This window comes from Podarcis erhardii (assembly GCF_964252035.2).
Source record: "Podarcis erhardii genome assembly, chromosome: 8".
NCBI classification, from domain to species: domain Eukaryota; kingdom Metazoa; phylum Chordata; class Lepidosauria; order Squamata; family Lacertidae; genus Podarcis; species Podarcis erhardii.
This window is the reverse complement of record NC_138499.1, coordinates 91,485,929-91,558,017: the sequence shown is the minus strand read 5'-3', so window position 1 is coordinate 91,558,017 and position 72,089 is coordinate 91,485,929. Positions and strand designations below refer to the sequence as shown.

The 72,089-nt window shown below is 44.0% G+C and overlaps 1 long non-coding RNA gene across 1 annotated transcript; it reads left to right on the top strand.

Moving 5' to 3' along the window:
• The first annotated feature begins 19,821 nt into the window (after positions 1–19,821).
• Positions 19,822–58,817, top strand: LOC309347978. Its single transcript, XR_014159101.1, has 3 exons — positions 19,822–19,925; positions 53,875–54,095; positions 57,078–58,817. It is a non-coding gene; the product is annotated as an uncharacterized lncRNA (long non-coding RNA).
• The last annotated feature ends 13,272 nt before the right edge of the window (positions 58,818–72,089 follow it).

The following is a 72,089-nucleotide window of genomic DNA, read 5'->3' as shown; positions in this document are numbered from 1 at the left end:
AAATTCTTACTTTTTATCTGTAGCCAAGTTTTATTATGTGTAGCTATTATTGCTTGCATTTATTATAATAATTATTATTCATTAAATTTGTATGCCACCCTTTATCTGAAAATCACAGGGTGGTTCACAACATAAAAATGCAAAATGAGAACAAAATACAGTGGTGCCTCGGGTTACATATGCTTCAGGTTACAGACACTTCAGGTTACAGACTCCACTAACCCAGAAATAGTACCTCGGGTTAAGAACTTTGCTTCAGGATGAGAACAGAAATCGTGCTTCAGCAGCACGGCGGCAGTGGGACGCCCCATTAGCTAAAGTGGTGCTTCAGGTTAAGAACAGTTTCAGGTTAAGAATGGACCTCCAGAACGAATTAAGTACATAACCAGAGGTACCACTGTACCTAACAAAAACAAACAAAAACAAGCCAATAACCCCCAAACCACAAACACCTTTCAAAGGCCATAGATTAATCAGCCCAAGGTATGGTTTTAGAAAATTGTTTTCAACATATGTAATGAAGACACCAGGAGAGGCTCCCTGGGGAGAGCATTCCACAAATGGGGAGCCACCACCGAAAAGGCCTCTTCAGCTGGTGCCCTTGTCTCTCATGCCACAACCACCTGTCTTCCTCCTCCTCCTCTTGCCATCCCCACTGCAACTATGAAGGGTCCATTTGCTGTCTAGAGCCAGCTCTATACAGCCGCTGCCTCCCTCAATGAATCCTGGGAACTGGAGTTTGTCATGGGTGTTTGGAGTTATTAGGAGACCTTCATTCACCGAGCCACAATTCTCGGAGTGGGCTAAGAGTCAAATCCCTCTTCCCAGGAACTCTGGGAATCGCAGCTGGCAGCAGAACAGGACAGTCTGTCACATCCTCATCAAGAGTTTGGCAAGTCCTCTCACGGCAGATCAGAGAGATCAGCTATTTCAGATAGGGATGCTACAGATTGAAGTTTGAAAATAACCCAAGTTCAGAATACAAATTTCCCCTGCTCATAATTGTTGGCTTTATTACAGAGAAAGTACTTTTATCTTGAAATTCTTTCTCTGCTTATAATTTCAATGAATATTATTTTGTACCTGCACAGCCTGCATTCATCACTCTGGGCACTGTTGCATTGTTGGTGCCCGCTCAGAAGCGGATTACTTTAAGCTCTCAGTTTCAATAAAAATGTGCTTGATTGGGTAGAATAATTTTTATAAATGAGAATGTAACTTTCCTTGACTGCTAATTGTCGTATTTGAAAAAGTTGAACATGGCCAGGATCATGTGCGGCGTGATCCTGAGCATGTAGGATGGCCAATCAAATCTTGCATTACCTAAGCAAGAACAGCCAACCAGGGATTCAGCTACACAGCTGCGAATAAAACATTTTAAATGTGTTGTGAAGTGCAATATACAAACGTGACACTAGAATTCAACATATTTTTCAAAACATTTTAAAGCAAAGCATTTTCACAGCGTTTTTTAATATGTGTGTAGATTCCACCCAGGATTGGCACAAAGGCCCCAATTTGGAGCAGTGGTAGTTCTAGAGAAGTTCAAAATCTCTCTTGCTCAACGAATGGAATGATCCTGAGTTTTTCACAGTTACATCCCATTCTACTAAAGCTGGGACACAGTGTAAGTGAAAGCAAGTCAGGTCAGGTCAAAACAAAGCACATCCAGGCCAGGCCCCTAGACAGCTCCCAGGGAGCCCAGCTGGCTGACCTATGGAAAATGCCATCTCAGCTTAAGACAACTGGCAGGGTCTTTCCCTAAAGTGATTCTTCAGTTGCAGGCTTCTGCATGGAGATGGAACAAGAGAAGCTACTGAAAAGTCATCCCCGGAGTCAGAAGATGATGTGCAAATGACATATTCAGGCAGGGAGGGAATGCCAAGTGATTTGCCCAAATCTGAGCTCTCCTTAGGGTGGCATTGGGGCCTGGATGCTGGTGATGTGACAGATTGCTGGACTGCATCCTTTGTTTTTCTGTGAGTGTCTTGGGTGAGCCTGGCCAACTGGGTTTCTTTGTGATAAATGGATTATCCTTATTCACGTTCTGCCAACCCCCATATTATATAGCTTACAGTGAAATGTGAGGGCAGACATATATTCTGGAGCAGGAACACACAGAGAAGAATTCTGAGGCAACGAAGAATTATCCAGATATGCCTGTAATTGCTGATTTGATTCTGAATCAAGTCAAAAGAGTTCTCCAATTATTAATCTCAGGGGACTGGATTATGGCCTTTAGACATTAAGGTTGGTAAAGCTTAAGTATTGATTCAAAATTCCAGCTTTAAATTTGGGCAAATAGCTCCATGCTAGTATTCCTCTGAGGCCAGATTCATGCATTTTCACAGCACCATGAGAGCTGCTTCAGCGTGGCCTGGAAGAGGTTAGCAACAGTGCTAATCAGAAACAGGGAGCACATTTCATATACATTTTATATCAAATCCAAACTTGAAGCTACTGCTCTAGTCACCCATGCAGCAGGAACTGCTCTGAAGCCTCCTGTGATAGCAAGTTACTCAAGCAGCATCTTCAGACCTTCCAAATGTCCCTGTTTTCCAGGGACAGTCCCGGATTTACAGAAACCATTCAAGTTTCTGATTTGATCCTGGAATGTCCCGCTTTTCCTTAAGACATCCCTATTTTCATCAGAGCAATGTTGGAGGGTATGGAGTTATCTGGCCCCCGAGCCATCTGAAGGAAGCTCTGTGTAGGGAAGTTTTTTAATGTTTAATTTTTTTATGGTTTTCTATATGTTGGAAGCCGCTCAGAGTGGCTGGGGAAACCCAGTCAGATGGGTAGAGTACAAATAGTAAAAATACTATGATGGAATAGGATGTCCCTATTTTCATTATAGAAATGTTGGAGGTATGCATCTTCCCAATTCCAGGATTGGGGCAGTGTAGGTCATCTCTTATCATCATTCTGTACCTTACCTCCAAAATAAGCTGACTGAGTCCCTAAAGGGATGGCTAGATACCTCTGAAATAGGACTGAATCTATATTTCTAGCACATCTTTGATCTGGTCTGTTGACACAATTTGAGATTTTAAAAAAACCAGATCTCCCAAAACTGTCTCTGTTACAAGCCCACAGAATTCCCATTTGCAAAGTTATCATGTTGTTGGTGACCTTTTTGTAAGTAGACTGTGCCTAGAAAAGGGGGGGGGGGAAATGTTATCTTCTCAGCTTAAGGAGCTCTTGCTTCGAAAGGCCATTAATGCTCCTATAGCATTTAGATGATCCAACAGCAGGTCAGCGGAAAGGTTTCTATTCAACTTCATAGGTGAGGCAGTTTCACCTACATGGTTCCCCCCCTTTTACCCAAAGAAATAATAACCACACCTGGATGGGTCAGGAATGTGTGATCCATCAATCCTTGCAAGAACAAGATCCTTGCTTCTATGGAGGTGGCATCATTATATTGTATCCCACCAACTCAATAGAACTGCAAACAGCATCTCTGCTGAAGATGGATTTGAGATACCTTAATGATGATGAAATACATTTAAGAGATTTCAGAATTTGTTAATTTTGACCACAATTTCATTGACAAACCCTCTGTCTGAATTCTGTGGGCAGCTATTTGCATTCCAGCAGACAACAGGCCGATCTGTCATTGGTCAATTTGAGCAGTACTGATTAGCAGTACTGATTCCTAGGACTTTGTGTCATCATGCTGTACACAATGTGTGCATTTTTATTATGGCTTCTGCTGCCCCTTTCCCTGCCAACAGACTCATCAGGCAGAGGTGAGACTTGAACCAGGAACATTGTTTTAATCACTCCAGTCTCTCAACCACTCTGCTCCCACTCTGCTCTCTCTTTTTGATGACACACATTAATGTTCCAAGTCCTCATCTTCCTGTGCTTTGGCCTGGTTCATATCATTGCACTCAGAAAGGAAGAGCTGTCTGTATATGTGTGTGGAAAGGATGTAGCACCAAAATCCAAAGAAAAGAAAAGGAAAAGAAATCCTTATCAAAGAATCATAGTCCTTGTAAAAGAATAAAATAAGCAAATGTATTGTGGCTAATAACAGTCTTCTTCAGGGGCACACTAAAGGAATGAGCCTCTAACTGAATAAGTCTACCATAATACAGATGACTATAAACATAAGTATTAATTATAATAGAAGTACCTGTGGGTTGTTTTTATTTAAAAAACAACAACATTATGCATGGAACAAGCCCTAAAATTTCATCTAATAATGCAAAATGACATCAGTCACACCAAACATACTTTCTGTATACTGCTAAATAAATAGATAATAAACCATAAATCTTTTCTAATTTTTCATGGGAAAGCATTATTATAATGTAAATCCATTCATATATATAGATCCTTAAAAAGATCCTTGATGATAAAGATAATCCAAACAACAAAGAGTCTTATGGCACATTAAAGATTAACAAATCTATTGTTATTGCGTAAGCTTTTGTGGACTATATATAAGAAAACAATGAAAAAAGGTAGCAGATTTGAAGACAGGAGAGAATTAGGTAGAAGGGAACTAAAGATAATATTCTTACACACACATACACACCAAAGTCCACTATATATGAAACAGTAGCTCAACTTTTTATGTGAATATGAAATACTAAAATCTTTCTGCCTTACCTAGAGTAAGGTTGCTCTGTCAAGGCAACATCTGTCCTGTAAAAAGGAACCAACCACTTCAATGTCACCCCGAAGACTGAATGTTAAAGAAAGCAGAGCAAGTCTTCGGGGGGGGGATGGGGGCTGAGACATATACTCTGGAGATGCCAAACCCAAATATTTCCACTCCTAAGCAAATCCCACAAATTATGGGGCTCAGTGATGAGCAAAGGCAAGCCTACAGTGGGTTCCCCCCTTGTTAGACAGCTTGCTAGGCAACAGACCAAGTAAGCCAACTGACTACAGAGCAGGAGCCTGAGGCCTAATGTGGGGAAGAATGATCAAACCCTGTTTCAAATTTTGTCTGCCTTTTTATTTTATTATGAAAGGTCCACAAAGCTCAATCTAGCGAGACACTGCTATGCTCCTTGAGTTATTTTGCATGCGTCTCTTCCCTGTCTCCAATGTTCTGCAGTTGAACATTCATTTCAGCCAAGAAACCATGGCACAGCTCATTTGAGCATGACTCAGAGCGTCTGTCACATTCTGCTTATTTAAAGGTTCTCTAATCACAGTCATACGAAAAATGGGTGCTGTCCTTTTAAAAGAAAACTGCACTTCATAACAGCAGCAGCAGCAGCACTAACCGCAGCCTCCTAACCAGTTCCTGATGCTGTGCTCAGAGGGCAGGGAAAGAGCTGCCGTGTCTCCTATCTGACAGCAGGGGTCAGCAGTTAGCAAAAGCTTCATAAGGATCTGACCTATACCTTCAGCTCTGGAAACACCAAATTTAATTTAATTTCAATTTCATAGAGTTACAAAACAAGTACAAAAAAGAGGCTTGGCACTGATGTTAAGGATTAGCCACAGCAACATTTTTATGTACGTTATTGGCCTTCAACGGATGGGTTGGCATGTGCACTAACGGGTCATACCTGGGACCAATTCTCCGCCAACCCTTCCTTTTTAGATTTATTTTAAGAAAACACACAAAGACGAATATAGAGGGATGATGGAGGAAGACAATGTATATGACAGAAATAAAAGAGGCCCTGTGTTGGACACTGGGGGTTATAGTGATGACCCATAGTGTATATCATCAAACCCCAATGTTTTCACTTGAAATGGTTTTATTAATAGCTTTAAATCATTTCACATCTACTTGTGTTGTTTTAATGTAGCCATTACCAATTGTTTATTTCCTGTTTTGTTTACTGCCTTCGAGGTCCAAAATGCAGGATAAAAACTTTAAAAAGAAATAAATGCAAACACATACATAAGTCCTTGTCCCTAAATGTGAAAAGTAATGTTGATTGTTCACAAAGGAATACTACCTGGGACCTAAACTGGATGTAAATCTTATTTTGCATTGTCTGAGCAACGGAATGGGAATCAGAGTGAGAGTAAACAGACACACGTACAGCCAGGCTGTACTCTCTCTTCTTTGCCAATTTTAAATGGACTCCTTGTAAATAACATTTAGGCACTTGGATTTTAGAACTGGCTGATTCTTTAAGGTTCTAGGGAAGTTATGGAAAAAACCAATGAGATGAATGCAGAGAAAAATATTTTGGTTGTGTGTGAATGAGCACTTGACTGCTAGTTCTACGTCTGGATGGACTCCCTCTTATGTACGGCTTGCCTTTGACCAAAGGTAGTGCCTTATTAAATTTCATCTGGAAGATCCAGTGCAGTTTTGTGCTGCTCCTTCTGGGCAGAGTAAAAGATTTCTGGGGATACAGCGGGGCTAAATGTTTAGAGGGCAAAGAAGAGATGCCAGGACTTAGGCTTGTCTGGAAACACCACACATGGAGATAACCTGGGTCGTGGTGCAAATGAAGCCTTGGGTGCCAGTCCTTGGCAGGGCCCTGGGTTGCCCTCTTGGCAACAGCCCTGCTGATCCACCGCAGCTCTCGGCCACAAAGAATGACAGGGCAGGCACAACTTTGGTGGGCAAGCTCAGGTGTATCGCAGCTTGCTGGGGTGCTTGGGACGTGTAGTTTTCCATGCCTCCTGGAGGATGAGGAATAGAATCAGAGTCTGCTGAGTGCCTCCTTCCTTGTCAGGGAGAAGGCTAAGATAAATCCCTTCTGCTTTCAACATTCTGATTTCAACATGGAGGGACTTGTTTCATATGAAAGAGCATTCGGTCATGTGAGCACTGCCCCCCTCCAGCAGGCTAAACTGGTCCATCCCAGGCACAGATTTATCACCTCAGTGAGAAGTAGGCCAAGAAGATGTAAATCCTCAGGCTGTCAGGTCTCTTTATTGCCAAATATTGACATTCCCACAGCGTTTTCCGACTTTTCATGAAGTATTAATTGAGATGGTCAGGACATTTATGCTAGTACAAACCTTCATCCACAGAGACTCTGGCTGCATTAGTCAGGAAAACTGAAACAAGGGGATACTGGCCTGAATATTCTCACATAGAAACTGAGCACTTTGGATAACATTTTAATGTTTCTTCATATATCAATGAAAGGTCAGCATGTAAGACAAATCTTGCTAGTGCGTTTAGTCTGACATAGTTACAATGCCTGCTTTTTTCTCTATCCAGAGGGACATCACTCACTCCTTGATACTGGGTACTCAGCAGGATCCGCCCCTGAAAATGGTTAGGGGTTATCACTAATGGGAATGCCACTGCAACGCATATAATTTTCAGAATCTGAATAATTCCTTTGAAAAGACTGCTGAATAATTTAAAATAAATAAATCTGCTATTGTTTTGTTATTTAAAGCTGCACTTATTGGTTGATTTTCTTTTTTAATATAATTTTTATTTATTTATTTTTTAACACAATATTTCAGCATATCAATAACAAAACAAATAAATTCTTTGCTCTGCTGAGCTTGTGACTTCCCTCCATCCCTTCAACTGGTTTTTAATTTTCAAATCTTTGTGTCGCACTTTATATCCTCTACTTCAGACCTTCGGTTCCGGATCCTTCCTGTCAGCTTGGCCAGTTCCACATAGTCCATCATCTTCGTCTGTCACTCCTCAATCATTGTTAGTTCCTGCAGTTTCCATCTTTAGGCTAATAAAGTTCTTGCCACTGTTCTGGCATACATAAATAGTCTTTGGTCAATCTTTGCAATTTCTTCTCCCATCAAGCCCAGCCAAAAAGCCTCAGGTTTTTTTGGGAAGGTATATCTAAACATCTTTTTTAGCTCATTGTAGACCAGTTCCCAAAATACTTTTACTTTATCACATTCCCACCATGTGATAAAAATCTCCATCTTTCTCTCCACACTTCCAGCATAGTTTGGTCCTCATCCTATACATTTTGGCCAATTTCACTGGTGTTAACTACCATCTATACATCATTTTCATTACATTCCCTTTTAAAGCCATACAAGTGGTACATTTTGAAGTTTGGTTCCACAATTTTGACCAAGATTCGTATTCAATATTATGCCCAAAGACAATAGCCTTATTGGTTGATTTTCAGTGTCTGTTCTACTGCTAAGGTAAACTTCCATAAGCAGTTTCCATTAAAAAGTAAATAAAGTAAAAACCAAGAATAAAAATGCAATTGGTAATTATAACAAAAGAAGCGGGACCCCCGCTCGTCCCCCCCCACCAGATAAAACCATCAATTAAAACATACTAACAAACCTAAATGAATGAAAAGGCCTTCACTTCAGGGATGACCCACCCAGGAGGCAAAGTGAGGTGATTGCCTCAGGCGGCAGGATCCCCAAGGGCAGCCGGCCTGGCCTCCAAGGAGGGACACCAACGGCTCCTGGGCAGTCCCTCCCACTCGTGCTGCCTCTGCAGGAGCTCCCCAATGCCTAGGAGGCCCTGCTGCTCTGCTCTCGCCCCACGGGAGAACATGGCAGGGCTGCCAGGCATGATTCAGAGCAGCCCCTTCACAGAGTACTCTGCAAAGAACCCGCAGTTGTGCAGAGCATCGAAGGCATGAAAGAAGTAGAAGCAATTCACAGGGACCTTTGAACTACAAATGTTATGTACTGCAGTTCTCACCCTGGGCCAGAAGGGGGGGTACTGCAAATAAGGGATCGAAAGTGACGTTCAGTGATTGGATAGTTACAGAAAATGGTTACAGTTGCCTTCTAGTGGAGCTCTGTATAAGCAGGCTGGCTGAACCCTTCAGTTCAGTTCTGTTCTGGCCTGTGAATAAACAAGAGCTGTTTGAAGAATCGCTGTGTCATCTGATATGTTCACCCACAACTTAACAACAAACTTGCAAGCAATGTCAGGTACTATTACACCGGCAGGGGGACTTTCAAGGCTGGCCTGCTCTCAGGCATGTTTCCTCAAGCCCCCACCCTCTGTGGGGAGAAACACCCTGGCATTTTCTTTATAAGGAAAAACTCCAGAGTTGCATGGAAACAGTTCCAGTTAAGTATAGGCAAGGCAAAGATGTAAACAATCTTTTGTTAAGCAACAAAGCTTTATTCCAAAGTTTTCCCATTCCAACTGCTTCATTTGGTTCCTCCCCCCCCCCCACTTTATTTTAAAATCATTGAGAAACACCTCTGATTCATTGTGGATTCAAATCAGATATGAAGGTACTGCATAGCCCTAGTGAAATGGTGCAATTATTGATTGATCTGTTCATTTATATAGTGCTTAATTCCAAAACAGGCCTCTAAGTAGATCACACAGTATCAAAACAAACATTAAAACAATATATTTAATATAAGCATTCATAACTAAAAGACACAATACAATACAATACAATACAATACAATACAATACAATACAATTAAGACATTAAGATTTAAAGAGCCTTCCAATTAAATTGGGGTGTGTGAGCCTACAGTTGATTTCCACATCAAATTAGAATCTCTATACACATGAGAGTTCAAAAAATGACCACCGAAAAATTAGATAATGAATGTTAGAAATTATGTGTGTGGAAACATGAGTATCATACAAGTATACTCATCAGAGAGACAGAATTGGATGAAGGCCAAACTTGATATTTCATGCAGATGTGTGCAGCAGTCCTCCCATTTTTTTCTAATGAAAAGCAGCCTTAGGAGGTTGTGACCAGAAGCAAAAGAATATCAAGAGAAAGGGTGCTTAACTTTTTCCTGCTGGCCATTTCCCCATTAAAATCCCCAAAACTTCCACTCTCATCATACTTGTATCCACTGGTGCTTTGGAGCAACCAGGGCTTAGGCATACCAAGTGAAACAAGCAACTAAAAAAGCAAAACAATTTTTTAAAAAATCCAGGCGACACTAAAACATTGTTTGTAAAACTACAGTATTCTAGTGTCTACCATATCCTTGCAAGGGAGGAGGATGGGGAGAAAACGAGAACAATTAGCCCTGCCCCTGTGACCTCACTGCGCAGGCCTTGATGACCTCATGGCAGCCCTACCAGTTGCACTGGGCACCAGCCAGCACACCTTGAATCTTTTCCTCCCAACTGCAAAAAGCAGCTGGGGTCATTGTTACGCAGATAATTGCTGGTTGGAAAAGCGTTGCTCCTCTTCCCTTCCGCTCCTCTTTGGTGAATCCCAAGGCAGCTTTTTCACTGGGGGGAAATTCGGAGCATGTTACATACATTTACATTTAATATCTTATTTGCCTGTAAGATACTCAGTTGAATTTATGGTTAGTGGTCATTGTTTAATGATTGAATTACCCTTAACCTCTCATATTGAGTTGTCTCTTTTTGCTAATTATTTCAGGGTTATCCTGATAGTTGTTTGGTCTGTTTTAATTTACTGTCATGATATTTTCTGTCATGAGCTCTCAGGGAAGGGGTCACACTAGATTCCAATATGTGAATTGTAAATGGAGAAATAAAGTGACCAGTGTAGATTGATTATGCCCAAATGGATGAGGCGTCTACGTTCCTGGCAGGTTTAAACTCAGCATTGCAGCAATTAAAGGTTAAGGCCCAATTATATAAAATCTTAGTATTTCATATAAAATGAACTTGAGTAGTGTGTAATAGTTCAAATTCTTAAGCATCAAATAAAAGGGGAGAAGACCTCAGCAACAGCAGTAGCTCTTGACTTTCAGAAATGGAAGGCCACATATTCAATGAAAGAAGGATTAGGGCCTGGATTTGTATTTCCTGGTAAGGAAGAACTTATTTTATGGCAACCTCTACTGCACCTCAATTTCTTAGGTTTTTAAATATATATTAACTTGCCCAAATGGAAGGTAGTTGATTACCACAACTACTTAGGAGACCCAAGAGGTATAAAATAAGGAAATTGTAGTAGAGTGCAAGTTTGGCATGAGGCTAAATACTAGTAAAATGGACACAGAGGTTTCTCTTGCTTAAGCAAACTTTAAGAAATAAAAATAAATTTGCTATCAAGGGCGTTCATTAAACTAAGAGAAAACAATGTATAGCCCCCTTTTAAATTTCTTCCTGTTTGGTGTGTTGACTATTTAATCACCACACTATTTCTTCACTAATATTTATATTAGCCTCAATGTAGGACTCGCATGTTCAGCAATTACAACAGGACCAGCCCACCCATGCAACAGGATGAGGCGACCGCCTCAGGCAGCAGGATCCACAGGGGCAAGAGATCCAGCTTCCAAGGAATGCATCGCCTGCCACTGCTGCCGCTGCTACTGCTATGGTGGCAGCAACAGCAGAGTTGCGCTCCTTGGAGTCTGGATCTGCCGTCCCCTCAGCAGTCCAAATTAGTATGCAGATCCAGGACTCTCGAGTTCATTAATTCTTTTGATGCAATAAGCTCATGGAAGATTCTCCAAATAATATTATAATAGTCTACAATAGTTCTTCTCCAATGATTTATGTTCAGTTTGGTTTTGTATTTTTTTTGTTTAATTTATTGTTTATGACTACTTTTGTTATGTTGCAGTTATGTATTTTTTCATGATGTAAGCCACCTTGAGCATGGTTTGACATACAATAAAACTACATATTTATTTTATAAAATTTATATTTAGCTTGATTGTTAAAAAACAAAAAGAAAAATACACAAGTCCCTCAAAGAGGTTTACAAGAAATACCATATTTTTCCGTGTATAAGATGCCCCCGTGTATAAGACGAGCCCTATTTTTTAAACCCAAAATTAAGAAATAAAGTTGTTTAGCTTTTTTGGAGGGTGGGGGAGGTCACTTCTGCCAATCACTCACCCACCTGCCCGCCACTGACAATCGCTTGCCACAGACACTGCTGATCGCACATCTCGCGGCAGCTGTCAATTGTCTGCCCGCACACCACCACCACCAGCCCACCCACCCACTTGCCGCAGCCGCCAATCGCCTGCCCAGTTGCCGCAGCCACAGCCAATTGCCAGCAGGCCTTGCTGCAGCCACCAATCAGCCACGCAACTGCCACTGCCAATCTCCTGCTTGCTGCTGCGATTAATCGCATGTCCCCCCCCCCCGCATTCACTATCCATGTATAAGACGACACCCAATTTTGCCCATTTTCTTTAGCAAAAAGCATCATCTTATACACAGAAAAATACAGTAAAACAGTAAAATCAAGTAAAAACCACAACTTTAAAATATACAAATGTTAAAACACTAAAACAAATCAAAGTATCTCAACATTCTAAGCATCTGGGTAGACTTGTTTTTAGAAGATACTCCAAAGAGTACAGGAATGGGCCCGCTTGATCTCACTAGGCAGGGAGTTCTAAAGTATAGTCACACTAAATGACGGCGTTCTTACAAATGAGGATTGGGCATTGTGTACCACTTGTAGTAGTGCCAATTCCACTGATCGAAATGGTCAATTAGTGACATGTGGGGTAAGGTGATCTCATAGGTAAACTGGTCCCAATTTATTAAAGGCTTTGTATACTGTTAGTTTTACTATAGATATTAGTTTTCCTTTACTTTGTCTACAGCATCTTGTAGGGTTTTTGTCATCTGAATCACCAGAGCACCACTAAGCACCATAGGGGATGTCTAAGCTTTGGTTTGGGACACATTATACAGATTTTGCTTCAACTCAGAGAAGCCCAACATCAGTTGCCACGGACCCCTTCAATTCAGGATTCACCCACATCCACTGCACATTCCTAATCTAAAGTAAAGCAACTCCAGTACAGATTTACCACCTCAGTGAAAACAAGGCCTTATACAAAAGTGTTTTTATTTCACTTCTAAAAGATGCCAATGACAGCACTCTTAATCCATTTCATAGAAGTTGTGGTTGGCTGCAAATAGAAAACAGAGATTTTTCTTACTGAGACTGAAATCTATGGGGTTTTCTTCTTTCAAATCTATGGTATTCTTTTGTCAGTATTTTTATCTCTGCTTCCTAGACTGGTGTAAGTTCCAGCCAAACTAGTCTATTCTCCAAATTATCAAGAATTGGGGAGCAGGGGTGTTATGTGCTAAGCTTGGATCCTAGAACAATAGGCAAGTAGGATCCTAGAATGCAAGAACTGATTGGCCTGCAGGAGCAGCCCAATCAGGCTCCAGGAGGGAAGCAGAATCAGCCAATCAGACGGGACTCATTGTGTAAATAATGTATATAAAGCCTGAGGTTTGGTGGGAAATTCATTCACTGTTTTGCAAGCTGCAATAAAGAGCATGAAATCACTACGTGACTCCGAGTATATTTCAAGGGGGAAATGACACTCAGGGTCCTCCCACATGATTAAGAAATCTACCTGCCTACCTCACATTTATTACACTCACATTTGTTTTAAAGTTAAAGGCAAGTAGCCAGCTGAACTGAAGGATTTTAATTGTGCTACAACTTAAATGCTGTTATAAAAACCAATTTAGCAAATGGAGTTCCAGATTTAGACGATTCCAGGTATGCCTCTCTTCCTGGACGGGAACTCATAAACAGCTATTAAATTGTAAGCTGGGGAATACAGTACAGTAGGCTGCAAGATGTATAGACTGAAAAGGGATCTACTGCTTTGACATTTTTACTTCCAAGGTACCTGAGACTCCTTTCCAAAAGGGCCAGACTAGTCTGAATATACACAGCCTTTACAGATTTCCATAGATCTATTATTATTATTTCCAGGGGCTTGTCCACATCTTAGCATTAGTGGTGCCCCGCAAGACGAATGCCTCGCTAAACGAAAAACCCGCAAGACAAAAGGGTTTTCCGATTTTTTAGCGGCTTCGCAAGACGAATTTCCCTATGGGCTTGCTTCGCAAAACGAAAGCCCATAGGGAAATCTCCGGGGACAGCGGGGAACCCTCCTCCCACCGCAAGCCCCGGGAAGAGAGGAGAAGCTGCGCGCCTTCCCCTCTGTTCCCGGACCTGTCCTGAAGGCTTGCGGTGGGAGGTCCGGGAACAGAGGAGAAGGCGCGCAGCTTCTCCTCTCTTCCCGGGGCTTGCGGTGGGAGGAGGGTTTTTCCTCCCCACCGCCAACATTCAGAAGGCTGTTCTGAAGGCTGGCGGTGGGAAGAAAAGCCCTTCTCCCGCCTCCAGCCTTCAGAAGAGTTCCCCGCAGGGCTCCCCAAGCTGTGAATGTCTGCCGCGCGCGAGGGGCGCTCTGCTTAAGAGCGCCCCTCGTGCGGGGCAGCAGGCTGCTATCCGCAGCTTGGAGAGCCCTGTGGGGAAGTCCGGCAGGGCTCCCCAAGCTGCAGATGTCTGCCCCACGCGAGGGGCGCTCTGCTTCAGAGCGTCCCTCGCACCCGGCAGCAGGCTGCTATTCGCAGCCTGGGCAGCCCTGCAGGAACTCTTCTGAAGGCTGGCGGCGGGAGAAGGGCTTTTCTTCCCACCGCCAGCCTTCAGAAGGCTGTTCTGAAGGCTGGCGGTGGGGAGAAAAGTCCTTCTCCCCCCGCCAGCCTTCAGAAGAGGTCCGGGGAAAGACTGTCCCCGGACCTGGTCTGAAGGCGGTCTCCCTAGGAACGCATTAATTGATTTTCAATGCATTCCTATGGGAAACCGTGCTTCGCAAGACGAAAAACTCGCAAGACGAAAAAACTTGCGGAACGAATTAATTTCGTCTTGCGAGGCACCACTGTATTTAGCTGCTAACCCACTACCTCCAGCCCTTTGAATTAGACCACTGCCTCACCCCAGCTGCATCCAGATACACTGGAGTGCAGGGTTGGTCAATGCTGTGTCCTCCAGGTTGTTATGGGCTACAGCTCCCATCCTCCCCAAGCATTGGCCATGCATGCTGATGGGAGTTTGTAGGCCTAAACATCCGGAGCACACCGCTGACTCCCCTTGCTGTAGGGACTCTGCAGTTGGGAGGGAAGCTCCATGTCTCTGTGCTCCCCCATTGGCCACTATTGTATAGCTGTAAAACTGTCTCTAGACCAGACCCGCTTGGGACAGCATGGCTCTCTCTATATATTGGGGAGTAGGTTGCAGTCAATGGATCCTACACCGTTTAAAAAAACAAATGAAAAAATCCTCCAGCAGTTGCTGGAGAGCAAGCAAGCAAGCAAGCAAGCAGGAGGAGAGGTTGCACAGCTGAGAGCCAGCCCTGTCTGACGCGCCCCGTGCGAGGGGCTGGCAAAGAGCAGGGCCATCCTTGGAGGGAAGGAAGTGGGCGAGCAGAGCAGTGCAAGGAGTCTGGATTTTTAAAAAAATGCTTTGTGCATCCACGTCTAATCTTGCCCCTTTATTGGTGTGTTCATTTCATTTTGTAAATCTGCCAAAGAATAAAATAATATAAAATTGTGATTAAGGGGATTGTCTCAGGACAGTGGAGGATATGTGTTTCCCATTGGTGTGGTGGGGGCTGCATTTGCCTTTCTTCTAATAGGAAATGCTCTGCCGGGGGGGGCACAAAAATGGGGGGGGTCAAGGAGGATCAGTTGAGGAGGAGTAAGGAATGTCCTTATTTCCATCTGAGGAATGTTGGAGGGTGTGCAATCCATGTTTGCTGAGATAAGATGAATGCAGGGAAGAGAAGACAACTGCAAGTCAAAAACAGCAGGCAAGAGGAGGGGTACTTAACCGTTCCCCACCAGCCAATTTCCCCACTGTAATCTCACCCCTGAATTTACTTCCACTCAGAGCACAGCTGGTGAAAAATCCCATGCAAATGTCCCACCCCTACGACAGTCATGTGACAAAAATGTGTTGGGTGAATAATGGAGAGAGGGAGAAGCTCAAAGTGTTATCTGTTACTTGAAGAGACCAGTCTCAATGCAAGTGGGTCCACTAAACGTTTATTTGGGCCTAACTCAAATTGGGGCTGATACTCTGCCTCCACCAAACCCCTGACTGCGAAAGATGTCCTGCATGTCATTTGTAACCAGGAAGAAGCAAGGGTTTGGCTTAAATGGCCTGTAGAGTGTCATTTGAAGCTCTTGGCTCAAGGGCTTTTAAATAAGCCCTTGATCCCTTTCATCAAAAGATGCTGGCTTAAAATGCAGCTAGCTCATTCATTTTCTCAATTGGACCAAAGCTAGTTCAAGCAAAAAATGCATCAAAATGCAATATTTCTTAGGAAATGACAGGATAGGTACGGGATAGACATGGATTGTGGCAAATGTCACGTACACACCACTTCCCTCAACCACAGTGGGAGTGCAGCTGATGCAGAGTAATGGGAGTGTTTGCTCATCATTGCATCTGAAGAGACCCAAGGGGACCTGAACAGCCAGAGGGCTGAGGTTGCCTGATCCTCAAAACACTTCATCAAAGTTTATCAATATGTAAATTTATTTTCTTCTCTTTTTCTTTGCATCACTTCATTTCTTTGTAACTGAAACAGTTTCAATAATACAGTGGTACCTCGGGTTAAGTCCTTAATTTGTTCCGGAGGTCTGTTCTTAACCTGAAACTGTTCTTAACATGAAGCACCACTTTGGCTAATGGGACCTCCTGCTGCCGCCGCACCGCTGGAGCCCAATTTCTGTTCTTATCCTGAAGCAAAGTTCTTAGCCTGAAGCACTATTTCTGGGTTAGCGGAGTGTGTAACCTGAAGTGTATGTAACCTGAGGTACCACTGTATATTAATACCTAAAATATGTAAATTTATTTTAAAGCAAATGATTTGATTTAGAAATTGGGCTCTTAGTGAGTTGAGGATTAATGCTAACATGTAAAAATAAGTCCGTTTGTCCCCCCACTCGCCAAGCCTAAGAATGCTACTTAAGAAACTGAACTGGAACACTTTCAGAAAAGGTGTTTTTCATTTTGAGGAGCAACACCATGTTGTGTCGCCTTTCTGACACGTCAATGGGAGCAACACAGTGTGTCTTGGAGCTTCCAGCGTGCGAACAAATCTTCAGCCCCTATTCCATCTCAGAGCACATGCATGTTGGCCTGAGGAATAGGACGTCTATTGCAGACATTCAGAACTGTAAAAATATTTGCACTTTACTTTTCAGCCTGTCCATTTTCTAGCTATTTAGGATCACTTCAGTCAAGGAGAGGGGGGGGGGCAGGTTTCGCTTCCAGCACTTTCAACTAAACCACACACACCGTATCTGCAGACTTCTGCACACAGCCTACCCCCCTTGTCAATACAAGGCACTGTTCCAACTCTACCCTGCTTGGCATTCTATCAAAATAGCTTCATATTATTAAAACTCTCCAAGGCTTACAAAGTCAAACCTCGGACGTTTACTGTACACATTAACAGGACTTATTCCACAGTCTCATAATAAATCTTTATAACCACATATGGCTGGCTGGGTTATAAATATCATCTGTAAAGAGTAATAAAAAAATTCAGCATACAGAAAAGTGTCTTCATAATTTAAGGCTTTTTTAAAGATCTGCTCTGTCTTTTCTCTTAATCAAAATACTATATTTCAGACAGTAAAATAGAATTAACTCAATTCATATCTTGGGCATATAGAATCGAAAGGCTACCTGGGAGAAGCATGCAACTACAAATCCTCATGACTCAATAAACATGAGTTCCTTCAATTAGAGCTATATGGGAATACCCTAATGACCCCATGAATTAAGAGAGAGTGAAGGAGGGAGAGAGAAAAGGGAAAACTTAAGCCCTTTCAATGAAGAGCTGAGCCTGGAAGTTTATAGAAACCTTGTGTCCTACCCAGAAGAAAGAAACCAAGCTCTGTTTTTTCACATGCCCTTTATTTAACAAATAATAATAATAAACTACCTTATGAATAAAACAAAAAGTCATAAAGTGTATCTCTTTCTGTTTTCACCACATAAAAGCCAACCACCATCATACATTTTTCATGTACATAAGTTAAAATGTGGCCTTCGACGTAGACATTTGTAATATATTTCCTCAATGGGTAGAAATAGTGAAAAGACATAGCTTCTTCAATGGTTTCTGATGGCTGGTAACTATGAGTGGAACATGACCACATACTTGGGCAGAGGTCAGAAATGTGTGTTTTTGCAGCTGGCTTGCAAGAAGCAGCACGTGAGACCTGCAAGGGTCGTGGGCTGTCGCTTTGCAGGGACTGGTGCTGCTTTAAAGACTTGCAGAGCGTTTTTAGAGAGGGAAGATCTTGTGACGATGACAAATTGTTGTCTCCAACTAAATTTTACTCAGAGTAGAAACTTTAAAATTAATGGACTTAATGTTGGTCATTTTCATTAATTTAAACTGCTGTACTCTTGAGTAGGACTAGCAACCCTTAGTTACGTCTTGTTTGGACTAGCATATCATTCTCAGTGCAGGGCTGCTTTTTAAAAGTGTTTGGAAACTTTTGTTGGTGCAAAATGCTACTGCTAAAGTTTTGATAACATTATGTCTCTGGAACATATGACTTATTTACTGTTCCTGTTGCATATGAACATATGACTTATTTACTGTTCCGAACCCAAAGGGTGCTCATCAATGGTTCCTCTTCATCCTGGAGAAGAGTGACTAGTGGGGTGCCACAGGGTTCTGTCTTGGGCCCGGTCTTATTCAACATCTTTATCAACGACTTGGATGATGGACTCAAGGGCAAATTTGCAGATGACACCCAACTGGGAGGGGTGGCTAACACCCCAGAGGACAGGATCACACTTCAAAACGACCTTGACAGATTAGAGAACTGGGCCAAAACAAACAAGATGAATTTTAACAGGGAGAAATGTAAAGTATTGCACTTGGGCAAAAAAAATGAGAGGCACAAATACAAGATGGGTGACAGCTGGCTTGAGAGCAGTACATGTGAAAAGGATCTAGGAGTCTTGGTTGACCACAAACTTGACATGAGCCAACAGTGTGACGCGGCAGCTAAAAAAGCCAATGCAATTCTGGGCTGCATCAATAGGAGTATAGCATCTAGATCAAGGGAAATAATAGTGCCACTGTATTCTGCTCTGGTCAGACCTCCCCTGGAGTACTGTGTCCAGTTCTGGGCACAACAGTTCAAGAAGGACACGGACAAACTGGAACGTGTCCAGAGGAGGGCAACCAAAATGGTCAAAGGCCTGGAAACGATGCCTTATGAGGAACGGCTAAGGGAGCTGGGCATGTTTAGCCTGGAGAAGAGGAGGTTAAGGGGTGATATGATAGCCATGTTCAAATATATAAAAGGATGTCACATAGAGGAGAGAGAAAGGTTGTTTTCTGCTGCTCCAGAGAAGCGGACACGGACAAGAAAAAGATTCCACCTAAACATTAGGAAGAACTTCCTGACAGTAAGAGCTGTTCGACAGTGGAATTTGCTGCCAAGGAGTGTGGTGGAGTCTCCTTCTATGATTACATATTCCACTTCTGGGCCCCGTACAAGGTAGCGATTAATGGTTCCTGCCTTTAAAGCCCTAAATACCCAAAGGACCAGCTCCTTCCTTATGAAGCTACTGCCCTCTAATACAGGGGTAGGCAACCTAAGGCCCGGGGGCCGGATACGGGCCAATTGCCTTCTAAATCCAGCCCACGGATGGTTCAGGAATCAGTGTGTTTTTACATGAGTAGAATGTGTCCTTTTATTTAAAATGCATCTCTGGCTTATTTGTGGGGCATAGGAATTCGTTCATTCCCACCCACCCCCCGCCCCCGAAATATATTCCGGCCCACCACATGGTCTGAGGGACGGTGGACCAGCCCACGGCCTGCTCTAGACCCCTGCTCTAATATCTTTTGCAAGTTATGCCTCAATCTGAGGCACTCTTGGTGGGAACATGTGGTTTGATCTGATTTGATTTGTGGAACATTACTGCAGTCAAACCAACAATTCATGTTTTCCCAGATGGGGGCATGAAGGGGCTGAGGCTCACAGAGTTTTCCTGTAAACTTGCTAGAGAGAACTTGTGTGAGATCACTTCCTTTGTCTGTCTTTAGCAGGAAGCTGTAGAGCTACAAACTTCCTTCCTGCCTGGGCAGCCTTCTCTTTCTTCAGCCAAGCTGACCACACCTGCCTGCTTGCCTGCCTGCCTGCCTGACACCATTTTTTAACTTAAATTTTGTGCTTTTGTAACTTAGTAGTTTTAAACCTGCCTTCTTTTTGCTACAGTAAATTGCTGTATCAAGATGTAGATTATGTAAGTAAATACTTTTTATTTCTTCATAAAACAATGTTTGTGTGATGATTGCTTTTAAGGGAGAGAAAAGCGATAATACCAGGAAAATCAAGCATCGTGGACTATTATTGTAGAAGGTTAAATAAACCTTGTCTTCGCTTCCAGCTTTAAGCTGCAAATGATGGTATTCTGCTGATCTCACTCATGTGGGCATGGAAGGATAATATCTACCATATACAGTGGTACCTCGGGTTAAGAACTTTGCTTCAGGATGAGAACAGAAATCGCTCAGCAGCGTGTGGCGGCAGCGGGAGGCCCCATTAGCTAAAGTGGTGCTTCAGGTTAAGAACAGTTTCAGGTTAAGAACAGACCTGTGGAACAAATTAAGTATTTAACCCGAGGTACCACTGTATAGCCTCTCCTAGTATTTAAATCCCTTCCCACAAGATGCATTCCACTTTTCCAACAACAAATGATGAGCTCCCAAAGTGGCTCACAATAATCACAGCAGCCTTAAAAATACTACAAGCCTTGCAGTCACTGTATGTGAGAGTAGGGTGGTGCCAGCTGCAAAAGGGAGCGGGGGTGCTTCTCCTTTAACGCTTCTCCTGCAGAGGGGGCTCATCACCTAAGCGACAACTATCAAAGTGGCAGGAGCCATGTCCCGCTCTGTCCCTGAGCACCATGCGCCTGCTCTCTGTGGCCCCATAAAGGTCGAGACGGAATTCCCTGCTTGGGTCAATCCATCTGCCATTCGCCCTGTTGACTTTTGTTTCTTGACTGCTAAAAAGTGTATATATTCCAGCAAGTGTTTTAATTTGTTTGGCTAACTGGTTTTGGATTTGTTTTATTCTGTAACCCTGCCTGCAAAAAGTTTTGTGGTGGGTTTTTTTTAAGTGGCTTTAATACATTTTTGATGGTTTTTAGCATTTTCTCTGTAAGCTGCCTTGGACCATCCACAGATTGGAAAGCAGAATGTACATTTTGGAAAGAGAAGGAAGCAAGAAGGGATAAGCCCAGGCACCCGCTCCTGTTCCAGCTGGACAGGGGCAGAGAGGTGGAGGTGAAGAATTTCCCAGGCTCTGTTTTCGCTGGGCCTCCTGCCACCTGCTGCCCTTGTGGAAAGGATTCCAATAGAGAGAGGAAGACAGGCGGGAGGAACAACAGGCACATGCCTGGCCTGTTTCACGCCACAGAGACATCTACCACTAGCTGCCTTTGGGGAGGGTCCTGGAGAGTTCCTTATTTTTATATTATTAAGTGCGATTTTATTAATAACTTCCAGTGTTATTTGTAAGCTATGTCGGAAGGATTTGTGTGCTGAAAGGCTGGGTATAAATAACAGCAATAAATAGTAAAGGTAAAGGGACCCCTGACCATTAGGTCCAGCCGTGACCGACTCTGGGGTTGCGGTGCTCATCTCGCTTTATTGGCCGAGGGAGCCGGCGTTTGTCTGCAGACAGCTTCCGGGTCATGTGGCCAGCAGGACTAAGCCGCTTCTGGCGAACCAGAGCAGCGCACAGAAACGCTGTTTACCTTCCCGCCGGAGTGGTACCTATTGATCTACCTGCACTTTGACGTGCTTTCAAACAGCTAGGTTGGCAGGAGCAGGGACCAGACAATGGAAGCTCACCCCGTCGCGGGGATTCGAACTGCCAACCTTCTGATCAGCAAGTACTAGGCTCTGTGGTTTAACCCACAGCACCACCTGCGTCCCCAATGAATAAATAAATAAATAAATCAGAGCAACCTCACTGGCTTGCGCTGAATTTTGTTGGTATATTGGCATAGTGTTGGTGGAGTGAAATTTTTCTTCTGCCCTAAGCCCTGCCCCAGACTAACGGTTCTTCCCTCCTGACTAATGGTCCAGGCCCTACCTGATGGGAAATTCACTAGCAGGTGAAGCAAACGAGACAAAAGAAAACGAACAAGAGATACACACTTGCAAATCATTCTAGTAGAGTGATACATCAGAGGTGATGACAGGTTTTTTTTTCCTGCTGAAATTGTAACTTGCAAAAAAAAAGAAAAGATTTTTTTTCTACCCTTAATCTCCCATAAAAAATACCACAATGTATCTCAGCAAAGCAAAGCAGTCATCATATTTCAGGTGCAATTTTCCAAAGATCTTCTGATGAGTACTTCATGTCTCTTAACAACAGCCAGATTGATGACAGCTGACTTAGCCTCCTGGTTTACTTCCAGTTCTCCCTAACTATCTTTCTGATTCAGTGAACCCATTTTATAAACTCCAAGTCCACTTGTCAAGGAAAAAATAATTTATTTGCACTCTGACTGTTAATGATGGAACATTTGACTCAACCATCTTTCAGCCGGCAAAACACCCACTGAAGTAAGTGGGAGTGAGACTTGGTCAGAGGTCTGTTGTGTGACCTCACCCTTACCAGAAGGGATGTGTATTCTGGAATATGTCACAGACCCAAGGGGCTGATCTACTGCAACTGAGATGCTTCTGATATTCTTCTTGAAAGATCCTTTATCACTTCTCTTGTTCTTGTTGTTGTGGACTGTGACATGCAGTGCTGAGGAGGTGAAGTTAACCCTTTCTCTCTGTATCTTTTCCCTGATTAAGAAGCCTCACCCAGATGCTATTTCCCCTACAGAGGATATGCTGCTATTTCTCCCTGTGGCAGTGAAACTCTCTGCTCCCTTGGATGTCCTGCTCTGCCATTGGAGTGGGAAATCCACAGCCCACTATGGCCCCTTAGCCACCCTTCCAGGGAGCATAGAATTGTCCCCTTAAAGAGCTTAGGATATTGTAAAGGCTGGAGAGAAACAAAAAAATCTTTGCCTGTTGCTGCAGTTACTTCAAAGCAGGTGTCAGATGGGTGTCTCTTGGGAGAGCTGTCAAGAACTTGGGTGCCATCACAGAAAAGGTCCTCTCCCTAGTAGCAACAGGCTCATATCTGGAGGTGAGAGAGAAAGGTTCTTTTGAGGTAGCAAGTGATGCCTGGTAAATCAGTGGGATAAAGACTCACCGGGGGGGGGGGGCAGAGTTTAATGGTCCCCTGGTGGGGGCAGAGAATGGTTTGTAGTGGGTTGTAGGCAGAGTCCAGGTGACCTATTTGTTGAGCTTTCTTCCTGATTTGTTTGTGGGGAAGTTAGATGAATTAGGAGTGAACAGGAAATGCTTTCAAGCTAGAAAGAAAATAGACTGCACCTTGAGCCTGCCCTGAGACTTTGCTCCTTCCCCATGACCCTCCAGATGTTGCTGAACTGCAACTCACATCAGCCCCAGCAAGCCTGGCCAGTGGGCAGGGAGGATGAGAGTTGTCCTTCAGCAAGATCAGGAGGGCCAGAAGTTCCCCACATGTGCCCTAGAGAGCCAGAAAAACAAGGGCACTAAAACTTGAAGAATTCTGAAAGGACTAGAGATCTTAAATGCAGTATGTTGGAGTGGGGTGGGAGGAACGGGACTACAGATACCCCGTTCATAAATCAGCACAAGTCAGCAATCACAACAAACAAGCTTAAACAAACTGTTGAAAGGCATTTTAATTTAGAAGATCACAACCTTTAGACTTGGCGTCATTTCCAAAAGGAAAAAATAATAATCTTAGGGCATTAGATGAAAATAGAAGCTCTGGGGAAGTAGTGGTGGAGACAACAATGTTGCAAGTTAATGCAAAACAGAAAAAAGTAACACAAGTAGCCAAATATTTGATTTCATTTAGCAAATACTGTAATAAAATAAAATTAATACATGCCAGGTGCCCATATGGTTGTCAATCATCTCAGTATATTTGCACTCAGTGCCAAAACAGTGGGTGGCAGAGGAAGGTTCCTTCTTACTAAACAACTGGAAAGAAGGCAGCCTGCAGGTTTTTCCTTGCATCTCCATATGCAAAAAGGCTAGAAAATTACTGTTTTGGAAATGGTTAAAATTTAGGCCTGGAACATCTTTAGGAGAGATACTACCCCTCTATGTCAACAATCCCTAAAAAAAGCAGTCTCATTCAAAGTGACCATGAGTTGCAAGATGTTAAGAATAAGGTCACAAGCGGGTGGGTGGGTGTGTTTTAAGAAATTATTCAAGAACAGCTGAAGCCAGTACATTTCTACACAGAAGTAAGGGGTAGAGCAATCCAAAGGAGGAAGACTGGGAGCCACTTCTGTATCGGTAGCCCTGACAGCTTGTGGCAGATGGAACAGAAAGTGGGGTGTTCCAGGGGTGAACCTCGGGGTTGGTAGGGTTGGCCAACCCTGGGTGCAAGCCCAGGGGAGGTGCAAAAACCATGCCCCTCCACTCTGGCTAGAAAGCTGCCTGCTCACTCACCTGCCTGTACACTCCCTGGGGCACTTCTCCATTGCTCCGGACAGCCGACATCTCCTTGCCAAGGGTGCAAGGGATGGGGGGGGGGGCAGGGGCTGACACAGCCTCTTGCCAAGGGCACAAGGGAGCCTATGGATGCCTCTGGGTATCCCCCCCCTTTTTTTTTGCTGTAACATCTCCAAGTTAATACAGCAGAAGGGCCTGAATTGGATCCCTCTTCTGGACTGGTGTAAATTCTGGTGGATTCATGGCTGCTAACTACTGCTGGTGAGAACGACCCATGCTTTCCGCAGGCGCAGGTGGCCAGAGGCAGATTATGGGGAACACAACTGGTTTGGTTGCCCTGGAGTGCTAGAGGCGGAGGGTCAATGAATTTTGGCATCGCACAGGGTGCCATTGAAATCTGAGGCCCCGAGGGGATCCAAAACACACATCTGCTGGCCTCTGAATTGGTTCTGCCATGCAGCTAATCAATTGTATGAGTTTAGTGAATTAATCTGGTGGTTAAATTTGCATTCATTTGCACACTGGGTAACGGTTCCAAAGTTTCCTTTTTCTAAAAATAACACATTATTTCCCTGTGGGAGAGAAAAGAAGAGAAGCCTATTTTAAGGTGATGCTGGCCATGTGAATTTTTTATAAGCACTAGTAAATCTCTGTGTGTGCGTGCACACAATTTGATTCTTTGTTGGTCATTTGTTCTATATTTCATTATGCTTTAATGATTTTATTGGACACCACCACAATATATTTTTAATGACTTGGTAGTTCAGAGATCGTCTTATAAACAAACTCACGTATACACATGCTGCCAGGCTAACCCAAGGAAACCATTTTAGTTAATTAAAAGTTTAAAAGTCTGTGAATCTAACAATTTATTCAATTAAACATAGAAGTAGGAAACTGCCTGATCTCGAATCGAGAGCATTGGTCCATCTCGCTCAGTATCGTCTGCAGACTCTACACAGCCTGGCAGTAGCTGTCCAGAGTTTCAGGCAGGGATGCTCTCACAGCCCTACCTGGGACTGAGCCTGGGACCTTGTGCATGCAAGGAAGAAGCTCTGCTGCTGAACTAGATCCCTTCCTCAGCATGGAAGCTCTGCTCTCCATCGCTGCTTGTTTCAGTGCTCTGGCTTTGCCTCTTTCTCATCTGCCTCCACTGAGGTGGGGTAATTTGATCATTTTTCTCTGTTTGGGGATCATTCTGTTTCTCAATCCAAAGTCACACGGCAGAATTGCCTAGCTTCAGAGGAGGCTATTGAGTGAATCTCTGCATGAGTCACTATGCTGAGGAGACACACTCAGAACAGTAATTCCCACAGAGATGTGGGCAGTGAATAGCCCAGTGGGCTATTCAAACTGTGTGTTGCATGCAAGCACATTTATTTAAAGTTTAAATGCAAGCAGAGACTTCCTGCAACAAAAAGCAACTTCCGGGGGAGATGGTTTTCAGTGAGAAATTAGAGTGGGGAGGGTGGTGCACAGCCTTTCTCCCCCCCCCCCGCCACTTTTCTGCTGTAATCTCATCCATCCCAAAACACACACAGTTGCTTTCATCCCACAAATATTTTTCATTACCACCACATAGGAGGAAGGGAGCAGGGTGGAGAGTTCCTGGGAAAAAGCAGGGGAAAGAGTTAAATAAACCCTTCCCTACTGCTTTTCCAGCAAAAATTGTTCCCTCCCAAAGCTGCTTTTTAATAACCAGCCACTGGGGATTAAAGACATGAATTTGCATACAGCACACCATTTTAAAACTGTGTGCTTCCACTCTGACAAGTTTAGGACACACTGGGCTTCATTAATTAAACTCCCACAAATCAGACATCATTAATGTCCTCTCAACAATATATGAACCCGGTTTTATGTGGGGAGGGGGGGAAACCACCTCCAAGTCTGCTAATGAAGATCTCCTTGAATGAGGTTTGGGCCATATGGATGCCATTTGGAATGAACAGTGAGAATGTACAGGTCAGCCTGCACTTTAGTGTCTGTCTATCCATCTGTTTTCACATTACTTGCAAATTATAGAATCCTCCAGACCCAAATGATCATAAATCAGTACTATGAGCATGTACACTTTCCCCATCTGTCATAAAACAATGAATTAAATTCAGGGCTGTCAAAATAATGCCGCTGCAGATTTGCCTTCTTCTGAGCAGAAGGAATACAAAGCTCCATCTCATTGCCATAATTTATGGTCTCCCTGGGAGATGTGGGCGATTAGGGTTGGCCCACCAACACACAGAAAAACAGTAGGAACTCCAATAACTCCAAATGGAAATCTTGGGTCAAATTTATCAAACCAATCAGAGAGAAATCTATTTCTGTTTGGAGAAGGAGGAGATATATTGCATGTTTAGGGTACGAGGAGAGCTTTGGAACATTTGGCTATTCGGTATTTGTGAGTTTTGGAATTCCTAGCTTAAATAGTATCACCAAAGGGCCATGTGATGTGTTAGACATGGACACCTTTTTTAGCCAAATAAAATATACAACTGCAAGCAAAGAGGTTTTTCAATGTTAACAACAACATATTTGTGCAAATGATGTAACTGAAAATTTTCTAGGTAGGACTTTAAAAAAGCAGAGCTCCAGTACTGGAAAAATATACCGGCTGAAAAATGAAATGTTAGAAAGGGCTCAAAACCCAAAATATATTGTAGGGCAAACATGGTGAACAGACTTCACAAATGAAGGGAATGTATAGCACCCATTAAAATGGGGTGCATGGCTTGGAACAAATCAAAATGCTTCTTCTTCTTTTAACATTAAATAGCAAAACATGCTAACATTGGTTCATACCAAAAATAAAAGTTTGCATTTGAAAGTTCCACAGTGTTTAATTCTGACCATGTAGTAGGTTTTAAAACTTTTTTCTACCAAGAAAGCCCTGTCTTCTACGGAACTCCTTTGTTTTAAGGCCATGTGGCCACTTCAGACGCACTATTTGCCAACCTCCAATATCCAATTTATCACAGCCTTCTGAAGTTAGGCAGGCAGTGAGAGCGGGCAGGCACTTCTCTCTTGCGGGGTCCTCCATCTTGAATTCCGTCTCCAGAAAAGCTTGCCTGGAACCAGGCATTTCAGAATTTTATCTAGTTGTGTTTTTAAAAACACACACAAAAATATCTGAGAATATTTGACAAAATGCTCCCCTTGGGGAGAAAGTTAAAGAAGAAGAAAAAATTAGAATTTCTTTCAGCAAAAAAAAATAAATAAAAATGGTTCTGGGAAATTCTAGCTCAGCTTTAGGAAATAAGCATTACAGTATAGGCTGGATCTAGAGGAAGTTAGTAAATGGTGCTGAGACTTAATGGTGGTTTCAGTGGAGTTAAGGGTTTTTAACTTCATTTAGATCCAGCCCAAATTGTTTGAGCCTGAACTGTAACTAGGAAGAATGTTGTCAAACATTTAATTTTATTGAATTGATTTGGCCTTTGGATGGGGCAAGTGAAAATAAAGATAAAACAAGTAGATGTAGTGCAATGAACTAGAGATATTTTATTAGCCTGTCAAGCTTTTTATGGGTGTTTGAAACTAGGGGTAGTCAAATGAACATCCTTTGTGCATCATGGTGACCAGTGGGGAGGGGGAGAGGGGGTCGCTCCAGCCTTCGTCTATCCCTAGTGTCAGTGGGGCTGGGCCTGCTTAGCTGGAGTGCCCCACTCTCCCCCTGCCACCCATAATGCTCCTCACCAGCCACGGGTGGCTCTGAGACATCCAGCCTGACTATGGTCTATGCATCATTATAAATTACCGTACATATTATTACAAATTACCTTAAACCCTTGATTTTGGTATCTTAGGATCAGTTTGTACCACCACAGGCTTCTCCTGGACTTTCCCACTTCACCTTGCAAGGGATGAAGGCTGCACGTCTGAATGTTTCACCAAATTATTCTCTGCATATAGAAAACTATCTTGTCAATGCTAAGTTTTGGCTAGTACTTCCTTTGCCTGCTAATTTCCATGTGCATAAGGGTTTATTACCCACCCCCTCTTGGAATCATTCAAATATTCAACCCCATCAACTGCAGGCTGGTGTGGTATCCTCCAGGGAAAACAACCACCTAATTCTGTTCCTTGTATAACCTGCCCCTTCATTTGTATTGGGTTTGTTAGGGAAGAACACTTCTTAGAGCAACTGGGCTGGCTCAAAAAAAATGTTTGCCAATACAAATGGCTAAAGCATGAGAAGTGTGTCACAGCTTTCTCTATGTTAGTTGCAGGAGATGCATCTCCTCAAGCTAAATGAATATTATCTAAGCATAATTGCAAAAGCCTGATTCTCATTGAGGTAGTAAATGGGGGGGGGCTGTAATTGCTAATATACGCTCACATGATTGGATGTTGCTCAGGGAGGAGGGAATCACCACACATTGCAAGCCAGGCTAGCCTCTCTGGCATGCTACTTTTCTGTGTGCAGGGATATTTGTTAATCTTTATCGATTTATTTATCTGACAATGGAGGATAACATCAGCTTTGAATTTCAGTCTGAAGTGGTTAAGTCTGATCCCAGCTTTGGAAGTGGGCCTGGTCCCATTCTCACTTCAGGCCTGATTGCACCGAGACCTGAAGCAGCATCAGGCCTCCACCCTCGTCCCGTCTGCATATGGAGCCGCCCAGAGTGGCTGGGAAACCCTGACAGATGGACGGGGTATAAATAATAAAATTATTATTATTATTATTATTATTATTATTATTATTATTATTATTTACAGGGCTCTGGAAAGAACAAGTGCTTTGACCTAAATGTTATACTATTCAAAAATGCATCAATACTATATAAGTGCAGAATTCAATGTTGCCCTCTTCTGTTTGTTAAATTAGTGCAGGCATTTTTGCTTGCTAGATGGCATGGACCCCCATCTCTTTCTCCTGTCTGCTGCTCTGGGGACACACCTGATCCTGTAGAGGGGAGTGGGGGAGGGAGTTGCACACAACTACTCAAAGTAGAGCCAATAAAAAACAGACCTAAGTTAATGCTGCTCATTAATTTCAATAGTTCTCCTCTGAGTTAGGGCTGCCACCTTTGGTCGGGCAAAATAATGGACAGGTAGGGCAAAATATGAGACAGGTCAGGGGGAAATGGGGGGCTAAAATTACCTCAAAGTAATCTGTTACTCTCTTGCATGCTCTGACTCCAAGTCTCCATCTCTGATTCACCCATCTCTGCCCAAGTAAAAACTCTTTCCCACTCCACCCCACCCCCACCCCCACCCCATTCTCCACCAGGTCCATGCAAACCTCTCGCTCTCCAAGTCCCACCTAGCCCCCTCTGCCTACGCAAAACCTGAGACACCACAGTGGCAGTCCTGTGCACTGCCACCCCACTCTCTGTCTCTGTGACCCACTCTCTGACCTCGCAAAAACTCTCTCTTTCAAACCCTCCTCCTGCCTCCTGCCATAAGTCTCGCTCTCGCTCTTGGCTCTCCTCTGCCTGCACAAGCTCCCGCTCAAGTTCTCGCTCTCCTCCTCCCACCGGGCTCAGCCTGCATAGTTTTGAGGATGAAGATGAGCTTGAGTACATGAAAAAAGCCAACCTGTTTGAAGTCTAAACAGGATAGGGGATACTTTTCTCCAAAAATGGATGATCACACTTTTTCTAGGGATGGGTGGCAACCCTACAGGTTACAAGCCTATATATTATTACCAAGATATGTTACAAATCAACAAGAATTAATGGTCTTCTTTTCTTAAACCAATCCTGATTCATTAGATAAAGCATCCTTTAGCTTTCCAGGGCCACTTCGCTGATGGGTTTGTGTAACCATCTGAACAGGAACTAAATACTTCCATCCTAACAAGAACAAAGAAAAGTAATAAAAGCCTATAGAGATGTATGTATCACACATGTGCACGCACACACACACATAAACTAGTATTCTTCATCACTGAAACATTGAATGTTCTTGCTTACTACAGCCTCAGAGAAGCTGCTAATTATGGATGCTGCTGCAGTGTGTTACTTTCCCTTCATTAAGTCAGAAAGAAAATAACTGAAATGTGCTTATTGAGTCCAAAATTTCAAACCTTTTCCATTAGAAGCTAATTTTATCCTAGCTAGAACAAGATTCCTGTAACATTGAATGATTAGTTGTTCCCAATTGGGATAATATTTCTCAGTTCTCACATCTTACATTACTGTCTGGGAGTTATACAGTGGTGCCCCGCAAGACGAATGCCTCGCAAGACGAAAAACCTGCTAGACGAAAGGGTTTTCCATTTTTCGAGGCGCTTCGCAAGACGAATTGCTCTATGGGCTTGCTTCGCAAGACGAAAACGTCTTGCGAGTCTTGCGAGTTTTTTCGCTTTCCCCCCCTTTTTCTAAGCTGCTAATAGCCGCTTTGCCGCTAATAGCCGCTAAGCCGCTAATAGCGCTAATCTGCTAAGCCGCTAATAGGGTTGCTTCGCAAGACGAAAAAACCGCTAGACGAAGAGACTCGTGGAACGGATTCTTTTCGTCTTGCGAGGCACCACTGTATTTGCAGATATTAGAGCTGTCAAGCAAGTTGGGGTGGAATCTGCCTCACACATGCACTTTGGAAAATCTCTTGCATTGGGGAAAAGGCATAGAATTAATCATAAGTTATTAACCGATATTTAAAAAGAGGTGGTTTTGCTCTGCCAAATTTAGAATTGTATTATGAAGCTGCATGCCTTTCTTGGATCAAAGAGTGGATAATCTTGAAAAATACAGATCTGCTAGATTTAGAGGGTTTCAACAACCAATTTGGGTGGCATGCCTACCTATGTTATGGAAAGGCGAGAGTACACAGAGAGTTCATGAATCATGTGGTAAGACGATTGCTATATTCGGTATGGGTAAAATATAAGGATATTCTGGAACAAAAAATACCCTGGCCGTTGTCGCCATCGGAGGCCATGACAATTAAAAAAATAAATGTGGAGCATGACTGGGGAACCTGTAAAGATTTACGAATTGAAGAAGGTAATCAATTAAAACTTAATAATTTTAAGGAAATCAGAGGCAGATTGACAGGCTGGATACAATATCACCAACTACATGAGGTTTTTAGGCAAGGCTTTGCAACAGAGTTTTCAAGATTTGAAAAGGAGGTGATCTATAATGAGGTGAAAATGCTTTCCAGAATGTACAAAATTCTGTTAGACTGGTCAGTAAAAGAAGAGTCAGTTATGGTAAAATGGGCTATGGATATAGGCCATAACATCCAACTTTCAGCATGGAAAAAACTGTGGAAGGAAGATCTCAAATTCACAGCATGCTATACCCTTAAAGAAAATTATATGAAGGTCTTTTCTGCTAGTATTTAACACCTAATAAACTGGTATTTAACACCTAATAAAATTCAGATTTGTGCTGGAAATGTAACGAAGCAGTAGGAACAATGTATCATGCATGGACTTCCGGGTTAGTGCCTCTGGCAATGGCGGAGCTCCTCCGAACGGGAGGAACTTGCTCCGTGAAAAGTAGGGTCTGAACCGCCACGGCAAAGGCGGAGACGCACTGAAATCACAGGCAGAAGAAGCCTGTGAACTTGGGATTCGGCTGGCACCCTTTGCGCCTCCCCTACTCGCAGGGAAACGATGTTTTGGGGATCCGGAGCGACGTGGGGTGAGCGGTGCTGTGCTTTGAATCGACCGCTTCTTTCACGGAGTGAAGCCGCATTGCTGCTGCCGGAGAGCGCTGACTTTTTCCTGTGGATAATTGGACTTTAAACAACAACCCGTGAGTAGTACGGAAAATTGGATCTTTAAATACCTTAATTTGACATCGAACGGGGAAGGTTCAAAACAGGAAGTCCGCCTTCCCCTTTTGTAAATAGACTGAAGCAAAGAGCTTACAAGTTAAGGTCTTGGAAAGCCTTATGTAAAGGATTAAACTTCCATCGATTGAAATTATTAGACCCCCCTTGGAAGCAGGAGAAGAGGGGGGAAATTTTGGACCGTGTATCCTGCAGGAGAGAGTGATTAGAATTAAATTGGCACTGCTCTGAACCTGGGAACGGACTGACAGTGATTGACGTTTTGGGAGAGTTCATTGACAGCGAAGAGAACGGATGTTGACAGTGGGTTGAATAAGAGAAATATATTGTTTCCATTGTCCGTTTCTGCGTTTAAAAGGGAGGAAAAGTAACTGAAAATTGAAACCAACTTTATTTTTTGAATTTTCTTTGAAAGGATTGATACAAGTGGAGACTGTTTCCCTCTAGAGGGAGCTTTTGAAACTGTTACAAGAGTGGAGCTGGGAAATCTCCAGCTGCTTGATAAGAAGTGTGGGAACTAGAGATTGACCTTGGACATTCAAGAATGTCGACAGGAGAAGCCTTAGTAACTGCATTTTGTAAGATAAACTATTTGTTGGAACAGCTTCATAAAAAATTGGATGTTATGATTACTAAAACTGACATTTTGGGACCAAAAGTGAGCACCAATACAGAAATTATTCAGGATTTGACACAGGAATCTATTTTAGCAGGACAAATTGCTGAAAAGGAGAAGGAGAAAGTTGCTGTTGTCAAACCTAAAGCAATACAAGGGGGAGCCTTAGTCTTACAGAGGCAAATCGAAGACTATAAGTTGAGGCCCTTTATGATTGAAACTAGAAACTAGAAAAAGGCCAAACTCTGACTGGCCTGGCCTGGACTGGAAAAGGAAAGTTGGAAAGATCCCTCTATGCAGGGATTAACTGACTTTTGGAATATGGACTTGGGTCAGGAGGAGATTGGAGCTCGGGGGGGAGCCTTTGGAGTTGGAGGAATTTTGAAATATGCCCTGAAATACTTTATGGATCCTAGCTTTAATTGTGGAAATTTGGCTGACCTGTTGAGAGGGAGTGGAGGTGTCGTTGGATTGGAGTTTCCTCGAGATCTGCTCTTTAGCATCAAAGAATATGAAGAAGAACTGCAGAAGGGATGTGGAAAAGAGTTAAGAATCTGAATTTATTTAAAGACAATTATGAAAAATGTTGGTCAGAAGTAAAGAAAGATTTAGAAACATGGTCAAGGTTGAAACTGTCCTTGTTAGGTCGAATTGCTACTATTAAGATGAATGTATTGCCTAGAATGCTATTTTTGTTTCAGAACTTACAAATTCTGGACAAGATGGATTGTTTCAAGAGGTGGCAGAAAGATATATCAAAATTTGTCTGGCAGGGCAAAAAGCCCAGAATTAAGTTTAAGATTTTAACTGATGCAAAAGATAGAGGGGGATTTGCCCTGCCGGACTTAAGATTATACTACGAAGCAGCAGCTTTCTGCTGGCTGAAAGACTGGCTACTTCTTGAGAACACAGACATCTTAGATTTGGAAGGATATGATCATTGTTTTGGTTGGCATGCATACTTATGGTATAACAAGGCAATGGTGTACAAAGGTTTTAAAAACCATATTGTTAGAAAAGCATTATATAATGTTTGGAGCAGATACAAAGATCTACTGGAAACTAAAACTCCCAGGTGGTTGTCACCAATGGAAGCCAAGGGGGTGAAAAAACTTAATATGGATTCTAAATGGCCAAAATATTGTGAAATCTTAGAATATGAAGGTGAAAGGGTTAAGCTTCAGAGTTATGAAAAACTAAAGTCCAAAGTTCGAGATTGGCTGCATTACTACCAGATAAATGAGACATTTAAAGAGGACAGGAAAATAGGATTTCAGAAGGAGAGGTCAAAGTTAGAAACGGAACTGTTAGAACCCAATACTAAGAATCTGTCAAGAATGTATAATTTGCTGCTTAAATGGAATACACAGGAGGAAACGGTGAAATCAGCCATGATTAAATGGGCACAGGATATCGGTCATGACATTATGTTTGCTGACTGGGAACAGTTATGGACCACTGGTGTTAAGTTTACGGCATGTAATGCCTTAAAAGAAAATATAATGAAAATGATCTACAGGTGGTACATGACCCCAGTCAAGCTTGCAAAAATTTATCATTTGCCCAATAATAAATGTTGGAAATGTAATGAGAATGAAGGTACCTTCTATCACCTATGGTGGACCTGCCCGAGGGTGAAAGCATTCTGGGAAATGATTTATAATGAAATTAAGAAAGTCCTTAAATGGACATTTACTAAGAAACCAGAGGCTTTTCTCCTGGGCATGGTTGGCCAATTGGTGCCAAAGAAGGATAGGATTTTCTTTATGTATGCTACTACTGCAGCAAGAATTCTTCTGGCAAAGTATTGGAAGATGCAAGAACTACCTACTCTGGAAGAATGGCAGACAAAGGTGATTGACTTCATGGGACTGGCAGAGATGACCGGCAGAATTCGTGACCAGGGGAAAGAGGCAGTGGAAGAAGACTGGAAGAAATTTAAAATATATCTTAAAAACTGTTGTAAAATTGAGGAGTGTTAAGATGTCAAGGGGTAAGAAGCAGAGAATTACAGCTGTAACCAACAAATTTATGGGAATTTAATGAAGGGAACTAAATGGATAAATTGACTAAAGGGTTGCTAAAAAATTCTTTCTAAAATAAGGATGCAGCGAAAGGGAGGTATGGGGAAGTCGATTGAAAGAAGTTACAAGAAAATAAGATTAAGAATTTATTTATGTTTGATTTGTTTATGTTTGTTTGTATTTTGTGATGTGTTTGTCTTTTAATTATGTGTTTTAAAAATTGAATAAAAATTATTATTAAAAAAAAATGAAATACTTTATGGATCCTAGCTTTAATTGTGGAAATTTGGCTGACCTGTCGAGAGGGAGTGGAGGTGTCGTTGGATTGGAGTTTCCTCGAGATCTGCTCTTTAGCATCAAAGAATATGAAGAAGAACTGCAGAAGGGATGTGGAAAAGAGTTAAGAGCCTCGGACATAAGATCTTCAGGTTGATGGACTGTATGGAGTGGACGGAAGTGTCTGTCAGAGCCCGAGACCAGGGAGAGGAGATGGTGGAAGAAGATTGGAAGATTTAAAGTCTATACATAGAAATATTGTAAAATTAATGAGTGACAGGAAAATGTTGGAATGAATTTTTATGGCCTTAGTAGAAATGCTATAAGGAGTTAAGCTTAAATAGGTATACTAATTTTAATGGAAATAAGATTAAAAATATGTTAAGACATTTATATGATAGAAAATGGAGAAAGATGGAAAGGAATTGCTAAAACAATTAATGGAAGTGGAATACAAAGAGGGAGGTGAGAGGAGGTCGATGATATAAGGGAATGAAAGTTAGAATATGGAAAAGGTATGATGTATGTTTTTAAATTGTTTTTGTTTTGTTTTGTTTTGTTTTTTTTAAAAAATTTTTATTGGGTTTTCAGCTTTTTCAGACAAACACACACATATAAAACAGACACAAAACAAAACATCTGTAATTTCATAATCTTACATTCATTACCTTCTTTCAGTGACTTCCCCGCACCCCCCTACCCACCTTCCAGTTTCATTAAGTATCTCAGCAAGTTATTTGTTCATTTCTCTTAAATATTGTTCATATCTTTCTTAAAATTTATCATTTTTCCATTTTTACTTATCATATCCCATTATATACATTGAATCCTTTCTCTAAGGTCGGCCTAATTTCTCTCCCACAAATTCCTCGGTCTTTATATTAAACCAAAAATCATATATTGAACCAAAAATCATAATATTCCAATTCTAGATCCCAGAATCTTACCACCCTACACTCCCCTCCCTCCCCTACCCCGGTTTTTGCCCCTTCCCATATTTTTAACCCGGATTTCTCACATCGGAGGCCCTTAGGCCCCAATTAGTCTCTTTCCACCAATTTTGTTTATAGTCCTTTTTGTTGGTCTTCTCTTTTCGGAGGAATTCTGTTCCCAGTTCCTCATATTTTCCTCCTTCCAAATCAAACAGAAACAGTTTCTGTCCAGGATCAACAAATCTCCCCTGTTGCAGCTTAACGAATAAGTCCCCATCAAACTTGTTCATTCTTTTATAGCTCGATATTCCAGTTATTCCAGGGACTTCCATCTTTCTTTGCAGATTTGTAATCCTTTGGTTGTCTTCTTCATTTCTTTTGTTCCCAAAAGTTACAGACTTTTGATTACTCTCTTCCTCCTGAGCTCCCTCTTCTCCTTCTTCTTTTTCCCCCAGTTCTAAAGTTATCTCTTCTTCTGCAGCTGCAGGTTCTTTTTCCATCCGGTTAATTCCATCAACAGAGTTGCTTAGTTTAAGATTGAAGGTCATCAATTGTTCACTCATAGCCGAGCTCTGTTCTTGCAGAGCTCCCACCAAAAAAAACATTTTTTTTATCTCTGCCAGTAATTTTCCTTCAGCCGCCATTGCAATGTCTTTAGTTCCCTCCAGGGGGATTTCCATCATGGTTCTTTTCCAACAGTCCGTTACTTTGTTGTTCAAAATTAGTTTGTTTCCAGTGAATTTAATGTAGCACTTTTAATCCAAAGATATATTTGTAGCACAGTTCCAGGTTTTAACTATCCGTTTGACAGCTCTTTTGACAGCTGTCAAACTCCTTATTCTTTCTCTCAGGTTCACACACAGGGCACTGCCCGGGTTCGGGGGGGGGGTCAGCCAGAGAAAACAAAAGAAAAAAAACCTCTGAAATTCCCCTCTCTTCACTCCAGCACAATTAACTTTTTAATCCAATTTATGAAAGCTTTTTCTTTAAACACCACAGTTTTTCCGACTTAGTGTTCCTCTCCTTACTTTAAGTCTTTTGGTGGGGGGGGAGTGTGGACTTCCTTTTTAACACGTCCCCCGATCGTACTCGAATTCAGGAATAAAAACTTTTAGTGCCAAAATTTCCTTCTACTCACGGGTTGCTTTTTTCAGTCCCAATTTCAGGAAGAAAGACGGCGCTCTACGGTCATGGCTCGCGGCTTCGCTCCGCCGAGGTAGCGCTGAACTCTCAGCACCACGCCGCTCCCCAGTCCACTCCGCAGCCTTTAAAAAGGCTCTTCGCGGGTCGGGGAGGGCGCTTGAGGTCCCCACCGAGTTACCAGGTCCGCAAGCTTCCGCGCTTGCGGTTTTTAAGGGTCTCCGTGTCGCCGGCACGGCAAGACCCGTCCTCGACGGAGCCGATTCCCTCCGGGGCTCGGAGGGAATCCGCCATTACCCGTTCGCGCTATCCCGGAAGTCCCTTTGTTTTGTTTTGTTTAGTTCATTGTGTTGGGTGATATATTGTATTGTATTGTTTTATTTTTTCTTGTTCTTGTTCTTTTTTTTCTTTCTCTTTTCTCTCTTTTTCCTTTTTAAAAAAGTAATAAATATTATTTTTTTAAAAAACAACAACAATGTATCATGCATGGTGGAGATGTAAAAAAATAGGATAGAATTCTGGGATACAATCTATAACGAGTTAAAAAAGATGTTTAAATTATCATTTTCCAAAAAGCCAGAAGCTTTCCTTTTAGGAATCATTGGGGATGAGATCCCCAAAGATTTGAAGAGATTATTCATGTATGCCTCCATGGCAGCGAAAGTATTGGTAGCCCAAAACTGGAAAGGAGACCAAATTTCCATGAAGAGGGACTGGCAAGGGAAGCTGGTGGAATACATGGAGATGGACAAGTTGACAGGGCGCTTAAGAGACCAAGAGTACCAAAAATGTAACAACAATTGGAGTAATTGTAAAAAATATCTGAAAGATTACTGCGGTGATTTAAAAATCTTGACTGGGCTAGAATGTCTCTTTTAAAGACGACTAGTAGAAACTGTGGAAAAGATGGTAAACAGAAGATTAGCTATAATTGGAAAGGCATACAACATAGAATTCTATGGACCCAAGTAAGAGGTGGAAGGAAGTAAAAACACAACAAGTAGATAAGTAACATAATTTTTATTTTCCTTTTTTGTTTACACATACATGTTCAATGGTGTAATGTTGAGAGATCTCAAATATTTATTGTAAATGTTGACGTGTGTGAAAAGGATGGCTGTAAATCAATTGAAAAACCGATAAATGTGTTTTTTTTAAAGGAAAATCTCTTGCATCACATGTCACTTGGTCTTTATGATGTCTGTGTGTTCTGATTATTTCTCTCCTGGCTGGGAAGAAGTTTCTGGAATACCTCCTCACATAGAAAGGGACACCTAGGCTCCTTTGCGCCCTTGGCAAGGAGGGAGGGCAGGGGGGGACAGTTTCCTAGCCACTCTGAGTCAGAGTGCAAAAATGCAATTTTTCCCCACCTTCTGGCCAGCCCCTATGTCCGCCCCTGCTCACATATTCAGACAAATGCTGGCTTGTTCATTGAATAACAACCAAGCATGTGTGCTGTTGCATCTTCTAGGGTTGGGTGGAGCAGGATTCAGGATTTTCAGTGTCTATGGAATAGTAGCTTGCAGTGCAATCCTATGCTTGTCTCCTCTCTGATGGACTTACTTCCAGGTGTGTGTAGTAGTGCAGCCTCCCCCTTGGAAGAGCCCAATATATTGTATGCAGCTGCAGGGGAGTGCTGGTTTGGTTCTCGTGCGTAGGTTGAGCACAACAAGGCTGACTGCTGAAACTCCTTGCAAACTTGATGGGTGCCCTAGCCTAGAACATTTCCCAGAATCCTTTGCATCATGCAAGAGTTCCCCAGCAAGTACAGTATGCTCGTGTGGAAAGGGATCCATTAAGGCAGAAAATTTGAAAACCACGGTTTTAGAGAATCTTAGTTTAACTTCTACAAGTTCATTTCTCGTGGGTGTTTGCCAAATACTCTTGATATTTTCCTTCTTTATGTTTTTTGCACAACAAAACTCCCTTGTAAGTGAATGTCGGGGCTCATATCATTTTCTGCTCCAGTCATGCAATTCAGGCATACAAACTCATTCCAGGTTTTGTGTTCAGTTCATTTTTCATATTCCGCTTCTCTAACTTGTTTATGTTAGCTGAGCCTTCATCAAAATGATGTCTTAATTAAATCTGAAAAATGGACATTTGACTTTACTTTAAGCGATGATTTCAGTCTGCCATTGATATAAAAGTTAGATATACAGAACAGACATGTGCATTGTATATGACTTGCTCCTGGAATTTTTTCCCCTTAATCATCATTGCTTTTCTTTAAAAACAACATTTTCATCATGTTTTAAACAATCTTTCAATTTGGCTTGATGCAATATTGTTGCATACATGCTTTCTGACTTTACTAAGGATGTGAGAACATTCCTATGAAATTCTGTTCTCCAGCAAACGGGGTCATGATCTCATATGCTGAACTCTTGAGTACGTAATTAATATGATGGGTGTGATCCAATCTATACCTTCCATATAGCAGTGCATATCTACAGCTTTGCCCAGCCACACTCTGCTCAGGCATGGGATGAGGGGGGCATTGGTACAAGAAATCCCCTCAAAGGCAGTGCTGCACACAGGAGGCTATAAAATAGTCTGTGTTGGGCCTTGTATTAAATCCTAACAGCATTCCATCTGGTTAGAGAGCAGACTGAAGAAGGGGCTGGTTCGATTTCCATTTAACTATGTATCAATCTGGTGAGATTTTTAGCTTTATTGTGATATTAATTATAATGGAGAAATCCAACAAATGCAAGGAGCTGGTGTGCTGTAGTGGAAGAGACAGAGCTGTGAATCAGGAAGTCCCTAGTTCAGTTCTTGCCCCTGCCTGAACCCCCAAGGCAGCCTCAAGCAAACTACCATCCTTTCAGTCACTCCAAGATATCATAATGCCAACCCCCCTTACAGGGAGGGTGTGGATACAGCAAGATCATGTATGCAAAACATTGCAAGTCCCCTAAACTGCTATAACCATGGTGGCACCCAGTTTATGGAATGTCCTTTCTAAGAGACAGCTGATGCCAACTCAGATAAGTTTTGCTGCCAACTGAATACCTATTTATTTGCCCAGGCATTTGTAGGGTATCTCTTGTCGTTTTCGCTGTCCTGGTTCCTGAGTATTTGTTAGCGGTGCTTTTATGGTTTCACTGAATATTGATTTATGGCATATTGTTTTGTAATGGTTTTATATTGTTTTATTGTGCCACTCCCTGGGATCACTGTGATAAAGATGAGAATTGTTTCATTTCCTTTTCAATCCTACCAATTACTGCACCTAATTATTTTGTCTGTCATATTAGACATATTAGAAGAGGCAAATGATGCAGCCCAGAGTGCTACAGAATTCTAAACAAGATGCTGATAATATTTTTCAAATTAGCAAATATGCTGCCCCGTTACATGCACCAACAGTGATTAAAAAGAGAGGTGGTGAGAACTTTGAGAGACCATGTAACCTGCTCAATGAACACGGTGCTAAAATAACATCACAGAAATATAACTGTCACTATTTGTGGGTAGTTCCATGCTATATTTGCATATGACAAATAGGTATGGCAGGTTTTAAACCCTGCCAAACCTGTTTGACCAGAGGCGACAGTTTTTAAAAGAAATGTGTGTATGTATCCACTGGGAAACAAAGCCTCTCTAAAAACTTCCAAATCTGAAACTGTTGCCTGTCTCCAGCTTTCACAGCTTGAATTTTTCATTGCTGGGCCTCCTCCATCTCTTCCCGAATTGTTAACAAGCTGTTAATCCAACTTCACTGCATGAACTCAGAACTGAAGCAAGGAAAAAGTGGGGGGAGGTAGAAGTGCACAGATGCCAGACTAAGGCAGGAGGACTCGTTTTCTTCTTTGTAAAAGGGTCTGACAGGCTGTACCACATTCCTCACCTTCAAAAGAACCTCAGCATAGACAATGCAACAAGTGCAGCAACATCATTTTGCACACCATGATGGGCGATCCTTAGCACACTTGACCTGCAACCTTTAAATCAAAAGATTAATCAACTAAAACTTTAGTTGATTCATCTTTAGAGGCTAATAATATTTGTTAAAAGTAAATACCGTGTGTGAGAGAGAGGTGGGGTGAAATATACCACCTACTAACTGTTAGGCAGCTAATGGCACACTTTCACTGTGTGGGCCATTTATTCTGATGTGTTGCTGTGATAAGAAATTTTTAAAATAGTAAAGTTGGCCTTTATACCAGTGAGATCCTATCAGATCTAAGCGTGTGAAGGTACATGGGATAAACTAGGATAGCGTTTCCCGACCTGGTGCCCTATAGATATATTAGACTACAACTCCCATCAGCCCCAGCTGGGCTATGCTGGCTGAATCTGGTGGGAAACATCTGTCCAAAACATCTGTACAGCACCAGCTTGGGAAAGGCTAGACTAGCAAATAGCACATAGGCTGGAAGGTTTGCAATCACTGGTCCTCTGGGATCACCTGTTTCCCAGATCCAGGAAGATTCTGTTCAGTTGTGTGTCCTAGCTTCAACAGTCTGGGGTTCCTTCTTCTGCCCAGCAACCCCGGTAGTGCAGGGAGCCTGGGCATCTGCAGATGAAGCAAGCAGAGCAGACCCCACCCCAGATAATCCATATTCCCCAGGCTCCCATCTTTTTTTAAAAAAGAGAGTCAAATCTGAGACATGAGGCGATATGTGCAGGCACTATGATTCTCATTTGTTTGGGGGGAAACTAATCTGCTCCCACTTTTCAGCCAATGAATGAAGTCATAACGATGTCTAACATTATGGAAAGCAGATTTAGCAAATTAGTTAAAGAGAAGACTAGAGTGTGACCGGGGCCAGCCCAAGATATTTGGCACCTGAGGAGAACCACAAAATGGTGCCCCTCCTGCCCGTTGTCATGCGCAGGTGCCAGGAGCAGGTCAGTAATAACTCACATGGGGTCAGTGAATGTAACTCTTTATTCAAAGAAAGAAGCAGCTCAGGAGGCCTAGTGAACACAGCAACTTTCCCCGGTAGCTGTGGCTACACAACAAAATGCAGGAGCAAAGACAGAAGATTGTGGTATTTCTAACCCATAATCTGATTTCATACCAAAAAGCTGTCATTTTCTTATGGGTTGCTAACAGTCTCTCTAAATGTCAATGCAAATAAAGCCCATCATTGTCATAGCCCATAGTGCAGGGGGAAGACTGGATGGATTACGCCAATCCCTTTCCTGGAAGGAGAGGTCAGGTCGTGGTGTTCAGGACCTCATTGTTGTTAAACTGCCCTTTTGGAAGGCTTCTTATGCCTGGAGGAAATGAAGGAAGCTAGGGAAAATCTGAGCTGATGACTATGGCCCTCTTCCAAAAAGAAAAGAAGTTACTTCTCACTGCTCTTCTTACCTGGCCAAGTAGCATCAGTTTCTTCCACCCCCTGAAACCTATCATAGAATGCTACACTACACATTTTCCCATTGACCTAGGACCACAGGCACCAAATTTTGATGAATAGCTCAAAACCCTGCCATCGTTTGTTTGGTCACATATGCACTTATAAATAGTAATGTTTTTTTTGTGCCACGTATGGCTTGCTTTCACCTGCCGTCTTACCTTTGACCCAAATAGTAATCAGTGTTGCCAACAGTTAATGTTTTGACAGTTAATGAACACTGTTTTTTCAATTTAAAATGAGGGGATCTAGGACGGAGCTTACAAATTACATCTCAGTTCAAGATAAATTGATGGAAAGCACTACAGTGGTACCTCAGTTTACGAACTTAATCCGTTCTGGAAGTCCTTTCTGAAACCAAAACCATTCTTAAACCCAGGTGCGCTTTCCCTAATGAGGCCTCCTGCCGCCAGTGCCTTCCACTGTTCGGGTTCCGTTTGTAGACCGAGGTAAAGTTTGCTAACCGGAAGACTACTTCCGGTTTTTTGGAGTTCGTATACCGAATAGTTCGTAAACAGGGCTGCTATTAAACCGAGGTACCACTGTATTCATTTCAGAATTATTAAATATATAGAAGAATAAGCTGGCTGAGGAAGAATCAGCATGGCTGTTGCAAAGGGAAATCTTGTTTCACCATCATTTTGAAGCTCTTTAAGAGTATCAACAAGCAGTCATGCATGGACTTCCAAAACACTTTTGCCAAACTTTCTCACCAAAGGCTTTTGAGTAAACTTAGCAGTCAAGGTATAAGAGTACAGACATTTTTCAGCTTCAGGAAAGAGATAATAGGGGTATTAAACAGTATAGAAGTGAGCAGGATGGGAATATGCTTTTCTATACTGAGGACAGTCCTCGTATTTCAATGAATCCTTTATTTGCAGGGCTGTGCACTCCAGATCTCATTTAAAGAAAGGAGAGCAAGGGCCTTGACCATCAACAACAGCAGACTGAGAAGGCATATAGTTCTTTCCCATAGGAGATGTGTTGCATTTCTACTTAAATTTTAGCAATCATTCCTAAATTTGCACCTATGCTAGTGATTTATTTATTTATTTTGCCACGTCTGGCGGCTAAATAGTGTGATACCTGGCTGGGAGATGGGAAGGTGATAGACAGCCTCAGAGGTAGGCATGGATGGTTTTTGCTGGTGTAAATTGTAAATGGGATTTCTCAGTTTTTTCTGCCAGAGAATATATCCTGCTGATGTAGATTCGGGAGCTGGTAGGCTTAAGTACTGGCCTCACTTTGAGGGAAATGGAAGGACTAGAGACTAGGCTTTTTCTTGACAAAAGGTATGGATGATAGTTCACTGATACCTGAAAGATTTGTGTGAGATAACTGATCAAGGTAAATTCTCTGGCTATTTCTAGCCCTAAACCATCTCAACTCCAAACAGATCTACTTGTCTCTGCCAGAACAAGATCATATGAGTGTAAGATCCCGAGTCACCATCACACAGCTGCAAAGTGATGTTTCTAAGGGGGAGATTAGCTGCAAAAAAGAAGCAGGTGGGAGGGGGATGCTTAGCCCATCTGCTGCCTGCTTATTTTTTCCCTTTCAACTCCCTCCCCCAATCCACTTCCACCCCAGCTGTGGTTCAGATGTGGGTTTGCCATATTGGGATTTGTAAGTAAAAATGGCTGGGACAGAGGAAAGTGGTGGGTGAGGGAAAGGTTAAGTATGCTCCTGCAGTCTGCTCTTTCTCCACTGCAAATTTCCCTTTCCCCTGATGATCTGCAGCTGACCTGGGTTCCCCAAACCAGGCCTGTCACCAAGCATGTCATTGTGGCTCCACAAGACAAAGATGCTGCACAGCCTTCTATGTGGTGGACTTCTGTTCTTCACATGAACATGCATCATGGAAGTTGAACTCAAAAAGTATTTCCAGCCCTTTCCCATTATTCTCTGGAAACTAGAGCCTGGTCCTTTCAAAAGTTCAGAAATGTCAATGGGAAACTGCTCAGCAAGCATGTGGGGTTTTGGAGAAGTTGAAGGTAGGTACCTTCACAGGTTGCAGCCAGCCTTACATCCAATTTGTGCAGAAAACAAAAGAGGTGGAGGAGCAACAAAAAATGTCTGTGGTTCTTCCACTCTCTGTAGTCAGGAATGCTATGCAAAACATAAGGTGTGTCAACAGCTTTCATTGCCTACCCAGCATCACGAAAGGCCAGCATATCGTTTTGTGCTAGTCCTGGAACTTAAAAGAATTACAGCCTCCGTGGTTATTTGGAGAGTGGCTCCATCACTAAGCTGCTCTGGTTAAACCTGTCAGAACTCATGAGTAAACAGAAGGTGAGTCCAGAAGCTGCAGTGAGGGGGGCTTTTTCTCAAAGATAAAAGGAAGAGGTTTGCTTGGGGCAATGTGGAATATAACTAGCAACTGTTCTGCATTAGCCGCAACATTCTTCTTTTCTACCACCCAATTTTCTTTTTTTTTCGTCCTTTGGTGAAGAGTTTCGGCTCCGTAGCACACGTCGGGAGTCTCCAAACTGGAAATAATTAAAATACAGATTTCATTTATAGTAGACCCTATGTGAGCTGAAGTAAAGATTGCCAAGGTTTCCTGAGTAGATGATTTAATGATGTTGTCAGAGCCACCCTGGGTCCCAGCTCACAAGAGACCAAAGTCCAGTCCAAGCTATATACAAAAGGTTTTATTGAAGATCATTGTCGTCATTACATCCAAACTCCGTGGCTCCGCATCTGTTACCCTTAGATGTTAGAAGTCCCCTCTGAGTCCGTCCCTCCCCTGCACCAATTTAAGAGGCTTGTACTGCTCCACCTTTTCCTCTCTTTCCTTTTCCGCAGGGTCTTCCTGCCCCCCTGTCTTCCCTCTTTCCGGGACTCCCCAGAGGCTGAGTCTTCTCCCGCCTGCTCCCCCCTCCTTCGTGCTTTGGCACCAGGCTCCTCCTCAGAGCTCTCCTCATTTCCGCGCGCCTCTATATTTGAACTTGGCGCGCGTACGTTGCCTCTGACCTTCCTTTCTACAGTTACGCTGCTCTCGGTACTACACTCCTCCCTTTCAGGCAGGACGTCTTGCTCCGAACTCCTCCCCCTTCCTCCTTCCTGTCCTGCTCTTTCTGACACACTGGCAACTCCCCCCCCTCTACTCCGTTCCGACGGGGGAGCTGGTCCCGCTTTGCCACTCCCACTGGGGATTCCCTCTTCGTTCCCCTCTCTCTGACTGATTCCCTCTCTATTGCCCCTTGGCCTGACCAGGGGGGCTCCCTTCTGGGAATCCTCTGATTCGCTAGACGGACTTTGGGACAACCTCGGCTCGTTGTCGTCCTCTTCCTCCTCGCCCTCGCTCTCTGTCTCCTCTCTCCCTAAAACCCTGACATCCATCCCCCCCTCGAAGCCCCCCCTTCCCCCCTTCCGCTCATCGGGTGCAGGTTGTGGAAGCTGCCGCTCTTCGGAGGCGGACGCAGGATACAGATTCTGCACCTCCATCTCCTCTGTTTGCATTTCGTTGTACGAGTGTTCGAATTCGGGTTCTTGACCCAAGGTGTTCTCTTCTCCCTCCTCCATTGGTACCTGGTCCGGTGCTGCCTGCCAAGGTCCCGTCAGCCATTTCCTGCGCCAGTCCTCCTCTGGTTGCTCGTCCCACCAATAAGAGGGTTCTGTGTCCACCCCCGAACACGATCCCCTGGGCGAGTTGGAGTCCGGCGACCTTTCTTCAGCTGAAGAAAAGCCGTGGAAAGTGCTGCCTGAACATGTGGGCGTAAAGAGCCAGTCATCAAAGTACTCGGCTGGCATGGGTCTATGAGGGAAAAGGGCATGGAACTCGTCTTTTAAAAGAGGTTCGTCTAAGGCGTAGCCCGGCACCCAACCATTGGCACTGACTGGGGCACCCTCTCTGACTAGAAAATATTCTACTCCCTCTTGCCCCCATCTCGAGTCCAGGATCTCTGTGACCTCGTTGAGTGGTTCGGCCCTAGGCGCCCTCTCCCTCTCCTGTGACTTAGTGTGTTGTTGCGTGACTGTGTCAGACTCCTGAAACCTGTGCGGTGCCTTGTAGGGAGTGAGCACCGATCTATGAAAGACCGGGTGCACTCTGGAACCTTCGGGGAGGGCTAGTCGAAAGGCTACAGGGTTGATTTTAGCCTCCACCTGGTACGGCCCTAACTGCCTGTGCCCCAGCTTCTTCTTGGCCAACGACTTGGCTGGCATCGCTTGGGCCGCTAACCACACCCAGTCCCCCACCTGGATCTCCTCTCCCTCTCTCCTGTTTTTGTCAGCCTGCACCTTATATGCTTGCTTGGCCAGCTCTAAATGTCTCCGCAACTCTTCGTGCACCTCCTGCAGCTCCGCTGCAAACTGGTCGGCTCCTTGCGGCACCCCCTCTCCCGGTGCCACGAACCCCGGGAAGGTTCTGGGGTGACGACCATTGTTCGCGAAAAACGGCGTCACCCCCGTGGACGCGTGCTTCGTGTTGTTATAGGCAAACTCTGCCATCGGCAGGTAGTCCACCCAAACTGCTGGTCGCTGGTTGGCGTAACATCTCAGGTACTGCTGCATGATCGCGTTGACCCTCTCAGCTTGGCCGTTGGTTTGTGGGTGTCTCGCCGACGTGAGGTTGATCTTGACGTTCAGGATACCTAAAAGCTTCTGCCAAAAATTGGAAACAAACTGGCGCCCCCTGTCGGACAGGATGGACTGCGGCAGCCCATGCACCTTGAACACGTGATCGATGAAGAGTTTGGCAGTCTGTTCCGCCGTCGCCACCTTTGCGCATGGAATGAAGTGCGCCATCTTGGTGAACAGGTCCACAACCACCAGTACCGCCGTCTTCCCCCTGGAGCTGGGCAGGTCAGTAACGAAGTCCAGAGCTACCCTCTCCCACGGTTGCTGTGGCGTTTCCAGCAGTTCCAACAGCCCCGCTGGCTTCTGGTGTACTGGCTTGGACCTCTGACAAGTGTCACACCTGGCGACGTAATCCGCTACCTCTCCACGCATCCGGGGCCACCAAAAGTCTCTTGCCACCAGTTCTATTGTCTTCTCCTTACCGAAGTGGCCCGCACTGGGGGCGTCGTGCAACTGCTGCAGAACCTTTGCGCGAAGCTCGTCGCTTGGCACGTAGAGGGCACCTTTGCGAGTTAGCAGCCCGTCGCGTAGTTGGAACTCTTCGCCACTCTGCACACCTCTGCGCAATTCCTCCATCTTGGACTGTGCGAACTGATCCACTTGCAACGCGCGTCGCACCGCGTCCAGATCTACTGTGGCGGCAGCGCACGACCACGCCTGCGGTGCGAAAATGTGCTTGGCTGCTACAGGCGCCGCTTCATCGAGATATTGCGGTTTCCTGGATAGCGCATCGGCTATAACGTTGGAATCTCCTGGGACGTACTCTATCCGAAAGTCGAAATCCGCGAAGAATTCCGCCCAGCGCATGTGCCTCTGGCTTTGGAGCTTCGCCGTGCGCCAATACTCTAGGTTCTTGTGATCCGTGCGGACCTGTACTGTGTGCTTGGCTCCTATGAGGAAGTGTCGCCACGCTTTGAAAGCTGCGTGAATGGCTAACAGCTCCCTGTCCCATATGGTGTAGTTTTGCTCCGCTTTGCTGAGCTTTCTGGAGTAAAAGGCACCGGGTCTCCAGTTTCCATGTGGATCTTCTTGCAGGAGTATGGCTCCAACCGCTCTGTCTGACGCGTCGGTCTCTAGTCGTATGGGCTTGCCTGGATTCACGTGCAGCAGCTGCTCCTCGGAGGCGAAAAGGCTTTTAAGCTTCTGAAAAGAGCGCTCCGCCTGTTCCGTCCACACGAACCTCTTTTTCTTGGAACTGAGAGTGTCCGTGATCGCTGCCGTCTCCTTTGCAAAACCTCTGATGAATTTGCGGTAGAAGTTGGCGAAGCCGATGAATCTTTGGACTTCCTTCCGATTGCGAGGGCTCTTCCAGTCCAACACCGCGCGGACCTTGGCGCTGTCCATGGCCAGCCCCTTGTCGGACAGCTTGTAGCCTAGGAAATCCACGTCCGTCACATCAAACTGGCACTTCTCTAACTTGGCGTAGAGCTTGTTCTCCCGTAGTCTCTGTAGGACTTCCTTTACGTCCTTCTCATGGGCCTCCTCCGTTTCCGAAAAGATCAGGATGTCGTCGAGGAAACACACGCATTTCTTGTAGAGAAGTCCCGCTAGCACGTGATGCATAAATGCTTGGAAGACGTGAGATCCATTTTGGAGACCAAATGGCATAACTCTGTATTCGTACGTGCCCAGAGGCGTGAACATGGCCGTCTTCCACTCATCGCCCTCCCGGATGCGTATGAGGTTATACGCTCCACGCAGATCCAATTTGGTGAAGATCTTCCCCTTCCTTACGGTTGCCAGGAGATCATCTATCTTGGGCATGGGGAAGGCCTTGGGTTTGGTCTTACTGTTTATGAATCGATAGTCCACAATGAGTCTTTTCTGGGGCGTGTCTTTCTTCTTTACAAAGAAAACAGGACTGCCCCCCACCGCTTTCGATTCTCGGATGAATCCGCGCTTCAAATTGTGCTCTATGAACTCCCTGAGTTCTTGCATCTCGTCCTCAGACATGGAATACAGCTTTGCAGTCGGCAACTGCGCCCCTGGCACCAGGTCGATGGCACAATCATAAGGCCTGTGGGGCGGCAACTGGTCAGCTTCCTTCTCGCAGAAAACCTCCAGGAACCCCTCGTACTTGCGGGGTACTGCCTGCACCATGCCAAGTTGCAACTGCTGCTCAGCTCCCTCCTCCTGGCTGGACTGGATGCAATGTTGAGCACAGTACGATGAGCAAAAGGTGATCTGCCGTTGGTACCACGCTACAGCAGGACTGTGTCTCTCCAGCCAACTCATGCCTAATACTATAGGCGTGTCTGAAAGGCGGGTGACATTGAAGCTGATGACTTCTCGATGATTTCCAATCCTCATCACCATGGGAGGCGTCTGTTGCACAACTTGTCCTCCTAGCAATTTCCTGCCATCCACCGTGACTACGTTCAGAGGTGTTGTCGCTGGCAGAAGCGCTATGCGATGCTGCTTGACAAAGTGCGTCCCCACAAAATCTGCGTTGCTCCCAGAATCAATCGTGATGGGGACTTCCAGGGTGGTTCCATTCGGCAACTGAAGTGTTGCAGTGAGCTGCACCGCTGGCTTGGGTGGTAAAGGGTCTGTGCGTTGCAAAAGCGCTGGGGACTGCTCTACAGATTCGCCTGGCTGAGCCCCAGCAGCTCTGCTTCCAGCCAGGCACTGTCGTTTCCCTGAGGTTGCTCTGCTTGCATCATTTCTGCTGCAACAGCTGCTAAAGCTGCAGTGTGTTTCTGCAGCCTCTGGGGACACTCTTTCGCCATGTGCTGTGCACTGTCGCAAATGTAACACTTCCTGGTCCCTCTAGGAGGCTTTGCCTTCACTGCACCGGAAGCTGGGGCTCTGGCTGTTGCTTGAGCCTTAGCACCACCAAGTTCCATGGGCTCCTCCCCCTGCCTTCCCAGTGGCGAAGGATGTGACTGACTGAACTCCCTGGGGATGAAAGAAGACGTCCTCGCTGGTGGACGCACCTGACGTTCTTCCTCAGTGTGCCAAGGACGTCCCTCGTGCCGTATCCCAATCGCCAAAGCCCTCTGCACAAGCTCCTCCAGGGTCTGGGGTCTGTCTCCCCTGGCAAGTTCATCCTTAATGGGACCGCTGAGCCCCTCCCAGAACAAATCCCTCACAGGTGCACAATCCTTCTCCCAGCTTAGCGCAGTCAGTAAAGCAAAAAATCTAGAATGGTACTGACGCACAGTGGCTTTGCCTTGCCGCAATCCAAAAATTTCCCTGCGTGCAAGATCCACATCTACAGTAGACTGGAAGCAGGCATCCATCGCTTTAATGAATTCATCTGCATCGCGGCGGGCAGGGCCATCTTCACGCCACAAATTGCGCAACCAGTCTCTGGCCGGCCCATGCAAGTGAGAAACAATAAACCCCACTTTCTCCTCCTCATCTTTAAAGTCATGACGAAGCAAGTGCAATGCATACAAAACGTCTGCTCTGAAACTGGGGTAGTGCTTCAGGTTCCCATCGAAGTGGGTGACTAGGCTGCCCCCCCTCCGTCCAAGTCCAATCCCCTCTGATCTGGACCCTGGGAACCCTTCCCTGCTTGCACGTTCCCACCTTGTTTGCAGGTCCTGGCAGCGCTTCTCCATTTCGTCATGCTTCTTCTGAGACGCAAGGACTGCAGCAGTGAGTTCGGAAACTGTAGTTCGCAGCGCTGTCAACTGCTCCTCCGCAGTCATGGCTGTCACCGTTCGTGAGCTTTGCAAAAAAAAAATTTTGCGTTCTTTGGAGGGGACTTTCTGTCAGAGCCACCCTGGGTCCCAGCTCACAAGAGACCAAAGTCCAGTCCAAGCTATATACAAAAGGTTTTATTGAAGATCATTGTCGTCATTACATCCAAACTCCGTGGCTCCGCATCTGTTACCCTTAGATGTTAGAAGTCCCCTCTGAGTCCGTCCCTCCCCTGCACCAATTTAAGAGGCTTGTACTGCTCCACCTTTTCCTCTCTTTCCTTTTCCGCAGGGTCTTCCTGCCCCCCTGTCTTCCCTCTTTCCGGGACTCCCCAGAGGCTGAGTCTTCTCCCGCCTGCTCCCCCCTCCTTCGTGCTTTGGCACCAGGCTCCTCCTCAGAGCTCTCCTCATTTCCGCGCGCCTCTATATTTGAACTTGGCGCGCGTACGTTGCCTCTGACCTTCCTTTCTACAGTTACGCTGCTCTCGGTACTACACTCCTCCCTTTCAGGCAGGACGTCTTGCTCCGAACTCCTCCCCCTTCCTCCTTCCTGTCCTGCTCTTTCTGACACACTGGCAACTCCCCCCCCTCTACTCCGTTCCGACGGGGGAGCTGGTCCCGCTTTGCCACTCCCACTGGGGATTCCCTCTTCGTTCCCCTCTCTCTGACTGATTCCCTCTCTATTGCCCCTTGGCCTGACCAGGGGGGCTCCCTTCTGGGAATCCTCTGATTCGCTAGACGGACTTTGGGACAACCTCGGCTCGTTGTCGTCCTCTTCCTCCTCGCCCTCGCTCTCTGTCTCCTCTCTCCCTAAAACCCTGACAGATGTGTTCTGCATTTCCTGAATTTTCCACATTTTAACTGCCTTTGTGCTTGAATCTGGAAGAGGAGGAGGGACACTGAAAGCCCTGAAGGCTAGAACCCTAAAGATCTAGTTCTGGCAGAGGTTTCATTTCCAGTTGAATGCAAAACACAGGAGGGGGACTTGGGTTAACTTAGAATTGAAATATTTATTTCACTGTTGATTAAGTGCATCTCCATATCCCCAAACCATTAAATATTAACATGTCATTGTCCTGCCAGGGATGTTGGTGTGAGATGATGGTTCAAGTATGTCCAAGTAATAGCCCCCAGTTTGCATGCTAGTGGGGGAGCTTTCGGTGACCAAGCATAATCCTAGTTCTACTGGGGGCTAAACTGGAATGCCCTAAACTGAAAAAGTGTGATGTGATATAACGTAATGTCAGAGAAGCCAAATATTTAGACATCCATCCAAGCATGCAGAAAACATCCACAGAGGCCCCCTCCCTTGCAGTCACCTTGGAATGGCACAGAGCCACTCACAAGGAAGCATGAGTCGTGAACCACATCTTCTAGGTGGGTGGCATATGTGTGATGGTCATGGTTTCCAAAACTGCTGCGGCCAAAACTCCATTGGTAGCTCATTTTCCTTGGGAGAAAGCATGCGGCTCCTCTAATGTGCTATAGACTAAGAACATGCAAGCCCTTGTGCATGCCTTGAGGAGCTTTCTTGGCCAGGATTGAAGAAGAGAACGTGAGAGATGGTGTAGCTGGAGAGGGAGATGATGTGACTGGGAGGGGAGATGGAGTAAGAGAAGCCACCCTGAGGAAGAAGGCAAGGACCAGAGTCACGCCTCAACCACATAAGTGAGGGTTGTGTCCATAGGTAAACAGATTAGGGAGGAGTCAGGAAGCACTACAAGAATGATAAAGGCTTGGGAGGGCAAGTACATCCGTTCATCCCATCAATGTATGTGTTGTTTTACAAAGCATCAAAAGGGGGGAAAGGGACTCTAAAATATGATAGTGGGAGAGAGTACAAAGGAATAGAAGTTCAGATCATGCATGTCAGGACCTGGAGTCAAGCATAGGTCAGCAATAAAAAAGCATGGTGTCAGTGCAGTTAACAATTTGTTCAAAGAAAACAAAGCAGCTCAGGTGTGATGGCCTGGGAATCTGATTCAGAAGCCGAATTGGAGGAACTCCAGCCTGCACAAGAGTCCCCGCCTCCAGGGCCGGCTGAGCTGGGGCAGGGCCTTGACTCTGAGGCACCTGCACCTGTGCCGGATCCTCAGGAGCAGGCACCAGGTGAATCCACTCTGGCTCCGGAGGGGATTGAGGACACAGTGCCTACAGGTGTGCCTCTCCCAGCCCTGTCAGGGGGAGAGGAGTCTTCCCCTGGGTCCAGTAACCCTCCAGCCTCTCCTGAGCTGCCGAGGCTCAGGGCAGAGAGGCGGAGGGAACTGGTTTCTCCCAGGAGGAGTGCTCGCCTTAAGGCCAGAAGAGGCGGGTCACTTGGAGGCTGGGACCGCCCCGGCCTCAGAGAAGATAAAGGCCAGTCAGCCCGGTCCCAGGTTGCGGGAGCAACGTCGTTGAAGAGCTGTTTTGGCCAGCACCCAGTCCTGTTCCTCCAGAGTTCCTGTCCTTGCCCGGCTCCTTGCTTTGGACCCTGCTTCACCCGTGGAGGACTGTCTGCTGACCCTCGACTCAGGTCCTGGACCTCGGCCCATGGCAACCTCCCCCCGGGACCAGCACATCAGGCCTGGTGATCCCAGCAACTCTAGCAGCTCTTCCCAGTAGGTCTTGTCCCAGTGAGCCGGTTGTGAGGACTGAAGGTCCCTGCCTTCCCACCACTCCCTAAGGCTCCTCCTCTCCAGGTTCTTTCCCAAACAGTCATCAGCTGCATCAGTGCACAGCCAATCTCTGCTCTGCTTGGCTCTTTGCATTTCTCTGCATGTTCTGGGAGACCAGTGGGGAGGGGAGCTGGTTGCAGCAGGAGGGGGAGACTCCCTGGATTCTTCAGCAGCCTGTCTCCACTCTGCCTGCTGACCAACCTTCTCTCCATCCTCTGCTTCAGGCTCGGAGTCTGAACTGCCCTCTGCCACAGCCTCTTCCTGTTCACCAAACCCTGTTACCTCTTCTGCCTCCAACACCTCCTCCTCCCAGCCTGCTCCTTCTCCCTTTGACCACACATTTCTTCTCACCACCACTCCCCTGACGCTGAGCCTTCTTCCCTGGGGGTTCCCTTAGGGGTTCCCCAGGTGGTGCCTCTCACCTCTCCTCTGCACCCAGCCAGTCCATGGCAATGTGCTTGGCTTCACGTCTGGAAGTGGCTTTTGAGGCATGAGAAGTTTCCTCCCACAATGCAGAACAATCAGGTGGGCTAAGTGGCATTCCTGAGTCACGCTAGGGATCATCTGCATTGCGGGAGAGGCATCACACCGGTACAATGGGGAACTTCTACATTGCAGATCATGTTGGTGTAATCAGTGTCTCCTTTCTCTGTGTCCTTTTGAAAGAATCTGTGGTCCCCAGAAACTCTCATGTCATTAATGAAGAGAGAACAAGTTGAATCAGAAGCATACCAACCCCCCCCCCCCAGCCTTTGCTCTGAGAAATGAAGGCGGTGGCCTCTTTGACACCCCTCTGGGACTGGGCATGTGAGAGCTGAGTGATGCTGTTGATGCCTGAGTTCCTAGGAGAGGTGGATTTCCCCCCTCATCACCACCCCATATCAAATCTCTCCAGATAAAAAGGTAAGGGTTCCAGTGTTCTTGGTCTGTCCTTTGAATGCCTCTGAGGAATCATCTGGGATGATTTCATTCACTTATAAATCTTTGGTTTTTTTTAATTTGAAGTTAGAAGCTGGTTAAGTTATTTACTTAGCCACAGGACCTGCTCTTACACATATTGACTCTTAGGTCAGGTGTGGTGAGCCTGGGGTTCAGCCTACAAAACCATTTATGGTGATCTACCCCTCTCTTTACGGCTCCTTTGCTACAAGGTTTTAGAAGGGAGAGGAAAGAAGCAAGGAGCAGGATACTGCCACCACTTTATGCCCCTGCTGAAAGAATCACACTGGTTGCCAGTTGGCTATCCGGCTAAGTTCAAGGAGCTGCTTTTGGTGTATTAAGTCCAATACAGCTTGGCAGCCGGATTCCTGAAAGATCGTCTCACTCTCTATATACCCAGTCCACCACTGCATTTTGCAGCTGAGGCCCTTCTGCAGTGGTCATCTTATTAGGAGGTCCATTCCACACAATATAGGAATCGGGCCTTCCGTGTTGTGGCACCTATGCTTTGGAATCTTTTCCCATTAAATATGAGACAGGCACCACCGTCTCTGTTACCTTTTTAGTGCCTGCTGAAGACTTTCCTCTTCCAACAAGCCTATTAAGTAGAGATCTTTCCTAGTCTGCATTGGAATTGTTCTTTCGAAATTTTTGCATGTTTTTATTGTTTTACTATTTGTGTGTTTGCCAGCCTGGACCCCTTTGAGAGGGAGAGTGGGTTATAAATGTTGTTGTTGTTGTTGATAAATACCCCCTCTGCGGAAAGTGCGTGCCTGCCTGTGTTTATGTTGTCTGTTTGTGGTGCAGGTGTGCCCAGCCTGGCATGTGGCACTCAGAAGGGTCGCCAGCCCTCAGTGCTGCCTAGACGCAAGCAAGGGCCTGGGTAGCCCAGCCAGCGTCTTGCAGCCTGTCCTACCTCACAGGCTCAGTGAGAGAGTGCTGGGTTTTGTTACACTTGCATTTTAGAAATTGTCTCAAACTTTCAGACTCCTCAATTTTTGGTTTAAGATTGGGATTCATTGTCACACTATGATTAAGGTTCCGTCTGTACAAGTATTTCAGCTTGCCAGATGGAACAATTCCCCCTCTCCTTCCCCCACATGCTGCTCTGGGGTTCTCCTGGCACCTGCCCAAGCCACTTTGGGGGGAGAAAGAGGAGGGAGGAAGCCCTTGTGCCAATGTGCCAGGCTTCCACGGACAGGGCTCACCAGAGGAATCCTGCCCTAAGCTTTGCAAATACCATTAATATAATTAAAGAGCAAACTGATCAATTAGTTAAAAGTCTTATTTTCATTAATTGATTGGTCAATAAACAAGCTTCAGTTAGTTGATATCCATACTAAAATTACATTTCCCCCCATTAGGAAAAGCACTTCCTGCCCCCTCTTTCTTTCTTTCTTTCTTTCTTTCTTTCTTTCTTTCTTTCTTTCTCTATCTACAGCAGGTGGCAGCATTGCAATGGAGCTTTGCTGGTTCCTTCGCATAAGAAAAAGAGGTCTTTCCCCCATGTACTTCAGCTGCAGCAAAGTTCTATCTGGAAGCATTGTTGTTATTGTTGTTTAATTGTTAAGTGTAAATTATTATTAATAATAATAAGCCACCCGTCTGACTGGGTTTCCCCAGCCTTTCTGGGGGGCTCCCAACAAAATATATAAAACACAATAAAAAACATCAACCATTTAAAGCTTGCCTTCAGATGTCTTTAAAAGTCATATAGATATTTATCTGTTTGACATTTGATGAGGGGGCGGGTTTCATAGGGCGGGTGCAACTACTGAGAAGGCTCTTTGCCTGGTCCCCTGTAACTTCATTTCTCACAGTGGGGGAACCATCAGTCTAGGAAGTCCAGGCTTCAAATACGACGCACCTCTTAACTTAATTGACTGGTGGAGGATCTATCTGACTCTGGCACTTAACAACACCACTGGATAATCTTTTCTCCTTTTGCGCCCATTGCCGTTCTGCATGAAAGGCACCCAAAGTAATGTGTACAATCACTCAGAACTAAAGCCACACCACCATCATCTGTATGCTGCTTTCCCCCAGAATTGTGCCCAAAGTGGCTCACAACATGTCAAATGAGCAGTAAGTATAGCAATTCAAAAAGCATGTTAGAAACAATCAATAATATTGAATTAAGTACCCCCCCCCAAATAAATTCAAGCCATACACCAGTGTATAAAACTCTACAAGTAAGCTAACCTAGTTTAACAGCTTATACCAAACAGAAGAGAGAATAATGCTAAGGCAAAATTGAAATGGTATAGAAAGCATTGCCATGTACTAGATGATGTACTGGCAGTGACTGGTGCCCATTGGAATTGTTGGGGCAGAAGAGAGAGAGGGCAATTGTAGGTGGAACCAGAGTCCATGGCAAGCAGAGCTAGAGCCAGCAAGTAGAGTCAACAAATTCTAGCTTTGACCCCATCCTCCTTCCTACTGAGCTTTACACAGGGCAACTCTGAGACCAAGGAGAAGGAAACTAGTGGGTGGCAGTGTCCTCCCTCCCTCCCTCTAGGCATGAGAGTGTCCCTTCATTGGCCATGAGGGGGAGGAGGCACTGCTGCTGCCCCAGCCCTGAAGGCTCGGCCCAGGTGCTGCTTGGTGAGGGAGGGAGCCTGGTTGCACCCCCTCGCACCCTTACAAAAATCTGTGCCCAGGGCCACGCCCCCCAAACACCAGCCCTCCCCATGCTATGCTCCTGTATTGTACTTCCTGTCTCACAGAGGCGCTCAGTTTGTGGGGAGGTCTGAGCTGGTTGCTCACTCTAACAAACCCCTTTTTAATTCCTACACCAGTAATCTAGAAACTTTCAGCACTGTAAGCCAAGTTTTATTGGCTGTGCAATTTTTTCTGAATGCTGTATGGAAAAGCATGTGAATCTGAGCTTTGGAGAATTTGTAAGTACACCATTTTTAACGTAACAAATGTGTGGTCTTTTTCCAGGCTAGGGGAAGAAAGAAGTTTTTGGAACTCAGAAGGGCATATTTTAAAGGTCTAATAGCCTATATATATTTCCATGCATTACTTTGCTGCATGTTTTGTGATTTTAAATCTCTGCTGGCGTTCTCTCACCAAAGAGTACTTGCCCCAGGGAAGTACTTGGCATCCAGGGAATTCTGCTTTATATACCTATATTTTCCATGCCACCAACAGTTATAAAATCTGTTCACCTCAAACCTGTCAGTAGGAAGGCAGCCACATTCTGCACTAACTGAAGTTTCTGAACCATTTTTAAAGGCACATTGCAGTTCTCCACTCTTAAGTCTCCCAAAGCACAGTAGCCAAGTTATCCCTTTCCAGGTACTGTCATAAATGAGCCACCAGCCTAAACTGGTAGAAGGCACTCCATGCCACTGAGGCCACCTGTGCCTCAAGCGGCAGCAATGGATCCAAGAGAACCCTGGATTAAGAATTCACTCCCTCAGAAGGAATGTGATCCCATCTACAGTAGGCTGCACAGCACTCAGCTGGAGAGAAGAACCACCCACTAGTAGCATCTCAGTCTGGTTTGGATTAGTTTTCAGTTTATTGAGCCTCATCCAGTTCATTGTTGCAACTAAGCACTGATTCAGCACATCCACTGCCTCACCTGCAGAAGATGAAAAGAAGAATTCTGTGTCTTTGACATACTGACAACAATGCACTTCAAAAGTCCGAATAACCCTATCTGGTAGTTTCATGTAGATGTTGAAGAACATGAGGGACAGAACCATTTCCTGTAGGACTCCATATCTGACATACTCACAGAACCAAGTGATGCTTCCTAAAAAAATACCTTCTGAAGCTATCCATTCAAATGAGAGTGGAACCTCCGCAATGTGGTGGCCCCAAGTCCCTAATTCAGACAGTAGTACCAAAAGGATACCATGACTGATGGTTTCAAAATATCAGAGGTCATTCAAGGAGGATCCACAAAGTGACACTCCCCCATCTCCACCCTTGTACAGGGTGACCAAGGCCTGAACCCCAGTTGAAATGGGGTTTCAAATTCCGGGGTCCGAGGTTTCCATTCTCTCCTGGTGTGCTTCATAGCTGTTTCCCTCTAGGCAGTCATGGAACATTATGGCTTCTTCTGCCATTACATCCTGTTTGGGATTTTTGCGGAAATGAAGAATTTGTGCAGGTGGGTTGACAATTAGCAGATTCCATCAGCTATATTCTCATATATTCTGTATCTCATATTTTGTGCAGCCCATGTAGAAACCTAATCTGTTCCTGATAAATCAATTGTTTTGGGGAAGAAAAATGGTTTTCATTTCAAAAATTTTAAATAGGTCTGCTCAGCATCTTCTGTGGTGGTAAATGCCCACAATTCCCAGTAACTTTAATGCTACAAGATCAAGCAATTTCTCCATTTTCTTTGTCAGCAAATATATTCTAAGTGAAAACACAATAACGTGATGTTAATAGAGACCAGAACCAACAATTGCCAAATAACAAATATTTGATAGCAGATAACATAAACAGAGAGCAGCTCAAAGGGATGTCCCATCTTAAATTTATTTTTGCTCTATTGTCAGCTGTTTTATGAAGTCTTTCATGTTTTCATTGTTTAGTCATGTCATTTCTGATGACATCTGTAAGAATTTTCCCATTCAAATTAGAGGAACTATCTAGCCAGCTAAGCAGTTCCCAGTTTGCCTAGTTTTAAACTTCACTATACCAAATAAAGCATTCCCTCAATTTTGCTGTAGTCCTTCTGTTAAATGTTCTGAATGGTTTGGAATGAACTTGATCTCCTTTTCTGTTACTGGGAGGGAGGTTGGAGGTGAATGGCAAAGCTGTTTTAAGGGATTATTAAAGTCAAATGACAGAGAACATGCAAATTAGAACAGGTGGGGTGCAGAGTCCCTCAGGGAAAACCAAGACAAAAGGAACCTAAGTAAGCAGCTACCAGTCAATGCTTGAATGGCAGAAGGCAGGTGCAGTGCAGGTGCAGAAGGATCCAGTAAAAAGGCTGGTGCAGTGCAAGAACTATTGTAAAGGCTTGTTTTCCCTCTGCCAGCATAGGCCAGATCAGCCAGCTAGGATCTGGTTTAACTTCACACTGACTTAATTTACATGGGATTGCTTTATGCCAGCTTGTTGTGTATAGGATTGCTCCTGCAACCAATAATCAATAATACAATTCTGACAGTGTGCTCTTGCCATATGGCAATGCTATTATATTCATCAGTATCTATTTCTCATATTGTTAATCAATGGGACCCACTTAGTTCCATATTTTCCCCTTTTCAATTATTAAATTTCTGACCTTTCCTCCCAAAGGAGCCCAAGGTGGCAAGCATCAAAGTAGCAAAATAATCATAGAATCATAGAGTTGGAAGAGACCCCAAGGGCCTTTGAGTCCAACCCCCTGCCAAGCAGGAAACACCATCAGAGCACTCCTGACATATGGTTGTCAAGCCTCTGCTTAATACAATTAAAAATGAAGTAAAAGCATACTTTAAATGTTTTTAAAATTTAAGAACATCTAAAAACCTTCAAAACAGTCATGTGCCCACACAGCCAACGATTTCAAGGTTGCCAGGAACAGTTTTCTTCCAAGCCTTGGTGAACAGGAATGTTTTTAAATTCTTCCTGAAAGTTAATACTGAGGAAACTGGATGCACCTCACCATGGAAGCAACAGAGCACACCGTCTCCACCGAGGAGGAGACAGGGGACTCCCCTGAGAAGGAGGCTAGTTCACCAACACAGGAGCCAGATATATGGAGAAACGTGACTCAAAGAAGTAGGAGGCCCAGGGTTCGCTCTGATTGTTTAGAAATACACAATCGCTTTGAGGTCCTCTCCCCTAGAATGGAAGACAAAGAGCAGACTCCATTTGAGGATCTCTCCCTCATTACAGTCGATCAGGTATATGAAGACGAGCAGCAAAGTCAGTCCTCAGGGAATGTGCAGGCGACCTTGGAACGGACAGATCATGGAAGAACCCCAACCAAACCTAAGAGGAGGCGTGTAGTGGTGATAGGGGATTCCCTACTGAGGGGAACAGAAGCAGTGATCTGTGGCCTGACAAGATGTCTCAGGAACTGTGCTGTCTCCCCGGGGCTAAGATCCAAGATGTAACTGAACGACTGCAAGGAATCATAAAACCCACTGACAAATACCCCTTCCTCTTGGTTCATGTGGGAACCAATGACACTGCAAGCAATAGCCTCCAGAAGATCAAAAGAGACTATGAGGCTCTGGGCAGGAAATTGAAGCAATTAAATGCACAAATTGTCATCCAGTTGAACGACGTGGCCCAGGGAGAGAGGGAAAAATAGTGGAAGTGAACAGCTGGCTTCGCAAATGGTGTAAACAGGAACGGTTTGGATTCTTAGATCACGGACTGCAGTTTCTTGAAGATGGACTTCTGGCAAGAGATGGGCTGCACCTCACAACGGTTGGGAGGAATGTTTTTGCCAAAAATCTCAGAAACCTCATCAGGAGGGCTTTAAACTGACTAATGTGGGGGAGGAAGACAGTGCTCCTGAAGGTAGGAGTCTATCAATTGATGAAGATGATCATCCAAATGTCATAGACCAAATGGAGCAAACAGCACGCAGACCTACTGGTGGGAGGAAAAAATCCTTAAATAAGAGACACGGGGGAATGATTAATGGATTTCAATGTCTGTACACTAATGCGCAAAGCATGGGTAATAAACAAGGTGAGCTTGAGCTCTTGGTACAGCAAACTAAATATGACATAATAGGCATCATTGAAACCTGGTGGGATAAGTCCCACGACTGGAATGTAATAATGGAGGGTTACAATCTATTTCAGAGAAACAGACCAGACAAGAAAGGAGGAGGAGTGGCGTTATATGTCAGGGATGTGTATACCTGTGAAGAGATCCAAGATTTAGAACCTCAAAGCCAAAGTGAGAGCATTTGGGTCAAAATTAAGGGAGAGATGAATAACAGGGACCTCATTGTGGGAGTTTACTATAGATCCCCAAGCCAAACGGAGGACATAGATGATGCCTTCCTGGAACAGATGGCCAAGCATGCAAAAGGACGGGAGATAGTAGTAATGGGGGACTTCAATTACCCGGATATTTGCTGGATGTCAAACTCAGCCAAGAGCATAAGGTCAAACAGATTCCTCACTGGCCTTGCAGACAACTTCGTTGTCCAGAAAGTGGGAGAAGCAACAAGAGGAACAGCCATTTTAGATCTGGTCCTAACCAATGTTGATGACCTGGTTAGTGGGGTAGAAGTGGAAGGATCATTAGGCGCGAGTGATCATGCTCTTCTGAAGTTTACTATACAGCGGAAAGGAGCAACGAAGCATACTAGGACTCAATTTCTTGACTTTAAGAAAGCCGACTTCATAAAACTTGGGAAGTGCTGGGTGAGATCCCATGGACAGTAATATTAAAAGGAAAGGGAGTTCATGATGGCTGGGAGTTTGTTAAGAGGGAGATAGTAAAAGCACAACTTCAGGCAATACCAATGAGACGGAAACATGGAAGGTGCCTAAAGAAGCCAGGGTGGCTATCTAAAGAACTTTTAACTGAGTTAAGATTAAAAAAGGATGTGTACAAAAAATGGAAAAGGGGGGAAACCACCAAAGAGGAATTCAAACAAATAGCCAGCACGTGTAGACACAAAGTCAGAAAAGCTAAAGCACAGAATGAACTCAGGCTTGCTAGAGAGGTTAAAAGCAACAAAAAAGGCTTTTATGGGTATGTTCGTAGCAAAAGGAAGAAGAAAGAAACAGTGGGGTCACTCAGAGGAGAAGATGGTGAAATGCAAACAGGGGACACAGAAAGGGCTGAACTCCTCAATGCCTTCTTTGCCTCAGTCTTCTCCGATAAAGAAAACAATGCCCGACCTGAAGAATTTGGAGCAAATGATTCAGCAGAGGAAACACAGCCCAGAATAACTAAGGAGATAGTACAAGAATACTTGGCTAGTTTAGATGTATTCAAGTCTCCAGGGCCAGATGAACTGCATCCAAGAGTATTAAAAGAACTGGCAGATGTGATCTCAGAACCACTGGCAGTCATCTTTGAGAATTCCTGGAGAACAGGCGAAGTCCCGGCAGACTGGAGGAGGGCAAATGTTGTCCCTATTTTCAAAAAGGGGAAAAGAGAGGACCCAAATAATTAGGGCCAGTCAGTCTGACATCAATACCGGGGAAGATTCTGGAGCAGATCATTAAGCAAACAGTCTGTGAGCACTTAGAAAGGAATGCTGTGATCACCAATAGTCAGCATGGATTTCTGAAAAATAAGTCATGTCAGACTAACCTGATCTTGTTTTTTAACAGAATTACAACCCTGGTAGATGAAGGGAACGCAGTGGATGTAGCCTACCTTGATTTCAGCAAGGCATTTGACGAAGGTGCCCCATGATATTCTTGTAAAGAAGCTGGTAAAATGTGGACTTGACTATGCTACCACTCAGTGGATTTGTAACTGGCTGACTGACCGAACCCAAAGGGTGCTCATCAATGGTTCCTCTTCATCCTGGAGAAGAGTGACTAGTGGGGTGCCACAGGGTTCTGTCTTGGGCCCGGTCTTATTCAACATCTTTATCAACGACTTGGATGATGGACTCAAGGGCATCCTGATCAAATCTGCAGATGACACCCAACTGGGAGGGGTGGCTAACACCCCAGAGGACAGGATCACACTTCAAAATGACCTTGACAGATTAGAGAACTGGGCCAAAACAAACAAGATGAATTTTAATAGGGAGAAATGTAAAGTATTGCACTTGGGCAAAAAAAATGAGAGGCACAAATACAAGATGGGTGACACCTGGCTTGAGAGCAGTACATGTGAAAAGGATCTAGGAGTCTTGGTTGACCACAAACTTGACATGAGCCAACAGTGTGACGCGGCAGCTAAAAAAGCCAATGCAATTCTGGGCTGCATCAATAGGAGTATTGCATCTAGATCAAGGGAAGTAATAGTGCCACTGTATTCTGCTCTGGTCAGACCTCACCTTGAGTACTGTGTCCAGTTCTGGGCACCACAGTTCAAGAAGGACACGGACAAACTGGAACGTGTCCAGAGGAGGGCAACCAAAATGGTCAAAGGCCTGGAAACGATGCCTTATGAAGAACGGCTAAGGGAGCTGGGCATGTTTAGCCTGGAGAAGAGGAGGTTAAGGGGTGATATGATAGCCATGTTCAAATATATAAAAGGATGTCACATAGAGGAGGGAGAAAGGTTGTTTTCTGCTGCTCCAGAGAAGCGGACACGGAGCAATGGTTCCAAACTACAAGAAAGAAGATTCCACCTAAACATTAGGAAGAACTTCCTGACAGTAAGAGCTGTTCGACAGTGGAATTTGCTGCCAAGGAGTGTGGTGGAGTCTCCTTCTTTGGAGGTCTTTAAGCAGAGGCTTGACAACCATATGTCAGGAGTGCTCTGATGGTGTTTCCTGCTTGGCAGGGGTTTGGACTCGATGGCCCTTGTGGTCTCTTCCAACTCTATGATTCTATGATTCTATGATTCTATGGAGGGCATTCCACAAATGGAGGACCACTAGGGAGAAGACCCTGTCTGAGAGGGCCTTTTTGTCTTCAGTCATGCAGCCAAGCTAACTGTGAATTTATTGTGCATTTCTGCCATTTCCCAATCTTTCATGACTAGCCTCTCCTTATTTGTAGGTGGTTCTGTGTTCTTCCACTTTTTAATGTGCTTCTACTTTTTGCTCACCGACACACAGAGTTTCTTTCATGCTATTACTGCATAGAGTGCAGCCACCCTGTTTAGAGCAGGACATCCTGATGTGATGTGACTGTGACAGAACTCCTTCGAGACCTGAGGACCAACAAAAAGGATTACCAACAAAATCGGCAGAGAGAGACTGACAGAGAATTGAAGGCCTCGGATGTGAGGAATCCGGGCTAGGAACTGTTTTTGTGGACATTTGCTTGGGAAGGGATGGAAACCGGGATAGGGAGGGAGGGGAGAATAGAATTTCAAAATTTTATGATTTTTGTATTTGGCCATTGTGACCTATAATTAATATAATAAAGGGAGAAATTCGTGGAAGGGAAGTTAGGTCGACCTTAGAAAAAGGATTTAATGTTTATAAGAGAATTGGATAAATTAAATGTGGACAAGTAAAAAGAGCTAAGTTTTAAAAATAATAATAATATGTTTAAGATTATAGATAAGAACTTGCTGAACTAATTATCGGAATTGGGATGTATGAAGAGGGGGTGGGGGGAAGTCAGGGAAAGAGGGTAAAGAAACTAAGGGTATGAAATTGTATATGTGTTGTCTTTGTCTTTTTGTGTGTGTGTGTCTTTATAAAATGTAAAAACCCAATAAAATTTTTATAAAAAAAAATAAAAAATAGAGCAGGACATCCCGAATTTACAGAAGCCATCCTAGCTTCTGATGCCAATCCTGGATGTCCCCTTTTGCCCCACTCTGCCGCCTCCACCTCTGCCATTGCTGTTCCAAAATCCAGCACTAAACTTGCCTGGGAATTGCGCTCTTGGGTTCCGCGCTCTCCTATTCCTCTGGTGCTGCTGCCAGAAGTGCAGTGGTGTGGGTAGGTGGCAGCAGGCAGTGGTGGCAGGTAAAGGCAGCCGGTGGGGGGGTGGGGGGTGCAGTGGTGATGCATAAGGGCAGCTGGCAGCAGGATGGTGCCAATGGGGAAAGGATACGTCCCAATTTGCCCTCCCTTGATGCCGGAGGGTATGTCACTGTCCTTACTCTGGAAACAATGCAAGTCTAGCTATTGATAGGTGAGGATCTGTGTTTGGGCTGTGCTTCTTCAGTGGGTAAATTCATTCGTTTGTTTGCTTGCTTGCTTGCTTGCTTGCTTGCTTGCTTGTTTCATAAGATTTATACACTACTTGATTGTAAAAAAAACAAAAAAACAAAGCAGTTTACAAGAAGATAAAACAGTAAAACCAAGAAAAAATTACAATGCTACATTAAAACATGCAAAGGTTAAAATACAAAACCTCCACTTTCTTCTACGCATCTGGGCTGGCCTGTCCAAGCAGCAATGTTTTTAGCAGTCACCTGAAAGAGTACAGTGAGTGCACCTGCCTGAACTCAATGGGCAGCGAGTTCGAAAGCTGCCACACGAAACAATAAAGTTCTTACAAATGCGGTTCATATAACTGATTGTTGTGGTGCAGTCACTCTTGTGGTCCTTATCATGGCTCAAATGTGGATGCAGGCCAGTGACTGAGTGACCGAGTGACGTGTATGCAGGGCCCATGAGGCAGACTGAAGCAGAGACTTGAGGAGAAGCAGTGGTGGCTTCTGGCGAGATGTCATGGAGCTTGCGTGAAATATTGCTGGAAGCCGCCATGAAAGCCCCGTAATTTTCCTCTACATGAGAAGAAGGGCACCCTTCTATGAGATCCTGCCAGGCCATGCAAGATGCAAGGCCACCCAAGATCTCACAAGAGTCTATTCCTTTCCCTTTGGCCATGGCAGCCATTGCAGATCCCTGCACAATGAGTACACCGTGCCATGACTTCTTCCAAACACAAACACGTTTCCTTGACATAGAAAGATGCCAGGAAGAGGAGTTCTGGCAAAGCTTTCCTTCTAATAGTTTTATCTAATAGTTTTATCTGCCAAAAGAGTGGGTTTTTTTTGGTGTGTATTTTCATATAAAAGGGTGTTTTGTTACATGAGTCCTCAGTTCCATGCGAATGCAAGTGCAGATTCATCACCACAAGAGCATATTAATATCTTACTTAATTATGTCTTAAACCCACCCCCCACCCCCATGGTGAACCTGTCTGTTGCTTGAATGGTCCACTTTGTCCCCCTAAAACACAGAAGGGGAAATAACATGGCAGACTGTCTCAAACCTTCTATTCGGCCGGGGGTCGGGGTGGGGGTGGAGCCAGCCATATTATTCATCTGGAACACCATCCCAGTAATTGCAGCATCATGAGACAAAACATGCCCCAAGTCAAAGTGAGCTTTTGCTCAATATTCCCACAAGTCTGGGTTGGGTTTTGGAAGCCACATTGGCTATTCCAAAGTCCTGAGTTCACAGAGGCACAGTACACATAGCTTAAAGGCCTCCAAGGATGAAAAATAGTTTACTAGCCAAATCCTCAAGGGCCATGTTAGTGGCTGCTGTACTGTATAGACAGTGGTTTGCACAACTGAAACTAAAGCAGCAACCAAGTGTGGGGGCGGGAGACTGTCTTATTGATGAAGCCCCAAACAAAACAAGGCTGAACTGTGGCTCCCTCAGTTGTTGTGTCCCTTAACCAATGCTTTTTGCAAGTGTAAGACTATGGGATTTGGTAACGTTTCAACTTTTGCTCTCTGGCAGTGAGTGCAGGACCACGTTTTGCAACTTATTTTAGGAAATACAGCACTATTTGGATTACTTTGTTGTGACAGGTGGAAGTGATGAAAAACATCTGGAAACCCTACAAAAGGCCTTAAAATGTCTAGCGGAATATGGGTTAAGAGCCAATAGCATAAAATGCTAATTTTTCAAGAACTCGATAGGTTATTGCGGGCACGTTACTGATGCAAAAGGCAGACATAAATCTCCACAAAAGATGAAAGCAGTTTTGGAAATGCCCAAGCCAAAATGTTTGTCACAACCAAGAAGACTTCCAGGATTTGTTAACTGCTACAGCTGATTTGTGCCAAACACAGCAACTGCACTGAATCTTCTCATCTGTTGGGCAGGATACAGACACATCCCATTTCTTATCACAAGATCCTAGTGATCTGAGATAGTGTGCTATATACAGGTATTCTGTTTGCCCCTCCTTATCATCTCAGCTTAGATGGCAATAAGAGTAGAACTCCAACTTTGAGTGGGTCCTGGATAGGGAGAAATGTTAGACAGGAATTAGTTTCAGCAGCACCACCAAGTTGTGGGCCAAAGGAAGGAACAACACAAAGACCAGTCACACCAGCAATGACATATCTTAACCCCAACGGGCTAGAGTAGGTCAGCTGATCCACCCTGGTCCTTATAACAGTTTCCATGTCAGGTACTGATCCAATCAATTAGGAGACATTGGGCCCCTCCTGACTGGGATTGTATTGCATGGATAATCTGCAACATGTTCATGTGCATTTGTGGTGTGGTGTTTTTTCTTGCTCTGCTTCTTGTTCTGCAGTGCTTCCCCAATGCTACCACATTATTGCTGCCGAGACACACACAAAAAACTCAGAACATATGTGGTATGAGAAGTTATGGGATCTTAGCAGGAAGTTACAGGATATGTATCTACAGTGGTACCTCTGGTTACGTACTTAATTCGTTCCGGAGGTCCGTTCTTAACCTGAAACAGTTCTTAACCTGAGGTACCAGTAATGAGGCCTCCCGCTGCTGCCACACCGCCGGCACACGATTTCTGTTCTCATCCTGAGGTAAAGTTCTTAACCCGAGGTACTACTTCTAGGTTAGCAGAGTCTGTAACCCGAAGTGTTTGTAACCCGAGGTACCACTGTATTGAAATGAAGCAATGTAACCACCTCTAAACTTTTTCAAGCACAAGTCATACTGAAAGCAGGATTGCATATGACTGCCCAGTGGTATCATGAGTGCAAATCATCATCAGTGCACATATGGAGGGTCCCTCTCCTCTTGTTTGTTCTGCCCCAGAAACAGAGCTTTGTTTTTTAACATGCATAACTCAGTCCTGAATAATGAGTAACTGGAAAGGCACAGGGTGGTTTCAAAATAGATTGGGCTGCTTCCCACAGCTACAAATACAGTTTCAAGTCAAATGTTGTACGTATCTAGTTGGTTCAGCCAGCTACCTTTCTGGTGTGTGTGACTGGAGTGGGATCTTTGCCAAGCAAAGGGACTGGAGTAGGATGCTAATTAAACAATCCTAGGCCTGATCTAGGCATAATGAGGTAGTGGCATCCGGAAGGGACAGGATGTAGGCGGGTTCAGTGACCAGGCTGGGGAAAGGCAGCACAGCTGTTTGACCTGGATCTCAAGCTCAAAGTGGGGCTCAAATTAAAAGACACTTGTTAATTTGGGGCATGTGATAAGTTTCACAAGTTTTTATTCGCATCAGACCCAAATGTTTCATACGCTCCACTGTGTTGGAGGGGCTTATTGCTTTTTATTATTATGTTATATATTTTGTGTTTTAAGTTGTAAACTGCCCTGTGAACTTTGGGTGAAGTCCAAAGTCACCTATGGTGGTTAGGGCCTGTTGAAGGTCAGGTTGCAATTAATGCAGGAGCCATGACCCAACAAAAGTTAGTTTGGCTCAAATCTCAATTTGAAACCAGGCATACTTGGAGTGAAATTCTGTGCATGCCTGCTCAAAAGGAAGACTCATTGACTGAGCAGAGGACTGTATTCTTCAGACTGCAACTGCAAATTTGAGTTCTTTGAAGCCAGTGCAACTAACCTTTGTTGGATTTGTGCCCAGAATCTACAGATCATTGGTTTACTGCAGGCTGAGTCTTGGATAATTTAACCAGATAAAATAATGAGTCAGATCAGCCACACTTTAGGCTTCAAAATATGTGTGCACTCTAATAGTGGATTATTCAGGTGAATTTATTGCAAAGCAAAAGGTGACATGTACTGTTAGTTTGGTAAATAGTTGAACAATCACAGAAGGGCTCTGTCTAGTGCCATTAAAACAACTGCCATGTGGTCACCTATTAAGGATAATAGGCCTGGGGAGAAATCCCAGGAAATTTTTGAGATTCTAACTAGTAGACGAGATGCCTGAGGATTCATGATTATAGTCCCATGAATGGTTACTGGCTTCCCCTTGCTCTGTGCATAGTGGTGCGGCACGGCCATTTTGAGAAACGCTAGGTTTGGTCATTCTGCTGTCCATCCAACATGGTGAAGTAGATTTTGCAGCATGAAACCAATTTATTTTTCATTTATTACAGTTGTATCCCCCCTTTGCTGCAAGGAGCTCAAGGTGGCCCACATGCCTCTCTTCCTCCCTGTTTTATCCTCACAATCACTCCGTGAGGCAGGCTTGGCTGAGATGCAGTTACTCACCCAAGGTACTCACGGCTCAGCAGGGATTTGAACCCTGGTCTCCCAGGCCCTAATCCAAGATTGTCCATTACACCACACTGGCTAGAACCATTGCATTGATAATAATTATGACTGTGTGCCTGCAGATCATATGGGATATGAAATCTTGCTTCTATATTCCACTCTGGAAAACAGAGGTACATTTAAAATTTTGGAAGTTGTTGCATGATAGAATCACTTGTGAGTCAATTCCTTTTAAGTCAACTTTTCCTTCTTCAGAATAAATTGTTAAGGGATCCCTCCTGTATTTTGGATATTAATTTAAATCAAATAAATAAACAAATAAATCAGTTACTAAAAATATCTACAGCTTCTTAACCACGACTGTTTTGGTATGACGACATTGATCAGAAGCAGGATTTTGTGGCTGACATTCTCTGAGAAGCCAGATCATTGCCATCTCCATGCAAGTGTCATGGCATAATTATTCCTATTTTATTGAAAAGCAGCTTTGGCGACCAGTAAGATTGAAATGAATGTGCACTCCAACCACACACACACCTTCGTAATCAAAATTATATCCTCTGCAAAATTTAACAGCGAATGTTCTTGGATTTGTAAATATTCAGAGAAGATTTGATATCCAGCATGATTTGACCATTCAACATCTGGTAGCATCTGACATGCATCAAGCAATACTTTACAAGCATCTGAGAACCAACATGCAATTGCAGTCAGCAATTAGCTGTGCTGGGCAGCATTTAGCACGATCTGACGTGCAGCAGCTGATATTTGATGATTGGCATGGCAGAGAAGCCAGCATTTATTTATTTTATTTCCTAATTAAAGCCCTTGATACATTTTACAATACTGTATACTAAAACAATAAAAGGATACCTCATGGAACAAGAATGAACCCTCTTAAATTGTCTCAGGGCTTCTAGCCCCTTCTGTTCATGCTTACTCAGTAGTAAGTCCCACCTTTGTTCAGCCGAGTTCGCTCTTGCAAGAAGTGGTGCCTAGAACTGCAGCGTCAGGCACCGCAAGAGCTGTATGGCTGCACAATCATTGGGTGCCTTTTTGTGGCGCATATTGTGCCCCTCTTTTACTTAGGATTAGTTTAATTCTTGAGAAAACAATTGTGCTATTTATTTTAAATATATGTAAAAACAACTTGTACACCTCACATTCACCTGAAACCATACAATGTTACATTTTCTATTGATACAGGTCAAACACTTCTTAACACTATGATCAATGTTTTAAAGTACACTTTAATTTGCACCTATCATTTTGAAATTTGCACCTATCATTTTGCAAGACACCTTCAGTGAATTTAAATAGCTATGTATTTGATTTCACCCTCGAACAATGCAGATACTTTTCTCTATTCTATAATTTATATCTGTCTCTTTGCACCCTCAATTGATTGCAGATGCAAAAATTAAGGCCAAGCTGAGGCCACTTTAAAAAAGTTTAGCTGTTTCCATTTATTTTGTATATAAATCTACATTCACTGTGATCCATCTCTCTGCTGATATAATGATATGCATGTTTAAGGCTTTTCCTATTTTATTTTAGAGGGTTGAAATATGTGCAAGTGTATTTCATGAAAAGAAGTGAGCCGAAATTATCAAGTTAGCAAAATTAGTGACTTTTTTGCAATGCTTAGAAGATACATGTTTAAAATGCAATATTGAAATGTGCTTTAATTCATGGAGGGATCCAAATGTTCAATATATGTTGTCTCAATATAATATATTTCTGCCTGAAAGTGGAGATGAGCACTACACACCACAGTCAAATTTGACTGGACTTAACCGTCCTTTACCTTTACATATAACAGTGCTTTTTTCTTTAAAAATGTTTAGGGGTACTCTCATTTTGACTCAAGCAAATCACCATTTTATAGTTTAAATCGGGAAAATAAATACATTAAATGGAAAAAAGTACAGAGATTCAAAACATGTTTAGGGGTATGCGTACCCCCAGAAAGAAAGCACTGCATATAAACAATCATATTCATATGGACACATACATATAAAATTTTGAATAACCACATCTGACATCACTAAAAAAGTAGTAGTATAATTAGTAAAAGAGCATCTTACAATTCACTTCTTGAAATCATTAAATCAAACCAATTGTTTAACCAAAATTTGTAGATTTTCTTCCAGTATTGGAAAAAGCTACTGTTCCAATACTTTAATTTTCCTGGAAGCTACCTTGTTTTCCATTGTTATTAAAATTCTACTTGTGATAATAAATCAGCAATATAACTTGAATGTACCTCTCTAAAATACCCAAAATTGGCACAAGTTGTCCAGAGGAATTAAATCACTGTTTTAAATGATGTTACAAGACCTTTATTAAGACTAACTAAAATGCTCATAACCCTGAACAAGCTTTTGAGTTTCCCAGAACATTTAATCAGGCTGGATATTAAGTGTTTGTTTAGGGGGACGGGACGGGCTTGGTGTTAAAACAGCACAGACAGAACTGAAAGTCTTAAAATAAAATGCAGGATATTAGGCAACAGATTTGATTATGTTCTACCAGGTGTTAACATAGGTTTCAGATTGCATCAAGGGTTGCTGGGACACAGAAACCCATTTTGAAAATATAAAATCCACAGTCACCTGGTTTTGTCACAAGCCTTGAACAAAACACACAGATCTCAGATAAAAAACAAAATGAAACAGAAACATGGAGATTTTTATATTCGCAACACTGGAGATTAATTTTGGGTGGTGCTCTAGTTTTATAAAATATATAGAAGGCAAATTGCATAGCATTACTTTGTGGTTTAAGGGAATGTAACCCTCAGGAAACGTAAAGCCCCATCTTCAGGTGGCAGAAATTTATAGTTCTCCTCCGTTTTAGTTTTTAGTACTTTCCAAAACACCAGGTTGTGTGAGAATAATCTCTAAATGAGAATTGCACTGTCTTTAGCTTATGCACAATGCCAAGAGTTGGGAAACACATCTGGGTAAGTTTTTCCTCATCTCCATGGAGTAAGATGCCAACAT